Source organism: Pelophylax lessonae (genome assembly GCF_965119305.1).
Source record: "Pelophylax lessonae genome assembly, chromosome: 3".
Taxonomy (NCBI): domain Eukaryota; kingdom Metazoa; phylum Chordata; class Amphibia; order Anura; family Ranidae; genus Pelophylax; species Pelophylax lessonae.
This window is the reverse complement of record NC_138770.1, coordinates 305,700,241-305,772,329: the sequence shown is the minus strand read 5'-3', so window position 1 is coordinate 305,772,329 and position 72,089 is coordinate 305,700,241.

The following is a 72,089-nucleotide window of genomic DNA, read 5'->3' as shown; positions in this document are numbered from 1 at the left end:
GGCAAGCCAAGGTCGATCAAGGGAGAAGATGCAGACAGGTCAAAGAAGCAAGCCGGGTCAAAACAGGAACACAGGTAAACGGACAGGTCACGGGTACAGGAGCTGACGATAAACCAGCACTGAGCACACCGGAAGAGCGTCTTATATAGGGCCAGGGCTGGGGAGATGGGCGTGGTGACACACCTGCTCTGCATCCGGCGATCTATTGCTGCTGAATGGTGATTCCTTTCCTGACAACGCCTGAAGGTGCTACTTGGATGTGGAGTCTCTTTTTGTGGCCAGGCTGTGTAAAAGTATCACATATGTGGTATCACCATACTCAGATGGAGTAGCAGAATGTATTTTGGGGTGTCATTTTTGCTGTGTATATGCTATGTGTTAGAAATAGCTTATAAATTGACAACTTTGTGAGAAAAAAAAAGAAAAAAAAATGTTTCTTCATTTTCCCAAGAATTGTGGGAAAAAATTATAACTTCAAAAAACTCACCATGCCTCTTACTAAATACCTTGGACTGTCTACTTTACAAAAAGGGGTAATTCGGGGGGTATTTGTACTGTCCTGACATTTCAGGGCCTCAAGAAAGGAGATAGGCCGTCAGTTCATCTGGTGTGATCAATTTTCACTAATTTGGGTTAATTTTACCAGAGATATGTAGCAGTATACATTTTGGCCCAAATGTATGAAGAAAAATTCATTTTTTCCAAATTTTTTTTCAAAATGTTTGCTCTTTTTTTGCTTATATCACAAAAAAAACCCAGTTGTGATTAAATACCACCAAAAGAAAGCTCTATTTGTGTGAAACAAATGATAAAAATTTTGTTTGGTTACAGTGTAGCATGACTGAGCAATTGTCATTCAAAGTGTGAGAGTGCTGAAAGCTGAAAATTGGTCTGGGCAGGAAGGGGGTCTAACTGCTCTGTATGGAAGTGGTTAATAGTTTGATTTGCCTAGGCCTATGCTTCTCAGCAGTCAAGGGGGTAGCACTACATAAAGAATAGGACTGAACGTATTTATGGTAAAATGTGCCAGAATATTTTAAATATTTTCTGGGAATTTAATGTGCTGTTTTATATTAGAAACATGAGCCACCAAAAAAAAAGTACATTGATAAATAATCAATTCAAAATTCTACCTCAGTCATACAAATATCAAACAACGAGCTAAAAGATAAAGTCAGGAACAAGGGAGATCTAAGCCTTAACTGAATACCATTTAGTTTGCGAAAAACATTGTGTTATAAACAATTGCCTTTTTTAAGTAAAATGCTATTTTCAGTTGTTTTCATTCTTCTTTGTCTCTCAGTGCCGTTGATCTTCTCTATCTTCTTTCTGACCATTCCTGTCTACATGAATCTGCTCTATCATTCATTGTTCATCATTAGGGATGGATGAACAGTTCCACCCAAGCATTAGTTCAGGCAACATTGGCTGTTCGCCCATTCGATAAACACCCGAATTATCTGGGCATTGGACAGTTTGTTCGGCCTGCCGAATGACCACAATGCACTGGAATCCCTGATTGGCTGAAGCAATGATAGCTTTACCCAATCAGGGCACAGAGCACTGTCAGATCTATGATTGGAGAAAGTAACGATGACTCTATTCAATCATGGCTCATTGCTCTTAGTCCTACCCCACACTATAAAACTATTCTTTCAATAGTGGCCATTTGTAGTGTGATATTGGCGTAGGGAGAGATAGAACAGGGCTCTGTTCAGTGCTACTAGAGAGTTAGTGTGCTATAATTTGCTATTGTGATTCTATTGTCAGTGTAGAATATCAGTTTAGTGTGAATCTAGTGATAGTTCAATCACTGTGAGTGTAGTGACCATTTATTTTTACTTTAGTGTCACTTTAGTGTGAATCTAGTGATAGTTCAGTCAGTGTTAGTGAAGTAAACGTTCATTTTCTACTTTAGTGTGAATCTAGTGATGGCTCAGTGAGTTCAGTGGGTGACCATTCATTTTTACTTTAGTGTCAGTTTGTTTTGTCAGGGCAGCTTTACTGCATTATAGTTTAACGAAGTGTATTTCTGCGCGTTACTGCACATTCAACTAAGTATTTTTCAGTATATTTCACTGCGTTATGTGCCGTTTAATGCAGTATATTTCACTGCGTTATGTGCCGTTTAATGCAGTATATTTCCTTGTGTTGGTGCACGTTTACCACAGTATATTTCAGTGCATTAATGCATGTTTAAAGCAGTATATTTCTGTGCATTAGTGCACGTTTAACGCAGTATATTTCTGTGCATTATTGCACGTTTAACGCAGTATATTTCAGTGTGTTAGTGCACATTTAACACAGTATATTTCAGTGCATTAAGTGGCATTTACTGCAGTATATTTCAGTGCATTAGTGCATGTTTGACACAGTATATATCTGTGCGTTACTGCATGTATAATGCAGTATATTTCGGTGCTTTACTGTACATTTAACTCAGTATATTTCTGTGAGTTAGTGCACGTTTAACAGAGTAAATTTCTGTGCATTACTGCATGTATAACGCAGTATATTTTAGTGAGTTACGTGCCATTTAACGCAGTATATTTCAGTGCATTAGTGCAAATTTAACACAGAAGATTTCAGTGCATTACATGCCAGTTAACCCAGTGTATTTCAGTGTGTTAGTGCATGTTTGACACAGTATATTTATGTGCATTAGTGCATGTTTAACACAGTATATTTTAGTGCGTTACTGCACATTTAGTGCAGTATATTTCTGTGCATTAGTGCAAGTTTAACGCAGTAAATTTCTGTGCATTACTGCATGTTTAACGCAGTATATTTCAGTGTATTATTGCACGTTTAACGCAGTATATTTCAGTGCGTTAGTGCACATTTAACACAGTATATTTCAGTGCATTACTTGCCATTTACCGCAGTATATTTCAGTGCGTTAGTGCATGTTTGACACAGTATATTTCTGTGCATTACTGCATGTTTAACAAAGTATATTTGAGTGCGTTACTGCATGTTCAATGCAGTATATTTTAGTGCATTATGCACTTTTAACGCAGTATATTTTGGTGCGTTACATGCCATTTAATGCATTCTATTTCTGTGCGTTGGTGCACATTTAACACAGTATATTTTAGTGCATTACGTGCTGTTTAACGCAGTATATTTCTCTGCGTTTCTGCATGTTTAACACAGAATTTTCTATGCATTCATTTACATTTAACACAGCTTATGTCTGTGCATTAGTGCATGTTTAACAGTATATTTCAGTGCGTTACACACTGTCTAACACAGCATATTTCAGTGTGTTAGTGCACGTTTAGCGCAGCATATTTCAGTGCGCTACTGCACGTTTAACGCAGTATGTTTCTGTGCCTTAGTGCATGTATAACACAGTATTTTTCTCTACATTAGTGCATGTTTAACGCAGTATATTTATGTGCGTTCATGCACATTTAACGTAGTGTATTTCTCTGTGTTACTGCATGTGTAACGCATTATATTTATGTGCGTTAGTGCTGTTATAATTCAGTATATTGTAATGTGTCAGTGGAGTGTGTCTGTGTAGTGAGTACTCAGGTTAAAGTGCACCAAACACCACTTTCCATTGATTAATGTGCATCCACATACACAATTACACATCTTTATTACATTTTGGTAATAAGCACCCCCCCTCATGTCTGAGAGGCCAACAAGAAGAGGCAGGCGATCCCATGGCACTGTGAGGGGGCCAGCAGCGTATGAGTCCACAGGCAAAGGTCGACATGGTCATTCTTAAGGCAGGGAATAATTTCCTCTGTTTAGTAATGTTCCCCGCGCTATCCAGCCACAGCATGCAGAGGAGGTAGTGGACTGGCTTACTAAACCATCTTCATCCTCCTCATCCTCTGTCACCCAAGCAGAGACTAGTTTGCAGTCCACTGCAGCTGCCAGAGTGGCTACATCTGCCTCCTTGTCCACGGCTATTCCTGCCATAGCCCCAGCATCAGGCATAGAGGAGTCAGCTGAGTTATTTGAACACAGCATCAGCCATTTGCTCCTTGACGATGCGCAGCCATTACTTGATTCAGATGTTGGTTCTGAGGTTGAGGAAGGTAGGAACATGAGCCAACAGAGAGGGGAGAACACTGGTACACAAATTGGCAGTCATGTTTCCCCAGCCGCAGCGTATTGCCAAGTTGTCTTCAGTGACCAATTTTACAACTGTTACTTTATCCAAAGTTTGTGGAAGAGACACCAGAATTTATATAAAAAAATCTATAATCTTGTTCCAAGTGCACTACATTGTGGCATCATCATACAGATTGGCTCCCCAAGCCATCGTTTACAAAATAAAGAAAGCTTGCAAGGAAAATGTCATTTTTTTGGCTTTATAAATGCAATTATTGCTGCAGCAGCTTCTATACACAGTACAGATCTGCCACTTTACATATAGACTAAGCCCACCCCCCCCCCCAGGCACTATATTCAAAGGAATTTTTCATTTTTAATTTTATTTCTCATTTTTATGCTTTCCCTTTAAACATCAAAATATCACTGCCCAAAAAAAAATGTGTTTTTTACAAACTTATTTTCATTGATACATGTCCCCCAGGGCAGTACCTGGACACCCATAACCAGTGTATGCCCAATTTCTTGATTATAAGCCTTCAATATGGGCACTTTTGATTTTTCCAGTTCGGGTCCCATAGACTTCAATGGGGTTCATTATTTGGTTATGAAGTTTCGTGATGTTCGAAAGTTCTGGTGCAAACCAAACAGGGTGTCATTTGGCCTATCCCTATTCATCATTGTTGTGGACCAGCTTCCTAATAGTGATAATGGCAACCATGTATATTTGCATAGCCAGGGGTGACAATGTGTTATATTCAGGAGCTTTGTAACTATGTTAGGCCACAGTTCCATATTATTCTCCAGTTTTCTCTTCTTGGTTCTTGTATTAAGCCCTAGTCTATGAAGGAACAGATTGCCTCTGAATGTAGGAGTCAGCAGCCAGGTTTTAAATTTTCATAAAACATTGACCCCTATAAGAAGCTGGTTTGACATGAACCTAATAATGAATTTTCATCTTAGCTTAATAAGTTCAGTAGGTTTGGTTTTCGGTTCTGGAAGCCCGCCAATCAGTTTTTCCTGTGGTTTGGTTCACATAACAAGTGAAAATACAAGGATTTTCTTTAGGGCTGTTTATTGCCATGCTATAGTAATAAAACTATTACCTAGATTTACATAGATAACAGATTATGTTTGACGTCCTCTCATTAGTAAAATGTAATCCACACACGTACACATTCAACTTTGTTTCATTTCCTAGTTTACTAGAGACAGTTTTGAGTGAAGGGAACATATTTGCCTTTGGGTTTTTGAAGTCAGCAGTCAGGTTCTAAATTTGCAGAATATATTAAAGAAGAAGTTGGGTGTAGTGAATAAGACAAGCACGCATACCCACATACCTGCTGAAGCATCAGTCTGATGCTGTAGCTGTTTCCTGCCGACTGTCAGTCACCGCTCTCTGCTTTGCCCCTCCAGCGCTCACAAGAAAAGTATGGCCAAAAAAGCTTGACCATATTTCTCGTAACACCTCTAAGAAACTGGCTTGATTTGGACTTAAAATAGAATTCCGGACAAAAGCCCCCTCCTAACATCTATTCTGACTAACCTTTGTAAGAAAGATGTACTCTATATACAGATCTATAAACTTACATATTTTTAATATTTTTAGGCTGTTCCAGTCCGGTCATGTGATCTGGCTTCCCTCTGTCAGCCAGCAGTAGCTGCAGGGAAGAGGAGGGAGAGACAATAACGGATGGACCATAGGGAGTGGCATCAACGCTCCCAGGAATTCCAGCTGTTGTGGAGCGCTTTCTCGCTGGCTAACACATGGAATATCATATTACTGGGCTGGTGCAGCCTGAAAATAGGTAATTCTTACACAGATTAGTCAAAAGAAATGTTACAAGAGGGGAGGGGGCATTTTTAAGACTAGTTAGATTTTGCCTGGAATTCTACTTTAATACTGGACATGCATTTTGGTCACAAAAGTCATTGGGGGGAATTTAATAAATCATTGGCAACAGTTTTCTGACTGTATGGTCCTTTTTAAGAGTCCTGATTACAAGTTCTAATTCATGAAAACCTTGTCACGTTTTCAGTAATATGTTTCTATGGCTGCATATGATTCAAAAAGAATTACCACCAGTTCGTAGATAAGGAAACTGGGGGAAATTAAGACCAAGTCCAATTTGGTGTAGAGACAGGCTAGGGTTATCACAATGGGGCATAATTATTATTACTTATAATACAGTTTAACTACTTCCGCACCGCCTGCCGCATATATACTGTACTGTACATGATTTTCTGCATGAGATCTGGCACGCGCCACTGGAGCCCCCATTCCGCTATGCATGGACACAGCGGGAGCCAATCAGCGTGTCCGGCAGTCGCGATGGCCGCCGGGACCCGCCAATCGTTCAGAGGAGAGGCAAAACGGCGGTCTGCCTATGTAAACAGGACAGACGGCTGATCTGTCACAGAGGAAAATGGAGATCTTGTGTTTCTGCTAATCAAAAACACAGATCTCTGTTTTCCTCTAGTGCATCTATTCCCCCCACAGTTAGAAATCACTCCCTATGAGCACATTTAAGCCTTTAATCGCCCCTGATGTTAACCCCTCCCCTGCCAGTGTCATTGATAAAGTGACAGTGCATTTTTTTTTAGCACTGATCACTGTAATGGTGTTACTGGTCCCCCAAAAAAGTGTCAAAAATCACTGATCACCGCCAATAATAGTTAAAACAATTAAAAAATAAAAATTGCATAAAAATATCCCAAAGTTTATAGACACTATTACTTTTGCGCAAACCAATCAATATACTGTTTATAGGATTTTTTTTACTAAAAACATGTAGTAGAATACATATTGGCTAAATTGATGAAGAGTTGAAGACATTTGATTTTTTTAATTTTTTTATTAGATGTGTTTCATAGCAGAAAGTAAAAAAATATTGTTTTCTTTTAAAGAAATGTTGATCTTTTTTTTTTTTTGTTTATAGTGCATAAAATACAAACTGCAGTGATCAAATACCACCAAAAGAAAGCTATATTTGTGGGGGAAAAAAGGATATCAATTTTATTTGGGTAAAGTGTCACCCGAACTTGCAATTGTCAGTTAAATTAACACAGTGCCGTAAAAGGGCCCAGTCAGGAAGGGGGATAAAACCTTTCCGGAGCTGAAGTGGTTAATAGTAATTTAACCTCTTCCCACAAATCTAACCCTTGTATGCAGGCCCGCTGATAGAAATCATGGGGCCCCATACAGCCTACCTGACTGGGCCCCCTTCAGCCCTGCCTTGAAACAAAGTGCAGGTTTGTCTTCAAGTGATAATTTATCATGCCATGCCATTCATAGTAAATATTTGCAGAGCGCAGTACAATCACCACACCATGCCATATTGGCATCCATAGTAAATATGTGCAGTGCAATGCAGTATAAAACTCACAACGGACAATCAGCTGCTTCTGCCCGCCGCACAGCCACTCGCTCTCTGTCTGAGGCCTAACTCAGAGCTGAGCGGAGGACGGTCACTCTGCAAGGGAAGAAAATAGGCGGCAGGCAGCCGGGACCTGAAATTGAGCCACCATAAGGATTTGGCCCGGAATACACATGCGTCCGAAATATCTAAAAAAAAGTCCCTCCACTCGCACCAGCACAGAGGTCAGAGAGGGGCCCAAAAATGGCAATTACACCCCTGCTAGTAAGAGTCACTAGGGTTGGTGTCACCTGGTGCGGTAAACCATGGTGTCACCCCCGAGCTCTCTCTTGCAACAGAGACTGAAAACATGCTACAGGAGACAACCAGAGAGTGCAGGCAAAATACAGGAGACATTTAGAGAGTGCAGGCAACATACAGGAGACATTACGAGACTGCAGGCATCATACAGGAGACATTAAGAGACTGTAGGCATCATACAGGAGACATTAAGAGACTGCAGGCATAATACAGGAGACATTAAGAGACTGCAGGCATCATACAGGAGACATTAAGAGACTGCAGGCATCATAAAGGAGACATTAAGAGACTGCAGGCATCATACAGGAGACATTAAGAGACTGCAGGCATCATACAGGAGACATTTAGAGACTGCAGGCATCATACAGGAGACAACCAGAGAGTGCAGGCATCATACAGGAGACATTAAGAGATTGCAGGCATCATACAGGAGACATTAAGAGACTGCAGGCATCATACAGGAGACATTAAGAGACTGCAGGCATCATACAGGGGACATTAAGAGACTTCAGGCATCATACAGGGGACATTAAGAGACTGCAGGCATCATACAGGAGACATTAAGAGACTGCAGGCATAGTACAAGTACTGTGGGTGGTGTGGTTGCAGTGTAAATAGCTCTGGGGAAGCCTGTCATCCTTCTCCTTCTAAAATATACCTGTGTGACCCCTCTCCCCCCTCCTCTGTGACCCCCTCCTCTGTGTGCAGCTATGGCAGGAGCTCTTCTCACTTACATTAGTTGTCCCGTCCAGATAGCATGTCTCCTCACACTCCCAGCCCTTCCGTTGTCAGTGGGAAGTACAGCAAAGGTGGAGGTGGAGCAGCTCAAGACAAGAAGTTACACCTTCCTTATCCCGGGGTCTCCATGCACCTGATTGGTTGCTGGGATGCTAGACGGGCCCAGCAACCAATCATTTTGACAGGCGGGGCTTGGACGTTCTGGGAGCTCTGCCATTGATGCAGGCATTTACCCGAAGACTTCAGACTGTCTCTTAAGCTGCCCGGGCCCCCCTGCTGAGCTGAGGACACAGGGCCCGGTACAACAGGGCCAGTTGTACTGGCCTATCAGCGGCCCTGATTGTATGTACTGGCAGCACCCAGCCACTGTACATATGCACCCATGTGGTTCTGAAATTCTGTGCTGAGAGCCTTCTCACAGCAGTAGGAGTTACTGATCAGTGACTCACAGTAATCACATGATAGAGAAGCCGCCTCTGCCTTCCAGTGTTAACATCTACTTAAAGCATACAGTGCCTTGCGAAAGTATTCGGCCCCCTTGAACTTTTCAACCTTTTGCCACATTTCAGGCTTCAAACAAAAAGATATAAAGCTGTAATTTTTTGTGAAGAATCAACAACAAGTGGGACACAATCATGAAGTGGAACGAAATTTATTGGATATTTCAAACTTTTTTAACAAATAAAAAACTGAAAAATTGGGCGTGCTAAATTATTCAGCCCCCTTAAGTTAATACTTTGTAGCGTCACCTTTTGCTGCGATTACAGCTGCAAGTCGCTTGGGGTATGTCTCTATCAGTTTTGCACATCGAGAGACTGGAATTTTTGCCCATTCCTCCTTGCAAAACAGCTCGAGCTCAGTGAGGTTGGATGGAGAGCGTTTGTGAACAGCAGTTTTCAGTTCTTTCCACAGATTCTCTGTTAACAAATAAAAAAACTGAGAAATTGGGCGTGCAAAATGATTCAGCCCCTTTACTTTCAGTGCAGCAAACTCTCTCCAGAAGTTCAGTGAGGATCTCTGAATGATCCAATGTTGACCTAAATGACAATTTTTCAGTTTTTTTATTTGTTAAAAAAGTTTGAAATATCCAATAAATTTCGTTCCACTTCATGATTGTGTCCCACTTGTTGATTCTTCACAAAAAATTACAGTTTTATATCTTTATGTTTGAAGCCTGAAATGTGGCAAAAGGTCGCAAAGTTCAAGGGGGCCGAATACTTTCGCAAGGCACTGTAACTGTGGGAGTGGCTCTCGTTCTTAGTAGCAAAAATTGATACTGAAGATCCTTAGTTGCTTCTTATGTTAAAAAAAGAGCTGTGGTTTATCTAAAATATCTATCTAAAGCCATTTTTTCATTTTGCATCGAGTAAAGAATGGATAAACCCCATGTCAGTTGTTCTGTTTTTGGTCATCTGTATCCTACTAGGTAGATTTTCCTTTGCTTCCTGTACCAAAGATGTAATGGGATTGGAGTTGAAATATTTTCAAAGTGAACGAAATGTCCTCTTAGGCAATTGTCATCAAAACTATGTTCCTCGTTGGAAGATTTTCCTTCTATTTCTGTACTAGTGACAACTTAACATTTTGTATTTCCTCTAATTTTCACAGTGACAAGCCCCCAAGATGAATAAGAAGAGTGAATCTTCTCAAAGGGGACACAGACCGCAATACAAAACTGACAGAAGTTCCGTGCTCCCCAACCCACCCCCCCCCCACCCCCCACTATTCAAAACAAATTTTAAAAATGGCTTTGGATACACTGCATTTTTTTCTGTCAGCCTTGTGGTATCCAATCTACAGACATTTTCTGCACAGACCACAAAGAAGAAAATAAGGGGAACAGAAGATACGACTGAGCCCCCTACCATCCCATACAGTGGCATCCAAAGCTGGTACCAATAGAACATATTATTCAATTTAAGGAAGAGAAATGTTCCATCACTATTACAGTCAAATTGTATTCGTTTAAATCCTCTTATGTGATATTTATAAAACAGAAGTTGCTCATGAACCCTCCTGGACATTTTAAATGATTTAACATTTAGCTAAGCTTGCAAAAACATTGCTCTTTAAGAAGATTTACTACTGTTCTATTGCACTTTAGAGGTATTTTATGGTTAAACATTGTTTAGGGCATAACAAATTATGTTTAAAAGAGAGGTTTAAGTTGCACAACATTTGCAAATATATGTGAAAGCCACACTGCCTCTGTATAGTGTGGCCCTAAATCTAGTCTACATATTACTGAGATTCATTTATGCTTTTAAAACTGTACGTTCTACTGTAATGTATTTGATATGGATTCTGTACTGCTGGCATGATCTGTTTAATAAAACTTTATTTGAGAAAAAAAAAAAACGCTAGTCTATGAGAGTCTGCATGTTAGAGCATATATAGCAATTGATAAAAGAAGGGCACGTAAGGGTAGGCGGGTGACACTTCCTAGAAGGAAACACAGGCGCCACTCTAAGTGCAGTAACTTGAAATTTATTACATAAGACCACTGGAAAAGGGGGTACTCACAAGGGTGATAAATGCAAAGCTCATAAACAACACTCCGGTAAGGATCAGAATAGATAGATAAAATGGAAGCCTGAACCTGCTCGGTCCATTCTACTTAAGTCCCACATCCAAAATGGCGCAATATCGGCCTGAGGAAGGAGTGCATGCTCCGAGAACGCGTCGCCAGCGCCATGACATAATCACGCTTCCGGAAGTGACAACGGATCGGCATCTGAGTGTCCCCGGGACTAGGAAGTGCGGCCAGTTACCGTTCACAGCCTGTCTACCGTTACCGCTCCAGCCATCCTGATCCTTACCGGAGTGTTGTTTATGAGCTTTGCATTTATCACCCTTGTGAGTACCCCCTTTTCCAGTGGTCTTATCTAATAAATTTCAAGTTACTGCATTTAGAGTGGCGCCTGTATTTCCTTCTAGTTGGCTCCAAGCAATCTTCTACTTGTCACAAGAGCTGCCTCAGGAGTGCACCTTGGGATTTTTTATGGACCTTTTTTATGGACCTTTTTATACATGGACTTATGTATTGTCCTTTTAATTGACAACTATTTACTCTGGTTGTTGTGTTTTCAGTAACACTGGTGAAGTCCCTGGTGATACTTCCTTTCCCCGTTGTGCGCCAGCTGTTTATTTGTGGGTGACACTTCCTCCATGTTCACCTAATTGTTGGGTGCCAAGCAAGGGACACATGAGAGACCTACCCCATGGTGGGTTCTTCTGAGCTATGCTAGGCACCTAACAGGGTCGCTTGCCTGGCACATGGGGTACCTTTGCTTTTGTGCTGAGCACTATATACATTTGAGTATATGACTTTAGTTTAGGTAACTCTCTCATGCGATGTCGATGGATACTGTGACTGTCACAGCTGCATTTTGGAAGGACATGCAAAGCCAATGCCCTCTCCACCTGTCCAACGTTTCACCACTACCTCCCTCCTAGTAAAGGTATGGGGCCCTACGGTACACCTAGCGTGGGCTCCATGCATACATTTCACTTAACTCTTTCTCTTCTGTGCCTGTGTACAGGATGAGGGCCCCCCGGTGGTGCAGATCTGCTCCCATTGCTATGGAAGACAGATCGCTACCGAAGGAGTGCTGACAACATCTCATTCACCTGCCATATGTGCACACTTAACAACAGGCTACTTGTTAAACCTTCATTAAACTTGGTAACCACTTGCTTGGATTCCCTCTTTTCACAGCTGTTAAGCTTCCAATGGCTTTGCTGACCAAAAGGAAGGCACAGAGGGCAGAATAGGATGGGCCAGAAGCCAAGAGGTTGCACTAAAGAGAGTAGGTAATTGGAAGAACATCCAGGGTACCGACAAGGCAACCTAGTCAGGTGCTTAGAACATAGTGAGGTTGATTTACTAAAATTGGAGAGTGCAAAATCTGGTGCAGCTGTGCATGGTAGCCAATCAGCTTTAGCTTGTTCAATTAAGCTTTGACAAAAAAAAACAAGAAAAACCTGGAAGCTGATTGGTTTCAATACTCAGCTGCACCATATTTTGCATTTTTCTTCAGTTTTAGTAAATCAGCCCCAGTGAGTGAGGATTTTCTGTATGACCTTCACCTTTATTTTAAACCATGGCACACTGTCATAAGCTCTATGCTTATTAAATTATCCAGCAACTTCCTACTTACAAGAAGTTATTGAGTGTTTCTCAGACATTGAGCGTGTGTAAGGACCTTGGGAGCTGACTGAAGAGATTGCAGGACAGCATTGTACTGCAGTGACAGTATGTGATGCTTTTTCGTGCAAATCACATAAAATAATTTCTGGCCTGCTGAACCCATTAACGTAGCTGATACTGGTCCAGGAGGCCGGTAGATCCTTAGAGAAACTGGGAAAAAAAAACAATGCAATGTGCCTCAAATGAGGGGAGTGACAGAGAGGGAAGTGGGTGTAGTGCCTGAAAGGGGCTATGTGGGGCTAGAAGGATTCCCATCCCCACACCACTCCCCTGTTCACTGGGTGTGGGGGAGTGAGTCCAGAGAGGGCCACCATGGGAGAGGGCAGCAGAAGAAACAGTATAGGATTCACAAAGCCAGGTTTCAGTAATGGGGAGTAGATTAAAGTGATTGTAAAGTCTAATTATTATAACATGTTATACTTATCTGCTCTGTGCAGTTGGTTTTGCACTGAGTGGCCCCAATCCTCCTTTTCTTGGGCCCCTCCCTCCTTTCAAGTGCCCCCACAGCAAGCAGCTTGCTATGGCGGCACCTGAGCCGAGCTGCAGCTCCATGTGTCCAGTCAGACACAGAGCTCCCATTCGCCCCGCCCCCACCCCTTCTCTCTCCTGATCGGCTAACTGACTTTAATTGACAGCCGCAGGAGCCAAAGTATTTTCCTGTGGATTTTCACTTTGTGCAATCACTGAAGTGCATAGTCGGAAGTGCTCCCACTTACCTAACCCCCCCCGCAGATGTGCAGGAAAACATTTCCACAGGATCATACTTGCAAGAGGCAGAATTGTAAAGATAAAAAAAGGCCATCATTTAGGTAATACACTATGGCGAAAAAAAAAAACAGGGCTGCAGATGGTTAAGCAGAATGTACATACCAGACTAACACACAAACAAAGGAAGCAGTCAGCAATAGGTGGATGTGGAACAGCAGGAACATGCCATAGCAACATAAAAAGAAATAAAGCAATCAGTTTTTCAGTTATGTGGATGTGGATGTGGAGCTGCAGGAACATACCATAACAACATACAGACAAGGTAAGCAATCAGTTTTCAGTTTTTCAGTTTAGGATTAGTGTGAACAATTTGGATATTTAAAATGTTTTAATTAAAGTGGTTGTTACCCCCCCCACTCAAAAAAAATCATGCTCTTGTCCCTTTAAGGCACGAGCTGTAGCATAGTGCTTTTGCCTTGTCATTTGCCCCTTTCTAATTCTAAAGTACCTGGTTGATCCTGCCTGGTCCTGACTTCCCCTCTGTGAGCTGACCACATTTATCATGGCTGCTGAGCCATGAAATCGTGGTCAGCTTACGTGCCTCCGTCATTCTAGCTCTCCCCTGTGCTTCTCTGCATCTCCCTCTCTCCCTGTCATTTCCGTAGTGTGCAGTGAGAACACAATCTCCTTCACTCCCTGCCCTCCCCCAGTCTTCATTACCTATACTATATTATCCTATCTAAATACAGTTTAAAAAATATATATATGTGTAGTGCAACATTAGATATGTGAGCCGTTTCTGATTCATTTTTATTTAATGTTTTTTTTTAACGAGCCACTTTGCCGCAGTACGCTCAACATGAGCGGTCGGCAAGTGGTTAACTTAATGATGAGTTTCCTAGTTTTGTTCCCACTGATTATTTTTGAAGTGACGCTCTTATATACGTATATGCTATTTATATATTTCACAGCTTTTTTGACAAAATACCCTTGTGGATGATTCAACTGACACCACTGCCACACTAAGAGTTCTTAAAATATTTTTGTATGAAGGCACGCAGTAAGAACACAATTTGGATCCCTTTCTGTAACTTATGAAATAGCACCTTAGAAAATCTGATTAGAGACTGAGCCTAGGTTAAAGTGGTAACAACAAACATTTCCAACGTCCTAAAAACTGGGAAACCTCCACCTTTAGTGCCTCCTATTGCAAATTAATTTTATATACAGTATACCCAATGTAAGAAAATGGGGGGGGGGGGGTGATCACACAATAATATTACATATATTAATAAATAGTATCAATATTATTAATTCACCCCCACTTCTTATCATTCTTTTTAGGGGTAGGTCAGTAATGAAACACGAAATACAAACTGTAGACAAAAAAGTTTGTTTTGCACAAATAATTATTTGAACAGCTCTGTCACAGATAAGGGAATATTTCTTGAATTAAGACTATAAACATATAAACATTACAGACACTTTAACCACTTCTGGACCAGAAGGATTTGCTCCCTAATGACCAGGCCATTTTTAGTGATTCGGCACTTTAGAGTTACTTTAACAGATAATTGCCCGGTCGTGTGACGCTGTACCTAAATAAATTTATGTCTTTTTTTCCTACAAACAGAACTTTATTTTGGTGGTATTTGATCACCTGTGCGATTTTTATTTTTTGCACTATAAACAAAAAAAGAGAGTCAATTCTATAAAAAAAAAAAAAACAACAATATTTTTCACTTTCTGCTATACAACATTCCCAAAAAAAATCAAATGTTTTCATCCTTTTTTTTATTTTTTTATTTATTTTTACTAGTTATGGCGGCGATCTGCGATTTTCAGCGGGACTGTGACATTGCAGCAGACAGATCGGACCCCTAACCCTAACTGACATTTTTGGCACTTTTGGGGGGACCATTGACATTACTACAGTAATCAGTGCTAAAAAAATATGCACTGTTACTGTAATAATTACACAGGCAGGGAAGGGGTTAACCCAGGGGTGATCAAAATGTTAAGTGTGAGCCTAGGGGAGTGTTTTCTAACTGTATGAGGGAGGGATTTGTGAAATGAACACAGAGGCCTGTGATCCTGAATAGGAAGATCACAGGTGCTCTGTGATCATTTCAGAGAGAACAACATTCATTCGTTCGAGTCGTTCTCTCTCAGCGGGGAGTGATCGCGGATACCTGGTGGCAATCGTGGGCACCAGCCCTGTGGATCGGCCTCCTCGCTACCTAGAGGGGACAAGCGCATGCCTCCGGTGGTGCGCGCTCGCCCCCAGGAGGGCTCTCACGAACTGCCGTACAGGTACGGCAGTTCTCACAGCCGAGCCAGCCTGCTACAGTATATCTGCGACTGGCGGTCGGCAAGTAGTTAACAGCGGCACCTGATGCTAACAAATAATACAACCCCTGCACCCAAGAAGATAAATGCCTTTCAAACTCACAACAATATTCAAGCTTCGACTGGAGTTCCAGCTAGCAAGCACATCCAATATACCACTCTTCATTTAGGATTGCCCTCCAAGTCTGCAGTCAAGGTCCTCCTCTGCAAGGTCTCCCAGTCAAGTCTCCCTCAAGTCCAGCTCTTGTCAGGGTCTCCCCCTGTCATCTCTGGCCTTCAGTCTGTGTTTACCAACTACTCCTCATTCAAGCTCACCATCAGGTTCCCAGTCCCGCTTTTCTTTTTTTCTAAGTCTAGTTTTTGGCTCTTCTTATGAACGTTGCCTCCATTCACCCTCATTAAGCAAACTCTGATAGTTTCAAAGGTTACAATCACATTTTTCTCAAGAACGTGACTGGATGAAACTCAAGCCTTATTGTCTATGATGCTTAACCAATATGAGCGGAGTCATGGCATCTGAACCTGGTTTTCAATATTCACAAGTTTGTTAGCCTATCTTCTGACATAGCCACTTTTGCATTCCAAAGCTCCATTTACTATGAGTCTGCAAAAGGCCCCCACCTAAATTCCACAACCTTCCCAAGACAAGGCGTAAACTTCATTACCATGCATATCATTTGACTTTAGCATGCTATTGAAGGCACCAAGCTTTTGTCCTCTGAGAGACAGGAAACAGTGTGCAGGTACAAACCAGGCCCATGTCTCATCATAATACCATAAAATATATTAAGTACATCATTTTCCTGTAAATATATATTTTACTGGGCATGGTAATTTCTTACACCAATCTATTCATGGACAACTGGAGTTAAAAAAGACCTGGTTGACTGACATTACTAGCACTTCAAACAAATTAACACAGTTTACATTTTTACACCCATGATTGTCGGAGAAAAATGAGTCGACTCTATGTTACAAAATGTTCATGATACACAAGAGAAAATGTTGATTTGTTTTGGACTTTCTGGACTTGCCCCAAAATACAAAATTACTGAATGGAAATATACAGTATACCTCATTAGCTCCAAATCTTTGGATTCATTGTTCTAATACTAAACAGTAGATGAAAATATTATCTAAAAAAATTCTAGAACTATGATTCACCTCATATGCTTTGGTGAATAATACTCTACCAAAATATAAATGTATCTATACTGCATGTGATTGCCCAGATACATTTAACAAAAATTGTGGTCCATGGTTGGAACATGTACCTATTGTTCAATAAAGAATAATGAAAAGCTAAAAATGCCATGTGGTTGTTGAATGAGATAAGCTGCGTAGAAAGAAGAAAGTAAAATAATGTAAAAGGGTTGTAACAGTAAATGTTATATAAGAAGTGGCTGAATGTCCCGTACATCAAGTCAAGACCCACTGCATGAAGGTATATGGCAGTCTCAGTCTGGACCCCCACCAGGTCCCACCCCCAATGCATTTTGCTCCACCCACCGGAGCTTAATCACAGGGAGGCCATGAGTAAGCTCTGGTGGGTGGAGCAAAATGCGTTGGATGTGTGGCTTGGCGGGGGTCCAGGCTGAGACTGCCACTTACCTTCATACAGTGGGTCTTGACTTGATGTGCTACTCCCAAGACATCCAGCCACTTCTTACTATCGCTTGGAGCAAAGAGCTCCCTTCCAGGCCCAGCACCCACAACAGCCGACACAGGACATACAGTGCATCCAGGAAGTATTTACAGCACTTCACTTTTTCCACATTGTTATGTTACAATCTTATTTCAAAATTGATTTAATTAATTATTGTTCTCAAAATTCTACAAACAATACCCCATAATGATAACGTGACATCATTTTTTTTTTTAAATCTTTTCAAATTTATTAAACATAAAAAACGAAAAAAATCCCATGTACATAAGTATTTACTGCCTTTGTTCAATACTTTGTTGAAGCACCTTTGTCACCAATTACAGCCTCAAGTCTTTTTGAGCATGGTTCTACAAGCTTGGCACACCTATTTTTGGGCAGCCTTCCCCATTTTTTTTGCAGGACCTCTTATGCTCCAAGTTGAATAGGGAGCATTGTGCAGAGGCATTTTCAGATATCTCCAGAGATGTTTAATTAGGCTAAAGTCTGGGCTCTGGTTTGGCCACTTAAGGACATTTACAGAGTTGTCCCCTAGCCACTCCTTTGTTATATTGGCTGTGTGCTTAGGGTCATTGTCCTGTTGCAAGATGAACCTTCGCCCCAGTCTCAGGCCCAGAGCACCCTGGAGCAGCTTTTCATCAAGGATGTCTCTGTACATTGCTGCATTCCTCTTTCACTCAATCCTCACTACTAGTCTCTCCTGCTAAAAAAACATCCTCACAGCATGATGCTACCACCACCACGCTTTACTGTAGGGATGGTATGGGCCAGGTGATGAGCAGTGCCTGGTTTCCTCCAGACATGACACTTGCCCTTAAGGCCAAAGAGTTCAATCTTTGTTTAATCAGATCAGAGAATTTTGTTTCTCATGGTCTGAGAGTCCTTCAGGTGCCTTTTGGCAAACTCAAGGCAGCCTGTTATGTGCCTTTTACTGAGTAGTGGCTTCCATCTGGCTACTCTACCATACAGGCCTGATTGGTGAAGTGCTGCAGAGATGGTTGTTTTTCTTGAAGGTTCTCCTCTCTCCACAGAGAAACACTGACTAAGGCCCTTCTCCCCCGATTTCTCAGTTTGGCCGGGTGGCCTGCTTTTGGAAGAGTCCTGGTGGTTCCCAACTTCTCCCATTTACCAGTGATGGAGGCCACTGTGCTAATTGGGACCTTTAATGCTGCAGAATGATTTCTGCACCCTTCCCCAGATCCTGTCTCGGAGGTCAACAGACAATTCCTTGGACCTCATGGCTTGGTTTGGGCTCTAACATGCTCTTTTTACTGTGGAACCTTATATAGACAGGTGTGTGTCTTTCCTTATCATGTCCAATCAGCTAAATTTACCACAGGTGGACTCCAATAAGATTGTAACATCGCAAGGATGATCAGTGGAAGCAGGATGCACCTGAGCTCAATTTTGAGTGTCATGGCAAAGGCTGTAAATACTTATGTACCAGGGTTTTTTATGTTTTTTATTCTTGATAAATTTGCAAAGTTTTTAAACAAACTTCTTTCATGTTATTATTATGGGGTATTGTTTGTAGAATTTTGACGAAAATAATGAATTTAATTCATTTTGGAATTGGGCTGTAACATATCAAAATGTGGAAAAAGTGAAGTGCTGTGAATACTTTCCAGATGCACTGTATTCCCATGCAGTGGCTCACACACACATCCTTGGTTCGCAGTAAATATTATATGTGTAGTTTTAAATAAAAGAATAATGGATCAGCAAAACTGAACCTTGAAGGGAAAATGATCTTCGAATAGAAAAATAGGGTTAACATTTTTAGCTAAAAAACCACTATAAAGCAGATAGTAAATAATAGATAGTAATATAATACATAATAAAGCAAAAAAAAATAAAAAAAAAAAATATATATATATATATATATATATATATATATATATTCGGTTCCAGTGCACAAACTGAATAATTTGTCATAGTTTATTATAAAAAAAATAATATAGTGCTACTAATAATTATACAAACATCAATAAAGAACTAATCCAGAAAATAATCAAAACATTTTTCCCAACGCAGTTGTTTGAATGAAATGCATTGGGCAGAGTCAGGATCCTGTAACATTACTCATTAATGGCTGCATGCGCACATCACACCAGAAAGTGTTGTGAATGTTTTTCAGTTAAAAAGAGTCTGTTCTGATTCCCCTAATAATGCATAATTTTATGGTTTGTAAACTTTTTTTAAAAAGGTGTTGCACCAGTGGCGGCCCGTGCATAGGGGGCGCCAGGGCGCCGCCCCCCTACCCCTAAAAAAAAGAAAAAAAAAAAAAGAAAAAAAAATGACAAAGCGAACAAATAAAGTTTTACAAAAAAAAAAATTGGGTTCGCCGGCCTCTGTAATGGAAGTGGTGGCTAGGGGGGGGGTGGGGTTTACGTCCCAGAAGAGGCGCCGATCGGCTGCCTTCTGGGGGCGTAACCCGAGAGCAAGTCCTTGCGATTGCCCCCCCCCACTTTCGGATATCCTGGCTGTGATTGGTCCAGTCTCCAGCCTGGACCAATCATCATCCAGGACATCCGATCCCTGACGTCACAATGGGGGCGGTGTCGGTGCGTGAGTCAGTCACTCACCGGCACCGCCGCTCGGAGGACAAGGGAGAAGCCGCTCTCCTTCCCGCCGCCGCAGAGAGGACGGACTGGATCGAGGAGGGAAGAACCCTCCGCCGCCAGGTAAGTGCATTAAATTGAAGGGAGCACGCACGCTGGTCTCTGCATTGATTGGGGGACAATGCTGTGGGCACTCTGCATTTATTGGGGTACAATGCTGTGGGCACTCTGCATTTATTGGGGTACAATGCTGTGGTGCTCTGCATTTATTGGGGTACAATGCTGTGGCACTCTGCATTTATTGGGGTACAATGCTGTGGCACTCTGCAATCATTAGGGTACAATGCTGTGGGCACTCTGCATTTATTGGGGTACAATGCTGTGGGCACTCTGCAATCATTGGGGTACAATGCTGTGGCACTCTGCAATCATTGGGGTACAATTCTGTGGCACTCTGCAATCATTGGGGTACAATGCTGTGGCACTCTGCAATCATTGGGGTACAATTCTGTGGCACTCTGCAATCATTGGGGTACAATGCTGTGGGCACTCTGCATTTATTGGGGTACAATGCTGTGGCACTCTGCAATCATTGGGGTACAATTCTGTGGCACTCTGCAATCATTGGGGTACAATTCTGTGTCACTCTGCAATCATTGGGGTACAATGCTGTGGGCACTCTGCAATCATTGGGGTACAATTCTGTGGCACTCTGCAATCATTGGGGTACAATTCTGTGGCACTCTGCAATCATTGGGGTACAATTCTGTGGCACTCTGCAATCATTGGGGTACAATGCTGTGGGCACTCTGCAATCATTGGGGTAAAATGCTGTGGCACTCTGCAATCATTGGGGTACAATTCTGTGGCACTCTGCAATTATTGGGGTACAATGCTGTGGGCACTCTGCAATCATTGGGGTACAATGCTGTGGCACTCTGCAATCATTGGGGGACAATGCTGTGGGCACTCTGCAATTATTGGGGTACAATGCTGTGGCACTCTGCAATCATTGGGGGACAATGCTGTGGGCACTCTGCAATCATTGGGGACAATGCTGTGGCGCTCTGCAGTGATTGCGGACAATGCTGTGGCGCTCTGCATTGAAAGGGGCATGCACGCTGAACTCTGCATTGTGGGGGCGCAGCACAGTGCTCATTGCATTGAAGGGGCACAGCACAGTGTTTATTGCATTGAAGGGGGCACAGCACAGTGTTCATTGCATTGAAGGGGGCACAGCACAGTGTTCATTGCATTGAAGGGGGCACAGCACAGTGTTCATTGCATTGAAGGGGGCACAGCACAGTGTTCATTGCATTGAAGGGGGCACAGCACAGTGTTTATTGCATTGAAGGGGGCACAGCACAGTGTTTATTGCATTGAAGGGGGCACAGCACAGTGTTTATTGCATTGAAGGGGACACAGCACAGTCTTTATTGCATTGAAGGGGGCACAGCACAGTCTTTATTGCATTGAAGGGGGCACAGCACAGTGTTCATTGCATTGAAGGGGGCACAGCACAGTGTTTATTGCATTGAAGGGGGCACAGCACAGTGTTTATTGCATTGAAGGGGGCACAGCACAGTGTTCATTGCATTGAAGGGGGCACAGCTTCAAAGTCACGCAATTTTTTTACTGCGTTTTTTGGCGCGAAGCAATACCTATTACATTTTTCTTTTTGCGCCCCCCCAAAAATTTTGAGCACCAGCCGCCACTGTGTTGCACAGTGATCATTTGTATGCCCTGTTAATTTTTTTCATGACTCTCGGGATGAGATATACCATATAGTATTTGAAGTCTGTATAGCGTCCATACGTTTTATATAGGAAGAGGAGTGGAAGATTTATTTATGCTGTGTCTGACTGCCTTACTGTGATGAGAGGTCTGCACCAGAAGGTAAGCTGGCCACCAAAAGGGGAGCCCTTTTTGAGAAAAATAACTATTATCCTTATTGGAATTGAGTGATTTGAAACACTTATTGGATCACATTTACTTTATTGACACTATAAATGCTGTTTCATTTGTTCACTGAAGTATTTTCAATGATTTGTTTTGCTGTTCTTTATTTATAATCATGTTGATATTTTATGACATATTCACTGTGAGCAATTGTTGATTTTTTTTTTCTGGATAACATTTTGAATAGTTATTGGTGGCACTGTAAATAACATCTAGTTTTAAACAGTGAAAAATAAAAATAATCTTACCTAGCAGCGCTCAACTCAGAAAAGTGCACACAATATATGTGAACAAAATAAACAAACAATTAAATCGATAAATAGATATATATACATGTGTTCAAATAATCACTGAAAATCCAATCCCAAAATTAATTAGTGGACAATAAATCAAGTAAAAAAAATCAGTGGAAAAATTCCAGTGAAACACACATGGATAAATCAATGTATGACTAAAAGTCCAATAGTAGGAAAACTAAAAGTCCAATAGTAGGAGAATAGTGATATGTGATGATCCAGTGAGATTCCAGTGTAAGCTGAACAGAAACACACCAACAAAGCCACCTTTGTGCTCCACTCCCCTCAGCTAGAACACTCACCCCACTTTTTGCCCTCCACTCTCATGAATAGGGCTGATCACGCTTTGGAATATGCACCACTGCACAGGATATAGGAAATAATGGATCCTTGGTAATTCTCAAGATGCCGCTCCACATATACCATAAAAGAAATAGGAGAGCCAACTAGTGCAATAATGTATGAACTAGTTTATTCCATTCAAAATCCACTAATATGCACGTACATGGGATATAAATATGCAAAGCACATCATAATCAAGAGTGGGGATCAGGGTGCTCACTTGCTCCGGACGCGTGATGTACCAGCGGTCGGGTCCAGGACTCTCCGGTGAGACACCGCCGCTCACCCGACCAATCACCAGGCACGTCGTATGGCCACGTCCCTGATGTTTCGTCACTTACTGACTTTTTCGAAAAAGTTGTCTTTTGTGCCTATCATTGCAACCCTGTGACCTAGTCATAGATTTGTACCCTGCTGAATACTTATTTATGAGATGTTTGATTATATTGTCTCTACTTTATAATAGATAAAAGTAATTTTAACCCTTAAACTCCTGAAGAAGCGTAAAATACGCAAAATATGTCAAGCAGGACTTTGAGCTGGAAATCACCACCTTACTAATAGCCACCATCGATATCTGGAAACTAGGGAGCTCTGGTTATTTACTGTATCTTGTGTGTACTGTTAATAATTGGGGGCTTCCTACTCATAGATTTGAAGGTGGATTGTGTTACCAGACAAAATTTTACTTGGGTTTAATGCAAAAATACAGCTTGATATCCATGCAATATGTACAATTATACAGTATTTTTTTAATTGTTTTGTTAGGTTTCAAGAAATATTATCTTTTAAATCTACTCTAGAATGTGGTGTCCTTAAAGTCCCATTTCTTTGCTATCTATCTAATATCCTTACACCAGGGATGAGACATAGTTTATCCATTCATGTCTGCAGTACCACTCTGCACTGACAAAATAAATCTTTTTACCTGCTGAAGAAGTCAGGCAGTGTGCAGGGCAAGCGAATCCCACCGCCAGGCCAGCAGCAGGGACTGAGACACTTTCACTGCAGGTGCATGCACCCGAATATGAAAGAAAAAAGTCCCCCTCGATCCAGTGTTCCCTTGCCCTCTGGGTGAACTGTTGGGGCCCCCCTCAGGGAATATGATTACCCTGGAGCCATGGTGGGGATTCAGGTAAACAGGACATGTACACTGCCTGACTCTAACTGTACACACCCTGCCTGAAGCTGCCGCCAGGCCACCCCATGAAGTGACGGCGATTGGCCCCCTAAAGGAGTGTGGATTCAAGGAACTGTTTATAGGCAGGAGCTCCTGTGGGCTGCCCTGGTCCTCCTGCTGTGGGGCACAGAAGGCGGCAGCGCCCCCCACTGATGTGCACTTACCTATAGGTAGCGCCGGCCCTGCTGTCATCGACTGCTATGACATGATAAGGGAGAGAGGTGAGTAGCCATTGCACCAAATGTTTTCAATTATTCCATATATGCTTGACTGTTGGAAGCATATCCACTTCACATAAAGTATTTTTTATACTATAAAGACCTTCATTCTCAACAGTAGAAAATTCTGACAGTTGACCTCATATAACTGGATGAATTGCATCAAAGAGTTTTTGAAAGAGACTTTCTAAAAAATAGTTTGCTCCCAATATCATCCCACACTATTTGATTTTAATTTCAAATAGCGTGGGATTTCCAACAATGTTTACTTTTCTATTACTAAAAAGTTAGGAAAGTTAAACAATCGGTAACAATAGTGTCACAAATGCAAAGAAAGTACGGTGTTGTAGCTATGGGAGATGTTAAGCAAAGAAAACACACGAACAAAGACAGGTAGATCTGGGGAGGAACACTGTCCTGGAAATTGTAACCTTATAAGCTATTGTGAAACTAGGACGCTATTGTACATTATAAACCATGGAAAATACATAGACACCTAGGAATGAAAAAACTCATGTATGTTTCTTTGCTATCTAAGTATCAGTATGAACTGGAAATTCCAACTTTATAAGTTCTAATTCTACATTATTTCAGCTCATTAAATGCAAAACTCTCTTTAACTTTTAAGCACTCTAAAACTGGATGTGTGTGTGTTTGTGTGTGTTTTGTTTTCCCAATTGTTAAAGTGGAGCATCAAGATTTCAAACAGCATAGACTATTTGTAAACCTTATGCTACTAGCAGTAGTAAATAGATAGGAAAACGTTTTTGTTTTGTGGTGTTCAGATACAGTGTAGATCTGCTTTAAAGTAGTAAACCCTAACTCACCAACTCAGTATGATAACTTGCTAAATAATGTGTATCAAAAACTGTTGCCATTTTTAAAATATAATACTATTTTCAAATGTTTGATCATTTCTTTTTTTTGTATCTCAGTGATGCTGATCTCCTTCATCCTCTTTTAATTATTTCTAGTTTGGAGGCACTTACTCCAGCGTTGGCTGCACATTATTTCTCTGGGCCGTCTTAATGACAGTGACAAAGGTAGACAAAGCCTGCACAGTGTGTCAGCATAGCCACTTGTAGTTTTCACTGGGGGTGCATATGACAGGGTAACAATGTAAGAGCACAACTGCAAAACAGTTGTCACCCTGTAGCAGAACTAGGACCTTCAGGACACAATCACTAGCAATTATATAATAGAAAGATGAAAATTTTGAAATATTGCTAATACAGTCACACCAAAAATAACCACAGAAAAGTGCTGAATGGACCCACTGATGTGAATTGTAAATGATAATGTGATCGAATGTAGATGACCCCAGTGTACATAGTCAAACAGTAAAAAGTTTATTGGAGAAAAATCCATAAGTAAACAAGTGCGCCCTACATATAGAAGATTACATGGACATCCAGCCTAGTAAAGTGTTGTCTTCCTCCCCTCCCCGTGCCACACCAGGATTCCCCAATATGGCCATCCCTAGGCTTTGAGGACATCACGGCCACCTGCACCGCTACACCGTCCTGGCTGGTCGAGTTAAAATTGGCAGCAAGTCAGAGGGGATCCATCCTGTGAGTCTGTACCTTACTATTGTTTACAGGTGCTGTCCAAGGGAGGTTTGCATGTTTCATCACTGTTTTTATCATGGATGAATTGTTTACCGATGGATTTGTCTCCAAAACACTTTTTACTGTTTGACTATTTACAACGTGGTCACCTACATTTGATCACATTATCATTTTCAATTCACATCAGTGGGTCCATTCAGCTCTTTTCTGTGGTTACTTTTGGTGTGACTGTATTCCTGATATATGCCTGCTGTACCATGTACTTGTATGAAAAAGTACCCTGTTCCCTGTGTATTGCTTCCTTTGTGTGAAATCCCTGGTGTTCCTGCCAGTCCCTCTGCTTTCCAATTCAAACTTGACCACACTAAGCAGGTGAGCACACCATGGTCAGTTCTCTAGCTATGCTGGGAATTCAGTCTCCTTTCCTCCAATGATCAGACTTGTCCTGACATGCTTCCCCTGCCCTGCACAGCCTCTAACTGGGAAGCTTAGTGTGCTGCTGCTTCTCCTCCTCCCAGCTCTTATGCAACTGAGAACAGAGGGAATGTGATCACTTATAAAAAAGGGGAAAAAAATGTTTATTTTTTTTTTAGTATCTATATACAAATGTTTGCCTTTCATTTCAGTTTTTAACTGAATAGGTTGTTTTACAAGGTGTCGTTTACAATCACTTTAAATGTTTACTTTAAACTATATTAAAGCTCAGCAGAGACTGAAAACAAAGGAGAAAACTAATTAGGGGAATGGAGGACATCAGCTATGAGGAAAGACTACAAGCACTGAACCTATTCTCTCTGGAGAAGAGACGATTGAGGGGGGATATGATATCAATGTACAAATACTGTACTGGCGACCCTAGCATAAGGAACAAACTATTCAGAGAAAGGAGATACAATAAGACACGTGGCCACTCACTAAAACTTGAGGAAAGGCGGTTTAACCTTAAAGTGCGTAAGGGGTTCTTCACTGTAAGAGCGGTAAGGATGTGGAATTCTCTTCCGCAAGCAGTCGTATCAGCGGGGAGCATTGATAGTTTCAAAAAACTATTGGATGGACACCTTAAAGACCACAACATACAGGGGTATACAATGTACGGTTAAAAGCAAACACACACACACATCATAGGTTGAACTGGATGGACTTGTGTCTTTTTTCAGCCTCACTAACTATGTAACTATGTAACTATGTAAAAACCACTATCTATCACATTTAAACAGCTTTGGAGAACAGAGAGAACAGAGGGAATGTGATCACTTGTAAAAAAGGGAAAAAAAGGTATTTGTTTTTTTTTTTTTATATCTATACACAAATGTTTTGCCTCTCATTTCAGTTTAAGGCTCTATGTACACGGGACGCTGGAAATGACCGTTTAGGAGCAGTTGGGCGTTTTTTTTTTTAGAAGCCCCTGAACCCATCTACATTTTATCTTATCTGTCCATGTACACAGGGTCGTTTACAGTCATTTGCAGGCAGTTGAGTTCAGGGACATTTTTTAGAACGCAATTATTTGCGTTCGAACGTGTGTTTCCCGGCGTTTGAAAGGCAGAAACGCGGCCGAACGCGACCAAACGTGACCGAACGTGATGAACATACGTTCAGCCACGTTCTACGTTTTTTTTCTTCCATTCAAAATCAGTGGTTCCCTATGGGAGCCTATTGATTTGAATGGAAGTCGCACCGCAAGTCGGATCAGGATGATCCGACTTGCGGCGCGACTTGCCCTGTGAGAATCTTGAGGGGGAACTCCACGCCAAAAAATGGGAAAAAAAACGGCGTGGGGGTCCCCCCCAGGTTCCAAACCAGGCCCTTCGGGTCCGGTATGGAATTTGAGGGTAGCCCCACGCCGAAAAAACGGCGTGGGGTCCCCCCAGAATCCATAGCAGACCCTTATCCGAGCATGCAGCCCGGCAGGCCAGGAAAGGGGAGGGGACGAGCGAGCGGCCCCACCCCCCCTGGACCATACCAGGCCACATGCCCTCAACATGGGGGGTGTTGGTGCTTTGGGGCAGGGGGAGCTCTGCACCCCCCACCTCAAAGCACCTTGCCCCCATGTTGATGGGGACAAGGGCCTCATCCCCACAACCCTGGCCAGTGGTTGTGGGGGTCTGCGGGCAGGGGGCTCATTGGAATCTGGAAGCCCCCTTGAACAAGGGTGGCCCCCCAGATCCCAGACCCCATCCCTATGTGAATGGGTATGGGGTACACTGTACCCCTACCCATTCACCCCATAAAAGGCAGTGTATGTAAATAATGACAGGAGACGTTTTGGAAATTTTATTAAAAATCTTCATCTGGACTTCTCCGCTCCGGTCTTCTCCTCTCCGCTCTTCTTGTCTTCTGCTCTTTTGCTGTCCGCTCTTCTGCTGTCCAATCTTCTGCTCTTTTGCTGTCCGCTCTTCTGGTCTTCTTCTTCCTCCGGTCCTCCTCCGACGATGTCTCCGGTCTCTGCAGCTTGTTATATAGCCAATGTGGGCGTGGCCTCCCGGTGACGTCACGGAGAGGCCCCGCCCCCTTATGTCACAGATGACGTCAGAATACACTCATCAGCATTGCCAGCATTGCAGTCACTGTCTGCATGTGCTTGCCGAATACTGCAGGACTGTTTATCAGAAGCCAGTCTATCAGACAAAACAACAGATAGAGTGCTGCAGTCAAGACAAGCCCCCTTGTTTACATGAATATCCCCGCTTACATCATAAATCCCCATCCCCCCTCTTTATCAGAGTCCTCCCCCTTATGTCCCCAGAGTCACCCCCTTACATCAGGATCACCAGAGTCACCCTCCCCCCTTACTCCAGGGTCTCCAAAGCCACCCTCTTTACACTAAGGTGCCCTGAGCCACCCCCCCTTACATTAGGGTCCTCTGAGCCACCCTCCCATGCATCAGGGCCCCCAGAGCCCTCTCTTTATTACATCAGGGTGCCCAGAGCCACCCCCTTTCATCAGGGTCCCCAGAGCCTCCCTCATTACATCAGGGTCCTTAGAGCCCCCCTCATTACATCAGTGTCCCCAGAGCCCTCCTCCTTACATCAGGGTCCCCAGAGTTGCTCCTTGTTATATCAGGGACCCCAGCGCCCTCCTTGTTACATCAGGTTCCCCAGAGAGCCCCTTCTCCTTACATCAGGGTCCCCAGAGAGTCCCCCACTTACATATGGGGCCCTAGAGAACCCCCTCCTTACATCAGGGTCCCCAGAGAACCCCCCCTTACATCAGGGTCCCCAGAGAGCCCCTTCCTCACATCAGGGTCCCCAGAGAGCCCCCCCCCTCACATCAGGGTCCCCACAGAGCCCCCCCTTACATCAGGGTCCCCACAGAGCCCCCCCACATCAGGGTCCCCACAGAGCCCCCCCCCCCACACCAGGGACCCCACAGAGACCCCCCCCCACCCCACCCCACATCAGGGTCCCCAGAGAGCCAGCTCCTTACATCAATGCCCGCAGAGAGCCCCTCCTTATATCAGGGCCCCCAGAGAGCCCCCTCACATCAGGGTCCCCAGAGAGCCCCTCTCACATCAAGGTCCCCAGAGAACCCTCCTCTTACATCAGGGTCCCCAGAGGGTCCCTTCCTTACATCAGGGTCCCCAGAGAGCCCCCCTCACATCAGGGTCCCCAGAGACCCCCTCCTTACATTAGGGTCCCCAGGGAACCCCCCCTTACCTCAGGGTCCCCAGAGAGCCCCCTCCTTACATCAGGGTACCCAGAGAACCCCCTCCTTACATCAGGGTCCCCCGAGAACCCCCCTTACATCAGGGTCCCCAGAGAAACCCCCCTTACATCAGGGTCCCCAGAGAGCCCCCTCCTTACATCAGGGTCCCCAGAAAACCCCCCTCATTACATCAGGGTCCCCAGAGAACTCCCTCTTTACATCAGGGTCCCCAGAGAGCCCCCCTCCTTACATCAGGGTCCATAGAGAACCCCCTCCTTACATCAGGTTCCCCAGAGAACCCCCCCTTACATCAGGGTCCCCAGAGAGCCCCCTCCTCACATCAGGGTCCCCAGAGAGCCCCCTTCACATCAGGGTCCCCACAGAGCCCCCCTCACATCAGGGTCCCCACAGAGCCCTTCCCCACATCAGGGTCTCCACAGAGAGCCCCCCCCCACATCAGGGACCCAACAGAGCCCCCCCCCCCCTCCACCCAACATCAGGGTCCCCAGAGAGCCCCCACATCAGGGTCCCCACAGAGCCCCCCTCCACATCAGGGTCCTCACATAACCCCCCCCCCCACATCAGGGTCTCCAGACCTGCTCCTACTCACATTTTTAGGCTGACACTCAGGACTCACTGTGCTGGTCTGGAGTAGCTGGAGGGAGGCGGGGGTGGAGCCAACACTCCACTCGGCACGCAGTAGAGGAGGAAGGAGGCTCTGCAGTGAATGCTCTGGCCTCACTCTCCTCCTCCTCAGGTGACGGCACTGCAGTATAGGCCAGCGGCGCGCCGGTGGCGGTACTACAACACAGGGTCTCGGCTCCGCTGCCGCTGGCCCCTGGCCTGGGACGCAGACACTGGGGGTCTGGCTCTGGAGACTGGAGTGAGTAATATTTTCGGGGGGACAATTGACCCGTTGCCCCCCCCCCCCCCTGGATCCGCCAGGTCAGTAGCAGGTGGCCAACAAGGTACAGAAGCGTAGGCTGAGGCGTGGTCAGGAATGAAGCGGAGGTCGGGAACAGGTGGGCAGAGGTGCAAGCAGAATCCAGGATCAGGTCAGTAACAAGCCAGGTCGTCAACGGAAGTCGGATGCAGGATACACTCAGGACACAGGGGAAGCTGAAGACCAGTCAGCGCTGACAGTGAGCAAGAACATTCCTTAAATAGCCCATATGGCACCTGAAACTGTGGGGCACATTCCCACGTGTACACACATGTGCATGCATCCACATTTGTACAAGCAATGCGCCCACGCTAATTTCTATGAACAATGCGCCTATGCTAATTTTTATGAACAATGCTATGTGTATATCTATGCATCAGTCGCCATACTGAAATTCCCTTACACGGGCCTTATAGTTTTCCCATTCACTCAACACTGAAAATGGATGATGCGGTCGGAGCCCCGTATGACAGCATTTTTTTGCAGAATGTGACAGCTAGCAGGAGAGGGAGAAGATCCCCCACTAGCTGTCAGAATGGGGGATCGGAAGGAGTGGGGGTCGGTGCATCTGTAACATGTTACAAATTACACTCTCAATATGAATGTAACATGTTACAAAAAGTGAACTTAGCCTTTATTGCAGAGAATGCATCAAAGTAAAAAACCTACAGCCTTTACAACCACTTTAAGATGCACAAGATTCCAAATCACGCAAAGCCAAGCAATAGCTAATGTAGATAGTGTTGGTGCCGGACAGGCTGGTCTGAGTATTTCAGAAACTGCCGATGAACTGGGGTTGTCACACAAAACCATCTCTAGGGTTTTCAGAAAACGTTTTAAAAAGAGAAAATACCCAGTGAGTGGTAGTTGTGTGGAAGAAAACGGTAGGCTCAAAATTTGGCAAAAACAACATGAAAGCATGGATCCATCCTGCCTTGTGTCAACAGTTTAGGCTGGTGGTGGTGTAATGATGTGAGGCATATTTTCTTGGCATACTTTGGGCCCCTTAGTACCAACAGAGCATCATTTAAATGCCAGGGCCTACCTGAATATAGTTGCTGACCATGTCCATCCCTTTATGACTACAGTGTACCCATCTTCTGATGTATCCTTCCAGCAGGATAATGCACCATGTCACAAAGCTCAAAACATCTCACCACTGGTTTCTTGAACATGACAATGAGATCACTGTATTCCAATGGCCTCCACTGTCACCAGATCTAAATCCAATAGAACACCTTTGGCATGGGATTGAACGGGAGATTCATATTGAGGATGTGGAGCCGACAAATCTGCAGCAACTGTGTGATGCTATCATGTCAATATGGACTAAACTCTCTAAGGAATGTTTCCAACACCTTGTTAAATCTATGCCACAAAGAATTAAGTGCCGGTTCACACTACCGCGGCACGACTTTGGGGGCGACCTGTGAAGTCGCGTGCACCGCGACTTCGGCGCGACTTGCACGGACTTCATAAAATGAATGTCAATGCAAGTCGCTCCGATGTCGCCCCGAAGTAGTACAGGAACTATTTTCTAAGTCGGAGCGACTTGAGTCGCTCCTATTAGAACGGTTCCCGTAGCATTGCATTGACCGCGACTTGTCAGGCTGGCCAGTCCCCTGACAAGTCGCGGTAGTGTGAATGGGCACTTAGTCAGTTCTGAAGGCAAAACGGGGTCCAACCCAGTACTAGCAAGGTGTACTAATACAGTGGCATATGAGTGTATATGAGGTATATTATATGATGATGATGTATTCAATTGGGAAGAAAAAAAGCAATTGATTAAGACCTACCCTAAGCAGCTAGGGTTATTTATATATGCCCAGAGTAGTGTGCAGATCCTCACCTTCCCTCACGCTATACCCAAATACCAAGCTATTCAAGTCTGGGAAAAACTACAGCCTCTCTTGGTGGCAGCAAAGCTTACCTTCCTATTCTGTGTCTTACACATTTCTATTGGGCAATAAAGCAGCCCACCAAAATGATGGCAATTAGGAATGTGTGGGAAGCTCGAGAAACTTTGGGAAATTTTAACTCTATTGCACGTGTCCGAATTTGGCCTATTCAGAACATCCCAATGTTTGGGTGTAGCGGGGTACTTCAGGCTGGTAGCAGTTTTTTTTTTTTGTATCGGCTTAAATACTGTATAAAACCACAAGTTTTATCTTGTTACAGAAATGAGGAAAGTGGGGGACCTACCTGGTAATGAGGAGGCACTTTTCTCATTAATTCCAGCTTTCTATTGTTTGCAGTATTTATGCTGCTATTTGTTTTGCCCTTTCAGCTCATATTTTTACAACAATCCTCTTTTATTTCTGTAAATATGTATGTTGGAATTGCTTCACATCAATCAAGTTTTTTTTACCTTCGGCACTAGTAACTTTGCCCTTCCAGTTTTATTGAGGAAGTTAAACATGAATTAAATGCTACAATACGTATCCTAGGGATTTGACAAAAACAAGGGCATAAACTGATAGGCATAATATCTGCAATATGTACACATTCTGTAGTTTACAGTTTAAACCCAGTAAAGTGACATTGGAATTCCATCTGACTTGCACAAACCTAAAAGCACCCAAAAAATAGACGTGTGGAGTTGATGGACTTTTTATAGACAAATGTATCCATGCATAGAGTCCGTAAGGTTTATCTACTGCTTTGTACTACATTGAGATAAAATAAATGTCCCCAACTCTCCATGTAAATGAAACATTTTTTTTTTTCACAGCTCCACTGCTCCAATATGTAAAATATCCAATCTGGTGGGGCCAGAGACACAAGAGCTCTATATTGGTGCTGATAGCCAAACTTATATCTAGCGACCAGACATAATTCTTCCTCCTTCCTACAGTTTATAACTCATTGCCTGAATGGAGCTGTCAGAAGAGAGTGTCCCTAAGCCAGTCCAATTGCAAAGGTAGGGCGATTTCTCTTATAAAAGCTGATGGATTTAGTATATGATGAAGAATGGTAGGCACTAAGGCACCATATTCTTACACATTGCTAAATTCTAAACTACCTATTTACACTTTAGGTTAAAAAATACCAATGACTGTATACTAATGCCTGCATTTTGGGAAGGAACAGGTGATATATAACAGTGCCAGAAAAGTACACCCAAGGTCAAGCTGCCAAAGTGTGCCCCCACCCCTTCCCCTGCATCCCAGCTGACAATGAGTGTTTAAAGCTGGATATGCACTATACAATTTTCTATAGATTTTTTCCTTTAGACTTACCAAAACCATATAATATGAGGTCAAACCTAAACACTTTCAATGTGTATGCAATCAGGCATACCCTTGCACTACATAGTTGAAGGTAAATCTAAAGGAAATCAAACAACAAAAGTTGTATAGTGTGTATCCAGCTTAAAGCCTCGTACACACGCAACGAATTTCTGTCCCGAGTGGTGTCTGTTGGTTGGAATGTGCTCTAGACTGCACACGAAATTTCCCGCACAACAGAATTCTACTTCAGAAGTGATGTCATGTGTTGGATTGCTTTCTTTGTGTTCTTTCATCTCTGAGCATGCCCAGTCTTGCTCATAAGATTTTTCCCCATCGAAATCTGTACTAATGAGACGAAAATCTGACGTGTTTTGACAGTCAACAAAAATTATATAGCCTGCACACCAGGATTTTTTCGGCCGAAAAAGTCGGAGTCGGTTGTCGGAAGCACCATACTAACAATCCGAAAAATCGGCAGATCGGTCGTCAGACGAAATTTCCCGACCGAATTTCTACTCGTGTGTACGGGGCTTAAATGTCCGCATGCTGTCTGCCTGTCCCGCTTTACTGCCATTTGGTCCATAGAATATCAAACAAGATGAGGGTTGGGATGCTGCATCATAATTACGGTAACCTTGTGTGATTAATAATGAGTAGAAAACAAAGCCATACTTTCATTCAGAGGCGGCTCTAGGCTTTGTGAGGCCTTAGGCAAAATTTAGACACGAGGCCCCACTCATCCCCTTTGCAGGGGTTAAGGAAGAACCCAGAGGCCGAGCATCTTATTACTGCTGTTGCTTGTGTGGGCGAGATGTGTACTGTGGCAATCACATGGGATGAATAGGAGAGGGATGGGACTGGGAACCATGGGGTAGGGGAGAAGGAGGGGTAAAAAGGGGAGAGTGGGTAAATGATGAGGTATGGGTAGAGGAGAACTGGAGGATCCTTGTTTGCATAGTAATAAAAAAAAGAGAAGGATTTGTGCTCGCATGAGGGAAAGAAAGGGGGGGGTAGCTAGATAGAAAGAAAGAAAGAGGGCAGGGAGAAAGAAAGAAAGAAGGGGGGGGGGAGAAAGAAAGAAGGGAGGGAGGGAGAAAGAAAGTGAGAAAGATCTCGGGACTGTGCTGATGGCAGGGAGATCCCTGCTGCCAGCCTCAGAGGCGGCTCTTTAACTAGGCAAATTAGGCGGTCGCGAGGCCCCTGTGACCGTGAGGCCTTAGGCGACCGCCTAATTTGCCTAATAAAGAGCCGCCTCTGCTTTCATTATTGCTATTGTAACCAAAATTTGCTCTTCTATCTGGTAATTAAAGTAATTTAAACTCATCGAATGTACGCATTTTATTCTGTGATTGATCCCTTTATTAAGGGCAATAAAAGTGATATTTCTGGTGCAAACCATTTTTTTTTAATACGGCACTACAAAAACAAACCAATAGAAATGTTAGCTAAAAGAAGAAAGGGATGAAGGCATTAATGAAAATGAATTATTTTTGCAAAGGAAAAACACATATTTTTTATAGTTTACATAGAATAAGTTATGGCTCCTTGTAACCCTGTCACTGGTGGCAATTTGACAGCTGTTCTCATCTATTTCCATTGCATTGCTTCTTCACTGGCCAGAACAGCAATGTCACTCTTTGTAAAGAAAAACAACAGAATCTGCCATGGCAGAGAGGGAGTGACACCATAGGAAACAGGTGAGTATTTCTCTGTGCTCCATAGCAATCACAGGTGTGACATGGCTTTAATCTATAAATGAAGTCTGAAACTGAATAGGTGACTGATGGGGAACAGATGAGACGCATTTTCTACTAATTAGGTTCCATGGCACATGTCTACCTTCAGATTTACATCCAGGAATGTTTCTCAAGACACAGGAATGCCTAGGTTTAGAAAGTGCACTGGTAATTTTCATGCGAAAATGTTAAATTATTCAGGCTACTGCTACAGGTATAATTAAATTACAGCAAGCAACTAATCTCTTCTTGGATTCAACTGATCTATATACATTGCTATGGACAGAGACTTGTGAAGGACTATTAATGCAATTGTACAGTGCTTACTGAGGAACCATTATATAATAGCATAATAATTTAATTTCTAACATACTGCTAAGATTGCACAATGTGTTCAAGAAATCATGTGAACACAATCCATGGTGCAAAGGCTGGCTTTGTCTCTTAGGCAAATAGTTGGATCTCTTTATTAATGCTTCCAGTCCCTTGCTGGATGCAGGTAAATTCAACGGAAATGCCAATAGTAGCTGTTTTAAATCTTATTTATTGTCTTAGAATAATAGCAGAAATTAGCAGGAAAAGTAGGACATTTTTGAATTTTCAAGATTTATTACAAAATATTTTTATGGTCTTAGCTTTGCATTATTTACCACTTGACCATAATCTGGGTCTAATCCATAGTGGTAGGAGTGTCCATGCAAGTCACAACAGTTGGAATCAATGATACTAATGCAAACATCTGTTAAGGCCTGGTTAACACCTATGCATTTTTTAGTGCATTTTCAGTCTTGCAGAAACACACTACAGTCCATTTAACATGGTTTCCTATGGGCCACATTCACACCTGTGCATTTTATGGAAAGGACCAGAGACTTGTTTTTCTGGTTTTTGGGTTCATAGACTTCAATGGATCAAAAGCGTGTATTGAAAAACGCAAAATGCACCTGGAATATGCAAACTGCAACCTGCATAGGTGTGAACCAGGCCCAAAAGGTATCAGGCAACTAGAAAGCAATGAGGCCGTCCTTTGAAGGGGAATAACAAGCAGTGACATTTTCAAACATGGTAAAAAAAATGTCGACAAGACAATTGTCATCTCCTTTCCAATGGAGACTTTATTTTTCTTTGTGCCTGTGACACACATAACACCAGTTAGAGATCCACTGTGCACCTGCAATGGGCAATGTAAGGAGCAGACATTTCACTACCAAGACATCTGCCCCTGCAAGACGTCAGATGATGAAATGTGTAGGGCGGGGCTTTGGATGTGATGTCATCACGCACTGACAGGTCGGAGCTCGCTGCCAGAGCTGACCTGGTTTCAAACAGACTGCCCGATATACTTGTGTCAGTGAAGACACACTGAATTGTGAGTGATTTTAATAAGTAAAACATGTTTTAAACGGATTTATGCTATGGAATGAGAACTCTTCTATCTTCTCCACTGACATATGGATGGATGGATTGATAGTTTAATGTTTATGAGGAGAAAATTATGGACACCGCAGAATATTACTCCCTGTGGGAAATGCTTTACTGGTTGGTTTTGTTACCAGCAGTTACCTCTGATGAGTTCATTTAATTGAGCTGGTGGTGGATTCACATGGTGGTGTGGTGATCGATTGAAGATTTTCTTAAAATTCACATTGATTCAAGATTTCCTTATTAATTCTAGATTTTGAAATAACTTTCAATAAACATTTGGACTTTTTTGCGCTATATGTGTTTATTTGACCTTTTGATGCAGAGGATTGGTTTGTACTTTTACATGTGTTATGAGTTTTAGGAATTGTTTTGCACTTTTTTTTGCTCACATAGGAATTATTTTTTGACACCTTTTGTTTCACCAAATGTAATTATGATTTATATAAGAACAAATAATTTTGCCAATACATATTGTAAGTGGTACCAGAGCTGTTTTGAGCACAGTCACATACCACTGTTGATTTTATATAAATTAAACAGCAGCTATGCGTTCACCGAGTTTTTAATATATGTTATATATACATATATAATTTTTATTATTTAAAGGGTAACTCCACTTTCGTTGGTTGAAAAAATCAGCAAATAAAGAAAAACCAATATAGCGTATACAATTGCGACACAAATCATATTGTAATGGAATGTTATTAAAAATGACCTTTCCTTTTCAATCTGCAGCTGTTGCAATGTTCTGAAAATGCAATGCAATATGGCTGCCTGGAGCTGTTCTGTACACAGAATGTGTACTGACCACACCCCAGAAACATAATTTCCTGCTTGTGTGATTGGCTCACCAATTTTCCCAGAAGTCTGTCTAAGTCAGATTTCTGGCATCCCCTGCAACAAAAATGTCATTTTTGGTGAGATACTCCCAATAGGAACACTTCTAAAGGGATGCAGGCCCAGCAGCTTACCTCATTAGAGCTCTGCAGCTGCCACAGCTGATAGATAATTATGAAACCACTCCCATTTGACCCACTCAGCACAGAGGAGTAAACAATGATTTCTTCAGAATACCAAAAGGTAGGAATCTGCACCCTTTTTTTTTTTTTTTTCTCAACAAAAGTGGAGTTACGCTTTAAAGTGTTTGTCACCCCAGCATTTCATATTCTTGATATGTGCATACTGTACCATGAAAAAAATTCCTGGTGAACCTATCAGTCCCTCTGTTTTCTTAATAAAAACTGACCACACTAAGCAGGAGAGCACATCGTAGTCAGTTCTCTAGCTGCGCTGGGAACTCGGTTTGCTCTCCTCTAATTATCAGACTTGTCCTGACATGCCCCCCCCTGCGCAACATTTTACTGAGAAGCTCAGTGTGCTGTTGCTGCTCCTCCCCCAGCGTTTTTGCAGCAGAGAACAGATAGAATGTGATCACTTATAAAAAAGGGGAGAAAGTTATTTATAATGTTTTTTTTATATCTATACACAAATGTTTTGCTTTTAATTTTTATTACTAATTGATTGGGTTGTTTTACAAGGTGATTGTTTACAATCACTTTTTCTTTATTCAATGGTGCAATTCGTTAACTATCTTCACATCTGCCCATTTCCAGCCTTCCTCAGGGCCTGTGTCTGTCTGCTTTTGTTCATATCAGAACTGCTTCTCTCCCCATATAAGTCAATAGAAATGCAAAAGGAGCATGAAGTAGGTTGATACCGCTTAGCAGAAAGCCAAATGCCTCGTCAATAAATTGTAAATGATCTCAGAGATGACTCAAACTGAAATCAAAAAAAGATGAATGCACCTGAAACCAAGCAGGATTTGCTCATCAACACAAGATCTTATGCAACATTCACACAGGCGACTAGTGCTAATGCAAATCACCTACTCATTCCTGCAGCTTTTCTGTCACTGCGAGCAGCTAGCTGCAGCTGCAAAGCCCTGTGCACTTCAATGACAGGTTGGTGGTGGCCACAGCTATCTGTGGCTGTCTGCCCAGTTAGCGATCACCTGTGGTGACTACTGCTAGATGAACTTTGTGTGCTTCCACGAGCGATCAGGGTAGGTAATCAAAGGCTGCACAATGGCTATCATCCACCTGCTCAGCGATGATCGGCAGATCGATTCCCACTCAGCAAAACAGAGTCCGCTGTGCGGAAAGCCCATGTGAAAGGACCCTTACACTTTTATAGCAGGGAGAAAAACTTAAAATAGAAGTATGGCTTTAACATTTTTTTTTTTTTTTTAAATACATACATTCTCACTGAGATAGCTGCAGCACCAATCTCAACTGCCGCCTCTAACACTGAGAACTGAGCGATCAAAGAGCTCCTTATCAGCCCTCTGCTCTGCCCCTCCTGCGCTCACTGGAGCGCTGGGCTGTGGAGGGGGGGGGTGGAAACGGCTGGCTTCTTCTTCCAGCGGCTCGCTGAGAGACTGAGCCAGCTGCCTGTCCAGACATCTGAGTGTATCCCAACTGTAAACTTGGGATCTTTCTCAAGCCTGGACCCACTGAGTAACCTCAACTGACAGTGGAATTTAGCCCCGCTGTCAGCTGAAAACGGGTCACAGGACTGCAGAACCACTTGCATTCCTGTGATCCACAGGAGAACCATAGACAAAATAACTTTGGCTATACTTCCTATTGAATTACATTTAACTACCAGCACAGCAAGGCATGTTATTCATAGTTTTCACAAACAACAAGTGCATAACAAGGCATCAGAACATTCTAATATCTTAGACGAAACAACTAAACAACAAAGAATAGTGACAAAACTTAAATAACAAAAGGATATATGCAGATTTATAGAAGACCAGTCAAGTATAACGGGGCCCAGCAGTATAGGTGCCCAATACCTTGTGGTTGCATAATGATTTATCCAACAAAATTACCCTTTATCAAATATTTTCTTATAAAATAAATGTGCATGTTTTTTAGGCAACTGTATATGATCACCATGAAAGTGACAAAAGTCCCACTTGAAGTTGAACACTGGTAAAAAAAAAAAAGGCGAGGCTCCCCTGGCAATGCAGGAGTTAAATGCTTTTTTTTTTTTGTATATGGACTGTGAATGCTTCACATTTATTAATTTCTGCTGGTTAAATAGCAATAGTGTATTGTTATGTTTATACTATTGGCACATTTGTATGTTATTTTCTATTACATCTACATTAGCCATCACTTAAGACCCCGTTCACACTGGGGCGACGCTACTTGCCGGGGAGATTTCACAGGTCGCGGTGCGCAGCTCGCACCGCGACCTCGGAGCGGCCGGCATGGACTTCATATCATTGAAGTCAATGCAGGTCGCTCCAGGTCGCCCCAAAGAAGCTCCGGACCCTTTTTCTAAGTCGGAGCGACTTGTGTCGCTCCTATTAGAACGGGTCCACAGCTTCTCTATGGCAGGCGACCTACGGCGACCTGTCAGGCGACCTGGTCGCCTGACAGGTCGCCCCAATGTGAACGGAGTCTAGTAACAGCGCCTGCTTTATATGTAGTATTTTTATGTTTTTTGTCTCCCTTCTGCTGGCTTCCTCCCACACAGACAACTTGTCTCATTCGAAGCCAATTCACTGCTCCACCAGTCCATGATGCTCTGACATCACATAAAATTCAGGCCTCTGGGGAAGCAAAGATAGGGTACATATAGTTGCCTTTTTCTGTTCCCCCTAGATGAAATAAGCAGAATGAGTCAGCAGACCTAAATTAATATTTCTTTAGGCACTGTCACCTACAAACATATCCCTGTACCAAGTCACCTATTTAAATATACCTTTTAAAATATCGCTTCAAAGCCTTAAAAACAGTAATACCTAATGTTAATGATGCCAATGTCCCAAAGAACAAAATGGTCATAATTCCACTTATAAACAGCGTCAGAAATAAAGTACACAATAATTTACCTAGAGAAAATGTAGGCTACATCACTTGAGTCATAATACACAATAAACAGTTTAAAATATAACCATTTATCTTCTAACAGCCTCAGCAATAAACAGGTACATAATAAACATGATACTTTTGTAACTAGGCATGCCAAAGTAATTGACCTTCTCTTAGTTTCTCACATGTGGTAGGTTTAACATACAATTGAAAGTGTTTTGGTATATTTGTAGGATAAGTGCAAAAAAAAATCTATTGATCCTGCCAGAAATGCAGTAAGGTAATACCTTTTTGAAGTGAGCTGACTAAACAATGTCTCTGCTACACTAAAAACCCAAGAAGTCTTGATTACCGATGTGAACTACAGAACACCTCCACCTATGGTATAGAGATGAGAAAAGGGAGGTGTGTTATATTGTCCAAATGAGGAAAGCAGCCCAGGGGGACAACACTTCTCCATTTGGGATGCAGTACAGTAAAGCCCCGTACACACGTACCGATTGTCGGCCGTAAATATTCGGCCAACGACCGTTCGGCCGATTGTAGGCTTGTTAGTATGATGCTTCCGACAGCCGACAGCGCATTTTCGGCCGAACAGAATCTGTCGTGCAGGCATTAAAATTTTTGTTGGCCGTCACCAGAACGGCCAATTGTTCGTCAGTCAGTACAGATTTCGGCCGACAGACAGCAGATTAGCAAGACTGGGCATGCTCAGAAAAGAAAAAAGACAAGGAAAGTTAACCATCACATGACATCACTTCTGCAGTCGGCTGTTGTTGGCCGACAAAATTCGTGTGCAGTCTTTTGCAGTTTTTAGCAGACACGACAGCCCTGGACAAAAGACGGCCGATCGTTCGGCCAACGATCAGTACGTGTGTACAGGGCTTAAGGGAGCATTCTCACCCTAAAGCCTGGTACACACTATAGTAAACCCCCGCTCCATCGCGGTTCAGTTTTTGCGGTCCCGGTATATTGCGTTTTTTTTTGTAATGTTATTTTACTATATAAATCATTAAAAATGAAATATGTTTGTGTTTTCCATAGCTCTTGTTATGTCTATCAGTATCTTTTATGTGTTTAAATGAGTTTCTATTGTTTTAAAAGTGTGTTTAAAGACCTTAAAATGCTTTTACACGTACAGTGACAGTAAAAAAACATGCCTACAATGCATTTTAATAGGGTTTTTCTATTTTGCAGATTTTCACTTTTCGCGGCTGGGTCCGGAACGTAACCCCCGCAATGGGTTTTTGGGATTAACAAAAAAAACTGTCAGCTCTAGGTCAAAGCCGCTGTACTCACTATGCAAAGTAAGTGCAGCAATCCCCCCTGCTGAGCTGTTGTGTTCTGACTACCCCTCCTACCAGAACACTGCGATCAGTGCTCTCTGCCATTGGCTGAGAGCGCTAATTGGGACTCGGTCAGCTGCTGGTTTTCCAGCATGCTCATCCAACAGACGCCAGCCAAACGGTCAGCTTCTGTTGGACAGACCAACATACACACGGGCTGAATATCGGCCGTTTTTTGGTTTTTTGAACCGGCAAATGTCTCCCAACAATCGGCCTGTGTGTACCCGGCTTAAGACAGAACAGAAAAAGTGTGTTCTTAGCAGAATTACCAGGTTTAGAGAAATAAAAGAAAAGGAATATAAGCCTAGAAATGGTAAGAATAAAAAGAATTGGGCAGTACTAGCATTGGTAAGTGGCCATTTATTGCATTTTCATTTTTGGGTTCAGAAATATTTTAATAAGGGATATACTGTAAATAAACGTGGCACAGGCTGAAGATCGCAATTTCTTAGGTTTTCAAGTTCTTTCCACAATGTGCGCTATTTATAATGCACAATTACCCTGTTTATCATTTTACAAAATACATTACATGTAAACTTTGGGTTTTTAAAAAGCCTTATGTTTAATAAACAGAAAATGTTTTCTTAATAAAGTAAATCTCTAATGAGAAAAATATGTAGGCTTTAATTGGTTATATTTTCTTCTGGGGGGGGGGGGGGGGGAGTTGTATAATAGGAGGTGTTATTGGTAGTTCTATGTTTTATGTATTAGCCAGGGAATGCCCAAAGGCTGTTTTGTACCTATGCATCTCAATTTTTCAATAAAAATACATTTTCAAAAAAAGAAAAAGGAAAAGAGGCAGAGGAGAAAAAAAACTTAAAAAAATTGTGAAACATTTAAAAAAAATTCAAACCATATAATCATCTGGTACCAATAGTGAAACCAAACATCTCTCTTACAGTAGCCAGTACAAAAACAAATCTCATATTCTTATTGGTGTATCAGCATGATCTTGAATTTGAACTTGTATCCATCCTAGAAACGTGATTATTTAAAACGTGTTTTTTTTTTTTTTTCTTGCAATTTTTTACATCTGTATACCAGGAATGATCTCCAAAACTAGTCCTTAATCTTCTAATGGTGCACTTGCATATTGAACCTTAAATTCCACACTGGTCAGCAAATTAATTGCATAACCTGTATTACAATTTACTAATTGTCTTATACTATGTGTCTTTCCCCCCAAAAAATGCAAAACTAAGACACCTTGCCAGCCCCCCTCCTCATTTGTAGAACTCAACCAGGTGCTTTTTATGCACCTTTTCATTCTTTTGATTGGAGATTTGCTTCAGCAGGTAAGCCGTTCTTTGTTGGTTTCACTAATTTATGGGTTACTGACATGGAGAAAAATGCACATAAGGAAAGTCAAGTCATTATATGAATACTTGTTTCAAGTAAGTGACAGACAACCAGCATTTTAGAGTGAGAAGTCGCAATGGTAGCCTCTATTTTTCTGTTTCATTTGAATTGTTGATTTGTAAAGTAGTCCCTAGAAGAAGCACATAGGGCTCTTTCACACAGTCCGCCTCTGTAGGTGGATCCGTTCTGCTCAGCAGGGGATGGTAAACACAGATCCCCCGCTGAGCAGGCAGGTGACATCTCCCTCTCCGCTCTATGTGTGGAGAGGGAGGTGTCAGAGCCCCATGCATCTCTATCGGGGAATCGGATGAGAGCGGACCGCCTGTCCATTCTCATCCGATCCCATCCGATCCCCTGGACGGATGGAAAATTGGGTTTCCATCCATCCGGATTTCACAGACAGGATCGGATGCGGATGGCAACAGGTGTCAGTAGACATGTCTCCGCTGACATCCGCTGCCCCATAGGAATGCATGGGGGATCCGATCAGATCCACCTAAAAAACTGACAGCTGGATCTGATTGGATCGCTCGTGTGAAAGGGGCCTGTCTCAGTTTCTAATTCCCCTACCACCTTTCATACCAGCTGTTGAGATATCAGCCACACAGGGCGTGCACTGCTGCTTTCAATCAGTTGACCAAAACTTAGACTGCCTTTATGAAAAAGCTAAGTAAATAAGCACAATCATTTTGTAGCACTACAAAGCAGGATGCTGAGCCTTAATATGTAAAAGCAAATTTAGCTGTTCCCATGTTTGTATATAATTATATTTTATATATAAAGACATTATTTTTTTTTTTAACATTAACAAACTTTTCTAGCACCATTTATATCAAGCTAATCACTTTTACATATGTATCTCTAAAAAAAACTATATAATCCCAACAACTCTAAATTGTATGATGACATTTATGATGATTTATGATGACATTTATTAATGTAATGCACATCATCTTTTGGCTTTTGGATGTGCGAGTCATACAGTGAGCTCTTTATTTAGTTTTTTGTTAATCCACATCACTAGGCATACAGAATGGGTGCCAGGGAGTGCTATCACCCTTCATCTTTGATATTTGTCCTTTGCCCCTTTGCAGAAATTACAAGCTTGTATTATCCTTGTAAAGAGATTATTGCAATGATTTTCCCAGGTTATATGATAGATAACATTACTAGGGTTTAATATATCTTTGGTAAATCTATATCATATAGATCCTTTTGCGCTGACCCTACCTTAATCTAGCTAGAGAAGCCCACACTCAATATGAGGAAAGTGCACACCAAAATCGAAGATAAATAGAGCAGCATTCTTGCTCTACAATCTTGAACTACAATTAAAATCACATCAAATGTTAATGTTGTGTGTAAACTCACAGTGCTTGAATACTGTATCTCCTATACAAATAAACCAAAATTCATCAATATGTCAAATTCGTGCACAACAAATCTACAAATGTGGAATACAGTCAAACGCAGTAAAGTACATCCATATTCCCACTTTTTAAATCATAAAAGTGATGCAGTATACAATGTGCTCCATCAGTTAAACCACATCTGTGCAATTTGATGACAATCTCCTCTCCATTGTAAACTCACATACCCTTTCTCCTGGACCTTAACTAATATAGATCAGTTAGGTCAGGCACACTTCTGTCTTCACAGATAGAGGGCCGATTGACAACCAGACTTCCTCAGATGCTCTCTGAGGCATCTGAAGAAGTCTGTATTATGTAAAGCATAAGACAGAGACTGACAACCCACACCTGGAATTGATGTCATGGGATGAATTGGCTAAACTAGCAGTAAGGCGTTATATGTCTGGGTCCCTATGTGGTACAATAAGTAAGAACATATATGCACAATGCTGAGTGCATTTTACTCTTTTTAATAAAGTTATCAGAAACTTTTTCACTATTTGCAGTTTATGTTCTTCATTTGCATTGAATGGTTCTTCCTTTGCATTGAATAATTGGGGAAAGAGTGTCTCTGTATGAGCTTGAATGTCAATCAGTCCTCCATTGGTGTAGACGTAAGTGGGACTGAGCTAACAGATATGAATTATGCCCCGTACACACGTGCAGATTATCTGCAGACTTTTGTCTGCAGACTTACCTTTTCTATGTAGTGCAAGGGCCTTCCGGATTGCATACAAATTGAAAGTGTTTAGGTTTGACCTCATATTATATGGTTTTAGTAAATCTGCAGACAAAAGTCTGCAGATAATCTGCACATGTGTATGGGGCATTAGTTACGATCCAGGCGAAATGGTAAGTGTGTTTGTGATGGAGAGGGAATAGTCACCGATTGCATAGACATTGTTTGATTGATGAAGCACTTTGTACACTGGATCCCTTTCACAATTTAAAGTGTAAATTGAAATGGACTGTACAGCATATGACTATATTATACAGTTGTAGATTTTATTTTATGTGTATGAATATCATATAATGGTGGATTTTTGTTTAAGTGTATGGGATACAAGTGTAGTGTAACAGTATTCAAATTACACACGATATGGAAAGTTTATGTGGTATGAGAATATAAGGTAAGAGCGCTACACTATTTATCATTTTAAAACTTGGGTAAATTACCATCCTATTGGACATCCTATATTTTGGTAAACCACTGCAGATGTTTTTGAAAAGGAGCAAAATGCATATTTGCCCCAGGCCCAACAGGTGGAGTATCAGGAGACTTTCCAGTAGTGATGGCTATAGGTAAGGCCATAAAAGCCCTAATATCTTGGTCACAGATTTCCTAGAAAGCAAAAAGATCCCTTAATTATATCTTACCTGCTCACATTACCTTGAAAAGTTCATGCATTATGAATTATCAACCCTAGAGCATCCAGTGATATATAAAAGAACCGAAAGCCTAGTACACACAGGCCGATTATCAGACGGGATTGGCTGGTTCAATAGAAACTGGTTGACATTTGGCCCACGTGTATGGCAGTCAGTCCGATAGATGCCAGCCGTTCAGCTGGATTTTGTTGAAGGGGCATGACGGAAAAAGGATTGTGTAGGATGGGGGGGGGCAGTCCCCCTGTCAGAGCACAGTAGCTCAGCAGGGGAGATTGCTGTACTAACATTGCATAGTAATTACAGCCGCTCCTCCCAAGCTCTCCGTTTTTTCTTTGTTCAGCCCGCTGGGTTGAGCGAAAATAAAAAGTGTATACCAGGCTAAATTTAGTCAGTGCTAATATTTTAGAAGTCAAAATCATTTTAAACATTAGGTACATAGAGAGGTTCACTAGAAGGATATTTTCTCTGTGCCCTGATGTACAGCTATTCCTGTTATTTACAACTACTGATTGGATGTAGGAAAGAGAGGGGTGGGGGGTCTGCACTCTGCAATGAAGCAAACAAGCAAGGGTCTTGGGAATCAGTTCAGCGATTTTTCTAAGAACTATTAATCATTCTTTACAGCATCTAACACAAACAATGTTTTTTTATCTATTTTTTTTAACCACTTGCCAACAAATCACATACCTGGATGTCCCACCTCTGCCCCGCCCCCTTCTGCTAGTCAGAGGCCCTAAGAAAGCCAGGATTGGCTTTGATCAGGTCACAGCTATTGTAACCGAAAAGCGATGACATGGCATCACTTCGGGTTTACTGGCATCCTAACAGCACCATTTATTGAAAATCTAAAGTATTTTAAAAAAGTATTTAAAAACGCCAATCTTAGCATTTTGAATGCTTTCAAGTAACGCCCCCCCCCCCCCGTGCTAGTGCAAAGGTGAACGCATGCATCGTGCAACCTGTGATAGTCCCATACATGTATGGTATCACCACGAACGTTGGATCATGGGCAGTAAATTTAGCACTAGATCTCCTCTGTACATCTAAAGTGGTAATCTGTAAAGGCTTTTAAAGCATTGCCTATGAATAGTAAAATGTACGTTGTTTGTTGCTACCGTGCGGGCGTGCACAATTTTAAGCGCAACATGTTTGGTATTTATTTACTCAGCGTTACATCATCTTTTATATTTTACAATAAAATTACGTTTGAAAACTGGGCAAAAACCATGTGACATAAAAAATTGCAATGACCGTCTTTTTATTCTCTAGGGTCTTTGCTAAAAAAAATATATAATGTTTTGAGGTTCTCAGTAAATTTCTAGCAAAAAATACTGATTAAACAACAAATGTCAGAAAAAGGCTGGGTCTTTAGGTGGTTAAGACAGTATTTTCATAAAAAAAAAAAAATTTTAATGTAGAGATTTAAAAAAACAATACCTAAAAGTGAGTCAGGCTAATTCACTTTAAAATGGAACTACTGAGCATTTTCATGAACTCTTTCATTTTTTCCCTGATAAGACATTTTTCAAGGTTTTTACAATTCTATATGCTCGAATGAAGAGGGCGGACCTTTTATTTATCCACCTGTCCTCCATTCATAGATTGTTTATTATTCATAAAACAGCTTCTATGAATGGAGAAGTTGGGAGAAAGGGCATCAATGGTCAGAATTCTTGATGAGTGCATATGATAGGTCCCTGGGCTCTAATAACCCATCGATGCACTGGAAGATTACAGCAGAGGAGGTAAAGGGAATCAACTAAAGTAGGATCCAGCAGCAGAAGGGACACATCACATTGATAAGTGATGTCTCTTGTGCTGATCTTGTTTTTACTAAACCTAGGTTTCAACATTTTACTTGAAAGTAAAAAAATGTAATAAGCAAAGAAATGTTCATACCCCAAATAAGGTGGCTTGACAGAAAAAAAAAAGCAGGGTATTTATCAACAGAAACCTGTTTTGATGCATCAATGAATGAAATGGTATACACTTCCTATCCACAGTGGGCATATCTACATGTGCACATTGTGATACACCCGACATACTCTATAACATTTATAATTTTATTGTTTTTATTTTTTACATCTACAACCCAAATACACCTTCCTGTTCCGGTGTGTTGAATTAACATGATGTAGCACCCTCCTAGGTAGGTGCTAGGAAAAAAGAATAGTTTGCTCTGCCTGCTTCACAGGGGAGCCTGATCAGTAGTTAGGCCTGTTGCATGTGTCCATGTGTTATTCATTTGGTCTGAGGGAGAGTCCCCACTGTATCCAATAGGGCAGCTTGTTGGACAGTGGAGGAAACCAAACCAGTGACACACAGGCTTTTATGACTATCCCAGTGGGTAGACACAACAGTGGTGCATCCTGGGATAGGATATAAAAGCCACGGGCACATGTGACATGGCGTCTTTGGGCAGGAAGCCAGGTCCCAGGAGGAGATGGACAGCTGTCTCTCCTCCTGTTGCTGAAGAAGGTGGTCACAGGCGGTCGGCCTTGTGGACCATAAGTGTGGTGCTGAGCCAGGAGGTCCAGTGGATCCTGACAAGTTAGTTGGAGGCAGAGCGACCCAGGGAAAAACAGTGTCCATGAGTACCGGGAAGCTTGCCAGGGGTCTGCCCAGGAAGGGGATCACTCCAGTAGGGTGTCAGTGGACAGAAGGTCAGCGCACACGGTCAGTTCTGATATAAGGTATAAATCGTCTTTTTTTAATAAGACATACAGTGGGGCACATGTTATTATCTAACAGAGGGGATTGTAGAGACTTAACAAGTGGCTTTACAACCACTTTAAGGTAAATTTGTCACATATAAAGCCTAGACAAAAAGCTTAAGTTGAAACAAAAGGTCCTACTAGAGGACCAATATTGCACCAGAGCAGAGAGATAGAAAAAGTAGGTAAAGGAAAAGTAGAGAAAAAAAAACAGAGAAAAGAGCAGAGGAGAGAGACCATACCCATCAAGAAATCCACCCTACCACCTATCCAATATCTAAGTGTCCGGTACCTGTAAATAAGAAAGCCAAGGGGTCCCACCGGTGTCTAATGGCAGACAGGACTTTATCAACTGTGATATCCTTTTCCATAAGTTCCCTGTGTGGTAGGGAGGTGAGGAGTGAATTGAATAAAGTCCTGTGAGCTAGACGCATTTGTGGTAGTATATAGATCCTGGAAGAAAGTAGAAAATTCCTGCAGGACCAACTTAGGATTTTGCATGAAGCAGCTGTCCGCTCTCCTAATCTTGGTAAAATGGGAAGCAGGGTTCCTAGGGGCCAATTTGGTGGCCAACAATTTTATCGGCTTGAGAAAAAAATTTAGCTTTGGACCACCGAAGGTTCTTTTTAGCCCTTGTGTGAAGTCAAACTTTTAGGTCTAGTTGGGAAGCCTCTATCTGGTTGCATAGGGCAGCCTGGGGATTATTTTTGTGATCCTTAAGCAAGTCATGCAAAGCCCTCCCTTTTTGTTTATTGTTTCTTATATCTGGCGACTATTCGAAACAAAGTGCCATGTACTGTAGCCTTGTGTGCTGTCCACAGGCACATAGGAGAAGTATGAGCTGGATCATTCAAGGAAAAATAATCCTTCAATTGAAGTTCTATGTTACAGCAAGTCGTCTGATTGCTACAATGGGATTCGTTAAGATGCTAGGTAGGAGGATGTAGGGCTGCAGAGAGAGGAGATGAGGACCAGGGCGGGATAGAGGTCTGACCAGGGGGTTTCCAAAATCTTGGAAGACATTTACAGAACATGGGCAATCCGTGAATACGTAGAGTGAACATGGGAGAAAAAGCTATAGTTCTGCCTAGTAACATTGATTTCCCTCCAGATGTCCACTAGATCATAATTGTATAAAAATTTGGCAAAATTTGTACCTGGGAACCTGGTGGGTGTGTTTTATCAAGAGAGGAATCCAATGCTATAATTTGAATCCCCTCCCACCAGGAGCACACCTTGGAAATGGGGGGGGACAGAGTATGAAAGAGTGTCTGAAGAAGCCCAGTTGATCCGCATTAGAAGCATAATACGTCAAAAGTGTCACTAGAAAGCCATGCAAGGCACACTTAACCATAGGATATCTGCTTTCCGGGTCAGTGACGATCTGTGATGATGAAAAGGGCAGGCATTTAAGCAGGTGCGACTCCCCTTGTTTTATCCAGAGCGCTAGACCTAAAAAGTAGGATGATGTTTATGGATGAAATTGGGCTTGTATGATTCCGGAAAGTGGGTTTCCTGTATAAACAATATCTCTGCTCCAATTGATTGGAAATAATTAAAGGCCTTGCATCTCTTTGCTGGGGAATTAAGACCCTGGATGTTGTGTATCAGTACTGAAATAGGCTGCATATTAGGTAGGCTAGCCATAGACATGAGAAGGATGAAGATCACTTACCCCTGCCCTCAGTCAGTACACTTCAGGCAGACAGGATGGATGGATTCCTGTAAGGTCTCGAGCAAGAGTTAAGAGAAGAGAGGAAAAAGGAAGAGGTAAAGATAAACAGGCTTAATGCCCTTAAGAGGGCTAGGTCCTGTAAAAAGAAGAGCCAAATAAATTCACAACAAATTGCATGTAATATCAATAATCTTATCACACAGCGACAGAAAAGCTGTCTCAACAAGAATAAAGAAAAATATGGACCCACAACAGGGACAAAACCATCTGAGTCCATATCCACCAAAAATAAATAATGAGGTAGAAATGGAACCAGGATAAGGCGAAGGGCACAACGAAACAGCCTGAGCTTACCTTCAGTAACTAGTATGCAACTATAAGTAAAGTATTGTAATAGCATATCAAAATGTTCCCTGAGGTGGCAGCAACCGTAAGAAAGAGGGGAGGGAATATGGCACACTAACACATGAGCATAAAGTAGTACTTACTCTAGAAAACAATAGGGTGACACTGCCCCCTAGTGGACTTGAGGGAGAGGTCACCTCCAGAAAATCAATTAGTAACATTTCAAAAACGATGCATAGCAACCAGCAAAGATGAACTGTTCAAGGGACTCAATAGTAGGGAAAGGGGGGACATCCACAGAAATCACTTTTATTTCTAAAATGATTGCTTTCTCTGCTAAGTCATCAGGAGACAAAAATCTGTATTTTGGGCACCCTTTGTTTTAGACTTCTACAAGAGAAAGACATCAGGGCCCTTGACTATGTCTGGACAATGCAGAGCATTACTCAACAAGGAAACTCCAGAAGCGAAGCTATTTTTACAACTGTATTATTATTTCCAGGCAACGAGCCCTCTTGTGTTCAGGCAAGCCAACATGTGATTATTTTTACTGATGTAACTATTGTTCTAAACCAGGAAATGATCTTTAGTAATTTGTTCTGGCATTTTCTGTCACTATCCATTATAAAGAGGCAGGTATTCACCTCCTGCCTAGAAATGACACACTTGATAATTAGCCAGATCTGATAACTGTGTAACATAAAGGCAGCATGATTTAAGGGCTGGTTCACACCAGATACAGTCCAGTGCATTTTTATTCTGAATCAAAAAGGCATGCAGAGTACTTTCCACGTATTCCAATGGCACTAGTTCACACCAGTGCAGTCAACAAAAGTAGAACATTCTGCATTTTTTTTTCTGTATGGAAAGCTTCCGTAACATGGCAAGCTGCATCAAAAACACACTGGAACACATGGAAAATATACATGTCTTGAATTGTGGTGAAGAAAAAGAGAATGGAAAAATTCATTGGAACGCATTAAAAACATGCATGCAGAAATGCATCCAGACCGCAGAAATTGTGGTGTGAACCAGCCATAAATAAGGAACAAAAGGTCTGTTTTTTTTTCATAGTGATGGAACCTCTGACAGAAGCTGTCATACCCAAGTATATGCAAAACCATCCTTTTTTTTTCGCACACATATCAAAATGCACATTTTGGGCCCGACAATTACCTACAATTTTCAAAAACATTATATTTTCTGAAAGCAAAGACCCTGTAGAACAAAATGGTGGTGATTGCAATGTCACACAATAATTGTGCTACACTCTAGTTCATTTTACTGAACAAAAACAGAAAATAATACCCAATTTTTTGATACCATATAAAAGATGAGATTGCATCAAGTAAATAGATATCAAATATGTCAAGCCTTAAATCTAAAAGTGCTTGTGAACTGGTGAAACATTACGTTATACAAAATTTTCTATAGCTGACACTTTAAAAGCCTTTACAGCTCATCAATTAAGAGTTAATGGTGAATGTTGGCCAAACATTTTTTGCTTTAACTCCAGCATGCAGGGCAATACGTAATATATGTGGGGAAATCATCATTTCTATATGCTTGCGCTCCCAACGTGTATTTGCATTTTGTGTAATGTGAATGGTGCGCCTTTCAAAAATATATAAATGTGTTATAAACTTAACATAAATAAACAATAGTGATGCAAAAACCTCCTTGTGGCATAGAAATGGTGATGTAAAATCAATAGGATGAAACAAATCAAAATGAATCAAAATATATCACAATGTGTAATGAAAAATGTCCACAGTCCTTATGTGCAAAAAGTTCACAAATGGAAAGAAATAAAATTCTTCTTAGACTTCTGTGATAAAAATATATAAAATGATGCGGAATCCAAAACGTAATCAGTGTGGTGATAAACAAATGATTAAATCCCTCCACCTTGTGAAATGCCTCCTTACCCGGCGGATATAAGATAAGTGCCTTAGAATATATTCTCGTGTATTGGCTGTATAAATCTCAATATGAACACCTCCACTCGTGCACAGATCCACCAGTGCGAAAACCAATATAAGCCTCTTACCAGACGAAGGAAAAAAGTCAGCTTTTTAATCAACGGCTGGAACTTGTCGGGACTTCTCCTGTCTCTCTCAATAGGGGTAGGTGGCTAACGGCTCACGCGATGAATCTCCGTCCCGGGTCCGCTCCGCTCTCTCTGCCGTCTCCTCTCCTCTCTATGTATTTGCATTTTAATATATATTTTTTTAAGTTCAATTTTATTTAACTTTTTCTTTTTACTTATTTTTATTGCTATTACAAGGGATGTGATAAGTAATGCTATGTTATAACATAGTGCAGGTGAAAGGTTCTCTGTCAGAAGATATAAGGGGTCTTTTAGACCCAAATGCCACCTCTGCAATCTGTTGATCAAGTACAGACTATGCTTGATCAGGTTCTTCCCAGCAAGAGCAGCCAGGGTTTTAAAGCTCTGAACCTGGAAGTGGTCATAGCTAGGCACTTCTAGGTTCATACCAACCAGAAGAGATCAGCAAATGAATGTGTGCTGATCTCCCGCTGTCTTCCATCCTCACACCTCTCATGGAAGTCCAGTGCACCCAGGAAGGGTCACGTGTGCCCAAAACACATGGGGGGGAGCAAAATCCTCACCATGTCAGCATGTATAGGGAGAAAGTCACTGGTGCCATAGGAGGAACAAACACAATTTAACTTTTATTACTCTAAATTATAAATAAATGTACTAGGATTCGCAGACTTGTATTGGTAAAATGGCCGAGGCCTTTATTATAACTTCACAAACAATTTCTTTACAACTAGTCCAGCCATAGAGCTCGAACTAAACCCATAACACACATCTTTACTCACTTATGTAACTTAGCCATGAAGCCCAAGTTACCTATAAATATTAATATATAATTTAAAAACAACCTCAACAACGAAGTTGTCACACAGAAAATAATCAAAACACAAAGAGAATTTGCCATAGGGGACGGGTAGGAGGGACAAAGTCTCGGTCTGCTCCCGCTAACTAATGCTGCTAACGTATTTTCTTTGTTCTTTTATAGGGAACTGTTTGAGATTTAAGGTTTCAAAAATTAATTTTTTGACCAATCCTTTAAAAGGTTAAACCAACGGTCCAATTGTTTTAATTTATTTAAATGACCTATCAGCATACTGTGCTTAACTGGCCAATCACCATATACCTTCGTTGTTGTCCTGCCATGGCCTCATACATGCATGGCAGTTATTTTAACCAGCCCTGCATTTTCATTCACAGAACAACTTACAGATTTTAACTGTCCATTTACTCTCATCTAAAAAGCCATATGTAGACAATGTAAGTAAAGATAAACAAGGGTGCAAATATAAATATTCTATATGGAAAGCTGCAATTGAGACTGAGAATATGATGAAAAAATGCCTAAGCAGAAATTATTAAAGCTATATGTCCAAAGTAACCAGTTGTTCCAAGGAAGCAGACAGCAGAAATTATATACAGTTTCCCAGTAAAAGCTAAGATTCATCCTATCTCCCAAGTTTCCCTATTGATTGGTGAGGCCATGCATTGCTATCATGGGCAATACAGAGACTTGGGTGCAGAGAGGGTGAGATCAGGGCAACGTTTTGCTGCCTATATCTCTCGATATGGTGACTCTGGCTTTCATTCAAAGTAGCTTTTTGTTCTGTCTCGAACAGATTTTATGCAAAATATACACCTCCTCAGACCCAATGGATAGGCAACTTGTTAACTCAACAGAATCCAAAGGCAGTGTCAACTCAACATGAAGATCCGTACGTAGAATCCAAAGAAGCTTATTCCAGCCTGGTTACTTACAAATTATGTTTCTTGAAGGTGAAACACATTACTATCTCACTACTGATACTACTCAGTAAGGATAAAGCAGAAAGTATGGATCTAATCAGGGGCTAAATCAACTAACACAAAACAGAGATCGTACAGTGGAACATTGCACATACAATAATTGTTTCTTCATTAGCACCTCTTGAAATGCATATTCTTGCATTATACTATTACATCTCTGAAATAAAATAGTTGCATGATTTATCATGCTAATCCAAAAGCTTTGAAAAAAACTTGAAAATATAGGTGATGCTTTTTTTGGCTAACATATCACCTATTTCACTTTTTCTGCTACCATCTATGGCTAATACTATTTACTACTGTAACACTCTCCTAGTTCAGGGTAGGCTGGTAGGAAAATGTAGTTGGCTCCTTTGTAGGGAGAGGAGCAAGGATGAATTACTTTTTGCTGTTCAGTGTCTCACAGGCTGCTATTCTGCTACTCCCCCCTGCCTTCTGGATATTTCTGGAAATATAGTGGCAGGGAGATCAAAACAATGAACCTGAATATTTATGGGTCTCAAGCCAATCCCTGGGGGGGGTTGTCCTACAGGTAGCTGGGGAGTCGATAAATAGTCTAAGTCCGGGCAACCAAGGTACAGAGTTCCAGGGTACAGACATTCAGAGAAGACCCATAGCTGGGGGCCCTATCAGAGAGAGGGGGAGACTTGGTTGGCATCAGAAGGTCAAGTGTGATAAAGCTCCTCTATTCTGGGACTGAGTATATGATCCTATTACACAGCAGATAAATGACTGTGGGGTAATTGACATTGCAAGTGAGTGCTTGGTGTGGCCAGGAGTTGTGCAAGATAACCAGGAGAGTGCCATATAGAGACAGTGCTTAGTACAGCCAGGAGTCATGCAAGACAGCAAGGAGATGTAATTAATGACCAGGAGAAAGTACATTGCACTCTGAAGTTGTTCAATACAGCTTGCAACTTGCAGCCAGAAACCTAGCAGCCCTCAAGTTCTACAATCTCACAGTTCAGGGTATCCCTTGTTCCCCATCCCCATTTAAATTTCTGTTCAATCAAAAAACTCTAAAAAAAAAAAAGCTGATTCTTGAGACTGTGGGATAATGCAGAGAATGTCATGTGCCTGGCTGTGCATGCCGTGAATGGGGGGGAAATAGGCCCAATTAACATCAGCTCCTGCAAGGGTAGCGCTACATTACTTTAAATATTCATCATAATAATTACACATCCAATGTAGACTCAGTGTGTATGCTGCTGCTCCACGTGGGTTTTCCACACAGTCCCTTTCACCTCTAGTGCAAGCACCATTCATCCAGCAATGTGGAGCAAATGCAATAGGATCCATAGGGCTGCACACTTGAAAACTGCATCCACTTTATTTATAATATTTAGAACGCTATATACAGCAACAGTAGATACAGTGGGAGCAAGGAAACACAGTCAACTACTCATGAATAAGCGCTAACAGCGTGAAACGCATTGACTTTGTTTCCTTTCCACAGTGTTGCTGTATATGGAGTTTTTAAGGATTATTAATAAATAGAGATGGGCCAAACACCCGCCCTGTTCGGGTCGCACCAGAACTCTCTAACATTGCGTTCGGAGCCAAATAATGAACCCCAATAAAGTCTATGGGATCCGAATTGGAAAAATCAAAAGTGCCCATTTGAGGGCTTAGATGCAAGTTATTGGGAATGCCAAGGGTATGGGGGTCCCGGGACTGCTCTGGGAGGACATGTATCAATGAAAAAAAAGTTTATAAAAAAACAATTTTTAAATGAGCAATGATTTACTGATGCTTAAAGTGAAATAATAAAAAAAAAAATGAAATTCCTTTAAATATAGCGCCTGGGGGGGTCCCCTTACTCTGCCTGAAAAGTAGCACATCTGTACCAGGTAAAGAACCTGCTGCAGAAAAAAATACATTTATAAAGGCAAAAAAATTACATTTTCCCTCCAAGCTTTCTTTATTTTATAAACAGCAGCTTGGGGAGCCAGTCTGCATGATGAGGCCACAATTTGGTGTACTCCAAACAAAATCTAGATGTCTGTTTTGCAGACTTTGGATAGAAGTAACAGGTGCAGTAAAAATTGGGCTTTGGGTGTTGGTGGTGCCTTCACCCTGTAACCCTATAGAGGTACTGTTGATTATTCAAGTAATGCCTGTGCATCGTCAAGGAGCAAGTGGCTGACGTTGTGTTCAAATAACTCAGGTGACTCCTCCATGCATGATGCTGGGGCATTGGCAGGAGTAGCTGTGGACAAGGCGGCAGAATAAGCCTCTCTGGCAGCTGCGATGGACTGTGCACTAGTCTCTGCTTGGGTGATAGAGGATGAGAGGAATGAGGATGGTTTAGTAAGCCAGTCCACCACCTTCTCTGCATGCTGTGGCTGGATAGCATGGGCAACATCACTAATCAGAAGAAATGGTGCTCTGCCTGAGCACAGACCATGTCCACCTTTGCCTGTGGACATATATGCTGCTGGCCCCTCACAATGCCATGGAAAAATCTGCATCTCCTTTTTTTTGGGGGGGGGGGGGGGCTTATTACCGAAAACTAATGATGAGGAAATGTGTACTTAGATACACTTTAACCACTTAAGCCCCGGAGGATTTGGCTGCTAAAAGACCAGGGGGTTTTTTGCGATTTTTTACTGCGTGACTTTAACGGACAATTGCGCGGTCGTGCTACGCTGTACCTAAACGAATTTGACGTCCTTTTTTTCCCACAAACAGAGCTTTCTTTTGGTGGTATTTGATCACCTGTGCGATTTTTTGATCATGCACTATAAACAAAAAAAGAGCGTCAATTTTGCAAAAATAACAATATTTTTCACATTTTTTTATATGAAATTCCCCCCAAAAAAATGTAAAAATCTAAATTTTTTAACATTTTCGGCTAATTTGTTTTATGCTACATATGTTTGGTAAAAAAAATTGCAAAAAGCGTATTTTGATTGGTTTGCGCAAAAGTTATCGCGTTTACTAACAAAGGGAAAGATTTTTGTCATTTTTGGTGTTTTTTTTTAACGCGTAATGGCGGCGATCTGCGATTTTTTTTTTTCAGTACTGCGACATTGCGGCGGACAGATCGGACCCTTGACTGACATTTTTGACACTTTTGGGGTTACCAGTGACATTACTGCAGTAATCAGTGCTATACATATGCACTGTTACTGCAAAAATGACACTGGCAGGGAAGGGGTTAACTTTATTGGACAGGGAGGGGTTAAGTGTGTCCTAGGGGCGTGATTCTAACTGTGCAGGGACATTGCTATTGGTGTAAAAACAAAGATCAATGGTCCTACATAGTAGAACCGTCTGATCTTCATTTTTACACCAGGGAGAATGACGGGCAGCTTGTTTACATAAGCCGCTCCGCCTTTCTCCCTTCACAGGAGCGATCGTAGTGTGACCGGAGGACATCGAGTCCGCCGGTCACATGCACTGACTTGTCTGTGAACGAGCCCGCCCGCAATTGGCTCGCAAGTCAGTGACAGGCGAGTGACGTATCCATACGTCACTCTGCCTGGCCGGGGCTGACCGCCGCAGTATATAGTCGTGCGGCGGTCGGCAACCGGTTAATCAATGGAAAGTGGTGTTTCGTGCACTTTAACATGAATACTCACTACACAGACACACTCCACTGACACACTACAATATACTACAGTAAAACTGCACTGACGCACTTCAATATACTGCTGTAAATGTACCCTAATGCACTTCAATATACTGCAGTAAACATGCACTAATGCACTTCAATATACTGCAGTAAACGTGCACTAATGTACTTCAATATACTGCAGTAAACTTGCACTAACGCACTTCAATATACTGCAGTAAACTTGCACTAACGCACTTCAATATACTGCAGTAAATGTGCACTAACACACTTCAATATACTGCAGTAAATGTGCAATAACGCACTTCAATATACTGCAGTAAACGTGCACTAATGCACTTCAATATACTGCAGTAAATGTGCACTAACGCACTTCAATATACTGCAGTAAATGTGCACTAACGCCCTTCAATATACTGCAGTAAATGTGCAATAACGCACTTCAATATACTGCAGTAAACGTGCACTAATGCACTTCAATATACTGCAGTAAACATGCACTAACGCACTTCAATATACTGCAGTAAATGTGCACTAACGCACTTCAATATACTGCAGTAAATGTGCAATAACGCACTTCAATATACTGCAGTAAATGTGCACTAATGCACTTCAATATACTGCAGTAAACGTGCACTAATGTACTTCAATATACTGTAGTAAAAGTGCACTAACGCACTTCAATATACAGCAGTAAACGTGCACTAACGCACTTCAATATACTGCAGTAAATGTGCACTAACACGTTTTAATATACTGCAGTAAAAGTACACTAATGCACTTCCATATACTGCAGTAAAAGTCACATCTTAAAGACCATGAACTAACGATGAACATGGATCACCTTTTGTTCAAGGGCAAAATGACTATGAATGAATGAATGAATTATATTTGTAACTTCATAATTTTCTTTAAATGTAATACTGGCCTGTTCTTCCACTAAACTATTTTAAAAAAATGGCATTTGACAAAATGTGCCAGTATTTTTTAAAAATATTACAAATCATATTAGCTGAATGCTGTATTGTGTAACCAAGTAGAACAAATTGGGTGTCCCCTGACACATCCATTGTCTAATAACAGATCTCGTGGACTACTTTTGGTGTGTGTCTTTTTTTCCCCTATTTTTTACTATGTAGCCTTACAAAAGGCAATCTGAAAATTCCTTGCCTCAGATTCAAAGGCAAGATTCTTGGGACAATTATGTTTAATATGTAAATATTGGCCTATGGGAATGCCATGAATCAGTTGGGATGTATGGGAGCTTACCTTGTGAAGTATTCTATTGCCTGCCATAGGCATTCTCAAAATCTTTGACCCTAGGACAATGTATTTGTCCTTAAAATTCACAACATCCAGAAAGATGATCAATAAATTATTTTATATCATTGTAGGTTCAAGAGTAAATGAGATATCCCTTAAATATCCAAACAATTACTGAAACACAATTGCTAGGCTATTCCAAAGAATCAGGATGTCATCAATGTACCTGTTCCAGCGACAGTGTGGCACAGATACATTAATAACCAATCAAATAAAAAAAAAAGCCATCTTTCACACCCTTCCAGGTGTAGGTTCATGTATGATGGGGCAATGTAGTTTCTATTGTCACACCCTGCACCTAAAGGTAGTGTGTTCCATCAAACATAAATGCGTTATGCAATAGGATAAATTTTAAAAGGTGTACTCACTAGGGGGGGAACCTCTGGGTGAGTCTAGGATGGAAAAGGACTTGGGGGTACTGGTAGACAACAGGCTTGGCAGTGGCATGCAATGCCAAGCAGCTGCAAGCAAAGCCAACAGAATACTGGGTTGTATAAAAAAGGGGATTCACTCCAGAAATAAAGAGATTATTCTCCCACTCTACAAGACTCTGGTCCGGCCACATCTGGAGTATGCTGTCCAGTTCTGGGCACCGGTCCTCAGGAAGGATGTGCTGGAACTGGAGAAAGTCCAGAGAAGGGCAACAAAAATAATTAGGGGAATGGAGGACAGCAGCTATGAGGAAAGACTACAAGCACTGAACCTATTCTCTCTGGAGAAGAGAAGATTGAGGGGGATATGATATCAATGTACAAATACTGTACTGGTGACCCTAGCATAAGGAACAAACTATTCAGGGAGAGGAGATACAATAAGACACGTGGCCACTCACTAAAACTTGAGAAAACGCGGTTTAACCTTAAAGTGCGTAAGGGGTTCTTCACTGTAAGAGCGGTAAGGATGTGGAATTCTCTTCCACAAGCAGTCGTATCAGCAGGGAGCATTGATAGTTTCAAAAAACTATTAGATGGACACCTTAACCACTTCCTTACCGAGTCATGTAAAATGACGTCGGCAAAGTGGTTGTCTAGATCCGGGCCGCCGTCATATGACGTCGGCCCGTTCTAGCTGCTACTGCGCGCCCCCGGCGGCGCGCAGCGGCGCGATCAGGGATGAGGCTCGTCCCTCGGACATAGCCCATCACTGATCAAGGTAAACAGCCAATAGAAATTGGCTGTTTACCACGTGATCGGCTGTGTCAATCACAGCCGATCACATGAGCGGCTCCAGCACGAGCCGCTCGTTCTCTCTGCAATGCGCGCCCCCGGGGGCGCGCAGAGCAGCGATCGGGGACGAGGCTCGTCCCTCGGACAGAGTCGATCCCCGATCTAGGTAAAGAGCCAATGAAATTGGCTCTTTACCACGTGACCGGCTGTGTCCAATCACAGCCGGTCACAAATGTCAACAGAGAACACGGTAACTAGCTGTCACCGTGTTCTCCTCCTCACACACTGATCCTGTGTGAGGAGGAGAGTGTGGTAACAGCTAGTTACCAACTACAGTGCACCCCAACCACACTGATTGCCCCCCCCCCAATAAAGAGCACCTGTCACTAGCCCATCAAAGTACCCGAGTACCTGTCATCAGGTACTCAGATGACAGGTACTCGGGTACTCTGATGGGCTGGTGACAGGTATTCGGGTACTCTGATGACAGGTACTCGGGTACTCTGATGACGGATACTCTGATGACAGGTACTCGGGTACTCTGACGGGTACTCGGGTACTCTGATGACGGGTACTCGGGTACTCTGATGACAGGTACTCGGGTACTCTGATGACGGGTACTCGGGTACTCTGATGACAGGTACTCGGGTACTCTGATGACAGGTACTCGGGTACTCTGATGACGGGTACTCGGGTACTCTGACAGGTACTCTGATGACAGGTACTCGGGTACTCTGATGACGGGTACTCGGGTACTCTGATGACAGGTACTCGGGTACTCTGATGACGGGTACTCGGGTACTCTGATGACAGGTACTCGGGTACTCTGATGACAGGTACTCGGGTACTTTGAGTACCTGTCAACGGAGTACCCGTCATCAGAGTACCTGAGTACCTGTCACCTACCCATCAGAGTACCCGAGTACCTTCCACCTGCTCATCAGAGTACCTGACGCCTGAAGTACCCAAGTACTTGCCGCCTGCTCATCAGTACCCATCACTACTCATCAGTACTCATCAGTACCTATCACGTATCAGTACTGATCATCAGTACCCATCAGTACAGTATCACCTATCACCTATCAGTCAGTGAGTACTACTCATCAGTACCTATCACCTGCCTGTCACCTGCCCATCAGAGTACCCGAGTACCTGTCACCTGCCTATCGGAGTACCCGAGTACCTGCCACCTGCTCATCAGTACCAGAGTACCTGTCACCTGCCTGTCACCTGCCCAACAAAGTACCCGAGTACCTGTCACCCTTCATACAGCCACCATGTCCAAGTCCAAAAAGGTTTATATACGTCGTCCGTTTAAACCTAAATACCGGTGTTATGGTAGCAGATAGCTGCCATAACCCTGGTATTTTTTTAAACGGTGGACGGTTGGCTTTCCGATAAGGGTGGTCCCAGTGGCGGATTCGCCATGGGATCACCCTTCCGGGATGGCGGAAGAGGCGCCCCCCCCCCCCCTCCCGACGCGTTCCGGTCCTTTTCCCCGCTTACCGGACCCGCCGGCAGCGGGGAAAACGATCCGGTCCCGAATCCTCACAGACAGGATGTCGAGTGAGGGCAAGCTTGCCCTCACTTGACTCTATGGTCTTGGAGGACCGGAGCTACGGAAAATGTTGTTGCCTAGCAACCGGTTTAAAGGTCCTTTTTTTTTTTTTTTTTCATTTTATATTATAATTATTATTTTTTTTTTTTTTTCTATCTTTTAGTGTACTTGTGAGATCTGAGGACTTTTTGACCCCAGATCTCACAAAAAAGAGGTCCTGTCGTGCCTATTTCTATTACGAGGAATATTTACATTTCTTTTAATAGAAATAAAAATGATCAATTTTTTTTTTTTTTTTTAAACGGTGTAAAAATAAAAAATAATAAATAAAATAAATAGTAAAAAAAAAAAAAAAAAAAAAATTAAAGCGCCCTGTCCCCGTTAGCTCGCGCGCAGAAGCGAATGCATACAGAAACCCCGCCCACATATGTAAACGGTGTTCAAACCACACATGTGAGGTATCGCCGCGATCGTTAGAGCAAGGGGAATAATTTGAGCCCTAGACCTCCTCTGTAACTCAAAGATGGCAACCTGTAGAAATTTTTAAATTGTCGCCTATGGGGATTTTTAAGTACCAAAGTTTGTCACCATTCCGTGAGCGTGCGCAATTTTGAAACCTGACATGTTGGGTATCTATTTACTCGGCGTAACATTATCTTTCACATTATGGAAAAAAATTGGGCTAACTTTACTGGTTTCCTATTTTTTAATTAAAAAAAGTGAATTTTTTCCAAAAAAACTGCGTTTGGAAGACCGCTACGCAAATACGGTGTGATAAAAAATAGTGCAATAATCTCCATTTTATTCTCTAGGGTCTCTGCTAAAAAAAAATATATAATGTTTGGGGGTTCTAAGCAGTTTTCTAGCAAAACAACTGATTTTAGCTTGTAAACACCAAATGTCAAAAATAGGCCTAGGCAAGTGGCTAGGATGCATGATGATGCTCCTTGGATGTTCGGCCCCTCTATATGGCTAGGCTGTGAAAAAGTCTCACACATGTGGTATTGCCATACTCAGGAGGAGTGGCAGAATGTATTTTGGGGTGTCATTTTTGCTGTGTACATGCTATGTGTTAGGAATATCCTATAAATTGACAACTTTGTGTAAAAAAAAAAAGTTTTCATTTTTTTCCCACATTTTCCAAAAACCTGTGGAAAAAAATGATATGTTCAAACGACCCATAATGCCTCATAGAATATACGTTGGAGTGTTTGCTTTCCAAAATGGGGTCATTTTGTGGACTGTTCCATTGTATTGGTGCTCTAGGGCCTTGAAAAGTGTGATAGGTAGTAAGAAAGTTTTATGTGTATTTATGCTCCTAAAACGCCTGAATGTGCTTCTTGGACGTGGAGTCTCTTTTTGTGGCCAGGCTGTGTAAAAGTCTCACACATGTGGTATCGCCATACTCGGAAGGAGTAGCAGAATGTATTTTTGGGTGTAATTTTTGCTGTGTACATGCTATGTGTTAGAAATAGCTTATAAATTGACAACTTTGTGGGAAAAAAAAGAAAAAAAAAATTTTTTCTTCATTTTCCCAAGAATTGTGGGAAAAAATTACAACTTCAAAAAACTCACCATGCCTCTTACTAAATACCTTGGACTGTCTACTTTACAAAAAGGGGTCATTTAGTCGGTATTTATACTGTCCTGACATTTCAGGGCCTCAAGAAAGGAGATAGGCAGTCAGTACATCTGGTGTGATCAATTTTCAGTAATTGGTACCATAGCTTCTAGACTCAATAACTTTCACACAGACTAAATAATATACACTAATTTGGGTTAATTTTACCAGAGACATGTAGCAGTATACATTTTGGCCCAAATGTATGAAGAAAAATTTATTTTTTGCAAAATTTCATAATTGAAACTAAAAAAAAGTGTTTTTTTTTCAAACTTTTTGCTCTTTTTTTGCATATATCACGAAAAAAAAAAACCCCAGTTGTGATCAAATACCACCAAAAGAAAGCTCTATTTGTGTGAAAAAAATGATAAAAATTTTGTTTGGTTATAGTGTAGCATGACTGAGCAATTGTCATTCAAAGTGGGAGAGTGCTGAAAGCTGAAAATTGGTCTGGGCAGGAAGGGTGTCTAACTGCTCTGTATGGAAGCGGTTAAAGACCACAACATACAGGGCTATACAATGTACGGTTAATAGCAAACACACACACACATCATAGGTTGAACTGGATGGACTGATGTCTTTTTTCAACCTCACTAACTATGTAACTATGTAAAAAATTATATGAAGTTCCATGTCCATCTCATCTAAAAAAGATACAACATATGTCTCATGTGATAAATTTGAGAAATTAGTTTTGCTGTCTATGGACACCAGTAAGATTTGAGAAGTCATATGTATACCATCAAAATCATAGCCCATTGATGCCTCCCAACAAAGAATTGTTTTGGAATAATAAACTTCTGCTTACTGTCTTTAGAGCACAAAATTAGGAAGTCTGCTAACAGCAGTCATAAATCAATTATTCTGTAAATAAAATATTGACTGAATGACCTAGCATTTTTTTTATATTACAGTGTGCCTGAAAAAAGGATAAACACTTAACTGAAACAAATTTTTTTTTTGCATTTTTACACTACTTTTATTATGAAAAAACCTTGAAGGAAGCTTGAAAAACATGTTTCCTCCATGTTTCCTGTGAATTGATAAGCTTCTATGATCCTTACATTGGGTACTGAGTTTTCTTGTTGAGATGTAAGTTCTGCAAAAAAAAATGAATTTTTGTAAAATCTTACCGTAAAATTCCTTTCTCTGAGTCCTCTGACAGTTGCCGCCCACTCATACAGTCTTCACTTATGGGTATTGACCACTTATCCACAGGAGTAAGCTAGGCAGAAGATTTTGTTAAAAACACAGAACTTTGCATAGATACACCTACAGGGGGCTGTCCCTCTGGTCCAATACCCCTGGCTAGACTCATTCCCAATTCAGTTTGGTAGCAAGCAGTAGATAGTCCATGAACCCCAAAAAAGGGGTGGGGGCGGCGACTGTCAGAGGACTCAGAGAAAGGAATTTTACGGTAAGATTTTACAAAAATTCTGTTTTCTCTTACATCCTCTGACAGTCGCCACCCACTCATACAGTTTTCACTTATGGGATGTCCCAAAGCAGTGTAGACATGAGGGGTGGGAAACACAACCATCTCAAGGCAACGAAGCACCCAAGGTCAGATTAAAGAACCTTATCTGAACCAGAAAGGTAACCCACTGGGCAACAGGAAAGCTCAACAGGAGCGAACAAACCCAGGAAGGTAAAATAACCAAGGGGGAAAAAACCCCCACAGGAGGGGACAGGATAATAACGCAATGTCACCCCCAATGCACTGACGCACTCTGCACTTTGCGGCCAAAGGAGGCATCTGCCGATGCCGAAAAAAATCAAGTTCATAAACTTTGTAAAGGTGTGCACTGACGACCAGGTCAAAGGGAGCAATGTTGACTTCTGAAAGTTGATGGCCCACCCGAACTCCTAGAGCGTCAGAACCGTGGTTGACAGATCGCGCAACAGGGTTGAACTGGAACTCGACCTTAACAGGAGATCGTCCAGATATCCAAGGAATGTGATCTCCTGCACCCGCAACAGGGCCAGAACAGGAGCCAAAGCTTTGGCAAACACCCCTGGAGCCAAAGCGAGACCGAAAGGTAACGCCACGAACTGATAGCACTCCTCCGCAATTGCGAATCAGAGGTACCTCTGTTGACCCTCGAATACAAGGATGTGTAGAAATGCATCCTTGAGGTTGATTAAAGCCAGGAATCTCCCGGGCTCAGAGAGGCCACCACCAATCGGAGGGATTCCATACGGAATTTTGGAACCCGCACAAAGCGGTTTAGAAACTTTAGGTCCAGAATCGGACACACCTTGCCCTCCTTTCAGGGCATCGTGAACAGATTTGAGTAAAAAACCCCTTCCCGATGTGACACCGGGACGATCACCCCTTGGCGAGAAGATCCATTGGAGATCTGAGAAACGAACTGGGGTCAATGAAGATTTGAGGGAAAGACTCTGTCTGCAAGGCGCGATCGAAATTTGATCTTGTACCCGGACCGAATGAGGTCCTGAACCCATCTGTCCTGAATGGCAGACGGGCTGTCATGCCAGAGTGGGCGGCTATAGACTTGCCCTCCCAAGGCTGCTTCTGGCCACCAGAGGCCTTGAAGGTTTCACCCTTGTCATGTGCCTTAAAGGCATGAAAGGACCCCCGGTTAGGTTTAAAGGAAGGGTCCCGCTTACCGCGGAAAAAACTTACCCTTGGAAACATTGGGGCAGCAGAGTGCTCTTACCCCCAGTGACCCCCTGTAACGCTCTTGCGTTTCATGTATGGTGTGGATTTTCAGCTGCAGAAATATTCCACTTCAGTAGTCATGTAAGAGAGATGCTGAGATACCATTCCCAACCTCAATGACTCATCATGTGTGGAAGGTCTTAATTCAGCTAGTAAATACACACACTCAACAAGCTGGTTCCTAGAGTGACTTTATGTATGTAGTAACACAGTGATGAAGATTTAAGAGACAGGTTGAGTGGAGGTGGTAGGTGACAGACACTTGAAGGTAAGACAGTAGCAGATGGATGCAGGTAGGTTTAGCAATCATGTATGGTAGCAGATGACAGAGTAGTAGGTGGACATACAAGAGTGATCAACCCAGTGCAGGAATAAGTAGCAGTAGTCTTAAGAGCTAGCAATCTAGATATGCAGATGTGATAAATAGTCTTTACTATGCAGAGCTAGATAGTGTAAGCTTAGTATAAGTTTATAGAGGGTTCCCCTGCGGGGTACTTAGCACTAATAGCAATACAGCCGAAGGTTGGTTCAGGAGGAGAGGATGATCCGGAAAGCGGGATGCAGGGATCAGCGCAGCGAGGTTACGTCAGCGAGGTATGCTTGCAAGCACGAAAGCTTCAAGCCAAGTTAGCATCCAGGTAAGGGTGTTTGAACGAACACATGTGAGTGAGAACCAGCGATTTAAATAGCCATCTAGTCCGGCGCTGAGTGATGACAGCTTCAGTCTTAAAGGTGTATGCGCACCTTTCCAAAAGAGAATGGTGGGGCGCATACACTTGTGAAAAAGAGTAATTTAGGGTACCAAAGGTACCGGAACATTACAATACCCCCCCTTAAGGCCGGCTTCTGAAGGCCTCTGGAGCTGGTTTGTCTGGGTATCTCGCATGAAAATTGCGGATTAATCTAGGGGCATGTATTTCAGAGGTGTTTAGCCAGGTGTCATCTTGGGGCCCATAGTTCTTCCATCTAACCAAGTACTGAAGTCTTCTTCTGTAGATACGAGAATCCAGAATCTCTTTTATCTCGTATTCTTCTCCACCTTCAACTTGTACAGGAGGCGGAGGTGGAATATTAGGCCTTATTCCTTGGTCCGGAACATGGGGCTTCAGTAGCGACACATGGAAAATGGGATGGATTTTTAGGTCTATTGGCAATGTAAGCTGTACTGCAGCTTTTCCAATAAGTTTTTTGATTGGGAAAGGTCCCAAGAACAGAGGTCCAAGCTTTTTGCTAGGGATCTTCAGTCTTAAATTTTTTGTTGAGAGCCAAACGAGGTCCCCGATAGTGTACTGTGGAGAAGGTCTTCTGCGAAGATCATAGTACTTCTTTTGTTGACTGTGAGCGTGTGCAATGGTAGTATTTAATAAACCCAGAGAATCCTTTATTTGGGTAAGATAGTCTGAGGCTACTGGGTTGTTTGAAGGAAGGATGCGTGGTGGAAGAATAGAGGGATGAAACCCATAGTTCAAGTAGAACCGACTCTGCTTGGTTGTACTGTGGGTTGCGTTGTTGTAGGCAAATTCTGCCAGAGGGAGAAGATCCACCCAATCATCCTGTTGGTAAGAAGTGTAACAACGTAAATACTGCTCGATGCATTGGTTGACTCTTTCAGTCTGTCCGTTGGTCTGCGGATGGTAAGGAGAAGTGAGCTTCCGCTCGATCCGTAGTATGTGACATAGTTCTTGCCAGAACTTAGAAATAAATTGGGATCCACGGTCAGACAGAAGAGTTTTTGGGATACCATGTAATCTAAAGACATGTTTCATCAGGAGTTCTGTCGTTTGTTTGGACGAAGGTAGTCTGCGAATAGCAATGAAATGTGCCATCTTTGTCAGATGGTCCACTGACACCAAGATGGTATTAAATCCTTTGGAAAGAGGCAATTCTACGATGAAGTCCAAGGACAAAACTTCCCATGGAGTTTGGGGTATTGGTAGACTGCATAGTAGACCGGATGGTCTCGTAGTGTCAATTTTGGACCTGGCACAGACATTGCATGAAGAGACGAATTTTTGTATAGATGTTTTCATGTCAGGCCACCAGAATTGCCGGGAAATCAAATTAAGAGTCTTTGTCATACCCATATGTCCTGCCATAGGCACATCATGAGATAATTCCAAGATCTTGGTGCGTAGGGTAGGTGGTATGTAAAGTTTGTCGTTGTAGTAGAGGAAGCCTTCTGCATCAGTATTTAGTTGTGGTGGGGGTGAATCCAAACTTATACCATGCAAAACCTCTTCCTTCAAGGAACGGACAACTCCAATAATGCGTTTGTGAGGTATTATAGGAACGGAAGGGATTTCAAAGTAGTTTTCTTCAGTTAGTCGTGATAGTGCATCAGCCTTTTTGTTCTTATCTGCAGGTGTGTAAGTCACTAGGAAGTTAAACCTTAGAAAGAATAGTGACCATCGTACCTGTCGGTGCGAGAGAGTTTTGCTAGTCTGAAGATATTGGAGGTTTTTATGGTCCGTGTATATAATTATTGGTAATTGGGTGCCTTCGAGTAAATGTCGCCAATTCTCCAGAGCCAATTTTATAGCAAGCAGTTCCTTTTCACCCACGGGGTAATTTATCTCGGGACTGCTTAGGGATTTAGAAAAAAAGGCGACTGGATGAAGTGGTGAAGTGTGGGTTGGTCGTTGGGAGAGTATTGCTCCTACTGCCATGTTTGACGCATCTACCTCCAGAATGTATTGGAGGGATGGGTCTGGATGGCGTAATATGGGAGCGGAAGTAAACCTTGTCTTTAACAAGTGAAAAGCTTTATTGGCTTCTTCTGACTATTTGAATGTTTTTTTTATGCTAGTGAGCTGTGTGAGGGGTCTCACAATAGCAGAAAAGTTTTTAATGAACTTCCTGTAGAAATTTGAAAATCCCAGGAATCGCTGTAGCGCCTTGCGTGTGGTTGGTGTAGGCCAATCCTGAATGCAGGATATTTTACTCATGTCCATCTCGATTCCTGTTTTGGATATGATGTAGCCTAGAAAGAGTACCTCATCTTTATGAAACAAGCATTTCTTCAGTTTCACATAAAGGTTATGTGCAAGCAATCTCGATAGTACAAGTCTTACATGTCTTATGTGTTCAGACAGGGATCGTGAATATATAAGTATATCGTCCATATATACCACAACACAGACATCTAGTAAGTCTTTAAAAATATCGTTTATAAATCGTTGGAAAACTGCAGGGGCATTGCATAGCCCGAATGGCATCACAAGATATTCGAACAATCCGTATCTGGTTCTGAATGCAGTCTTCCACTTGTCTCCATCACGGATTCGAATGAGATTGTATGCTCCTTTCAGGTCCAATTTTGAAAAATAGGTAGCTCCACGCACCTGCTCAATGAGCTCAGGGATAAGCGGTAGAGGATAGCGATCTTTTATTGTGATAGCATTCAATTTCCTGTAGTCGATGATAGGTCTGAGACTTGAGTCCTTATTGCGAACAAAAAAGAGTCCTGCTGCTGTGGAAGAAGTGGAAGGTCTAATAAAACCTTTTTCCAAGTTCTCATCCAAATAGGTTTTGAGGTGGGAAAGTTCATCCTGTGAAAGAGGATAAACATGACCGAACGGCAATTTGCTATTTGGGAGTAGATCAATGCTACAATCATAGTCTCGATGAGGAGGTAATGCTTGAGCATTTTTCTCAAGAAAAACCTCAGAAAGATCCTGATAACATAGTGGTGCAATCTCATCTGTCACCATAGACAGAATCTTCCCGAAAGACGGGAGGTTACACGTATCCTCGCAATAGCAAGAGAGGAAGGCCAAGGACCGTTCCTTCCAATCTATGGTTGGTTGGTGTGTGTGTAACCAGGGAAGTCCCAACACAATGGGAAAGTGGGGTGAAGATATTAAATCGAAGGTAGTAGTCTCCCTATGAGACTCGTTAATAGTGACTAGAAGTGCTTGTGTCTGATCGGTGATCGGACCAGAGGATAACGGAACACCGGTAATAAGACTTACTGAGACAGGTTTAAGTTTAGAAATAATAGGAATTTTATTTGAAGCAGCAAAACATATATCAATATAATTTCCACAAGATCCTGTGTCAATCATGGCCTTAGTAGTAATCCTGTTCTGGTCCCACTGTAATGTCAAACAAACAAAAATGTAAGGGTTAGTGAATGAAGTTGTCAATCCCCCTAGGAGGACATGTGAACACTCACCCTTCTTTTTGTTGACTAGGGGACAGACATTTATCTTGTGATCCGGGGATGCACAGTACAAGCAGAGATTTTCATATCGTCTTTTGGCTTTTTCCATAGTTGATAGCGGTGGGCGTATGGTTCCTACCTCCATAGGAACGGGGTTAACGGCCGGAATCCGAGAGGAAACGGATAATGGCATTCCCATTTTCTCAGCCTTTCTTTCTCGTAGTCTTCTATCTATGGTAATACTGAGTTGTATTAATGCATCCAGGGTTTTTGGTAGATCCGCTCGGGCGAGCTCGTCCTTAATGGCTTCTGATAGGCCAAGCCTAAATTGGGTTTTCAGAGATGCATCATTCCATTCTGAATCAAGGGTCCATCTCTTGAATTCCGCGACAAAGTCTTCTACAGGCCTCCTTCCTTGTTTCAAGGATCTTAATTGAAGATCGGCAGTACTTTGTCTATTGGGGTCATCATATAGGCTAGTGAGTTCTGCTAGGAACAAGGCATAGGAGTTGAGAAGCTGGTCGTTTTTCTCAAAAAGAGAGTCTGCCCAGGCTCGAGGATCACCTGTTAGGAAAGAAATAATAGTACAAACCTTAATGTGATCAGTAAGGTAGGTACGAGGTTTTAGCAAAAAAAGTAACTCACATGCGTTTTTAAATTCGCGAAATTTTTTGCGATCGCCTGTAAATACCAAAGGGGGATTTATCTTGGGTTCAGGGGACTGAGCAGAGGTAAGATGTGTCAGTCTAATTACCTGCTGCGACAGAGCCTGATTGTCTTCTTTTAATTCAGCAAGTGCGTGTATTAACGCAGTTACTTGCTGTTTTAATTGTGTCACCTGAGTGGTTATTTCTGCTGAATCCATTTGTGGGTTCGTTCAATCTGTAACGCTCCTGCGTTTCATGTATGGTGTGGATTTTCAGCTGCAGAAATATTCCACCTCAGTAGTCATGTAAGAGAGAGGCTGAGATACCATTCCCAACCTCAATGACTCATCATGTGTGGAAGGTCTTAATTCAGCTAGTAAATACACACACTCAACAAGCTGGTTCCTAGAGTGACTTTATGTATGTAGTAACACAGTGATGAAGATTTAAGAGACAGGTTGAGTGGAGGTGGTAGGTGACAGACACTTGAAGGTAAGACAGTAGCAGATGGATGCAGGTAGGTTTAGCAATCATGTATGGTAGCAGATGACAGAGTAGCAGGTGGACATACAAGAGTGATCAACCCAGTGCAGGAATAAGTAGCAGTAGTCTTAAGAGCTAGCAATCTAGATATGCAGATGTGATAAATAGTCTTTACTATGCAGAGCTAGATAGTGTAAGCTTAGTATAAGTTTATAGAGGGTTCCCCTGCGGGGTACTTAGCACTAATAGCAATACAGCCGAAGGTTGGTTCAGGAGGAGAGGATGATCCGGAAGCGGGATGCAGGGATCAGCGCAGCGAGGTTCCGTCAGCGAGGTATGCTTGCAAGCACGAAAG